This window comes from Mixophyes fleayi, chromosome 1 (assembly GCF_038048845.1).
Source record: "Mixophyes fleayi isolate aMixFle1 chromosome 1, aMixFle1.hap1, whole genome shotgun sequence".
Taxonomy (NCBI): Eukaryota; Metazoa; Chordata; class Amphibia; order Anura; family Limnodynastidae; genus Mixophyes; species Mixophyes fleayi.
This window is the reverse complement of record NC_134402.1, coordinates 307924086-307996174: the sequence shown is the minus strand read 5'-3', so window position 1 is coordinate 307996174 and position 72089 is coordinate 307924086. Positions and strand designations below refer to the sequence as shown.

At 42.8% G+C, this 72089-nt stretch overlaps 2 protein-coding genes across 2 annotated transcripts; both read right to left on the bottom strand.

Annotated features, from left to right (window-relative positions):
- Nucleotides 1-6897: 6897 nt before the first annotated feature.
- On the bottom strand, nucleotides 6898-17558 carry REM2 (RRAD and GEM like GTPase 2). The gene is made up of 5 exons (XM_075211332.1): nucleotides 17415-17558; nucleotides 14705-15031; nucleotides 14542-14615; nucleotides 14157-14364; nucleotides 6898-11293 (listed from the first exon to the last, which is right to left on the bottom strand). The coding sequence occupies exons 1-5, from the start codon at nucleotides 17512-17514 to the stop codon at nucleotides 11016-11018; spliced, it is 987 nt and encodes a 328-aa protein (XP_075067433.1). The 5' UTR covers nucleotides 17515-17558; the 3' UTR covers nucleotides 6898-11015.
- Nucleotides 17559-23787: 6229 nt separating this feature from the next.
- On the bottom strand, nucleotides 23788-49740 carry LRP10 (LDL receptor related protein 10). Its single transcript, XM_075211325.1, has 5 exons — nucleotides 49531-49740; nucleotides 44669-44704; nucleotides 41845-42970; nucleotides 39485-39614; nucleotides 23788-25814 (listed from the first exon to the last, which is right to left on the bottom strand). Exons 1-5 carry the CDS (start codon nucleotides 49559-49561, stop codon nucleotides 25251-25253), a joined length of 1887 nt encoding a protein of 628 aa, XP_075067426.1. The 5' UTR covers nucleotides 49562-49740; the 3' UTR covers nucleotides 23788-25250.
- Nucleotides 49741-72089: the final 22349 nt, after the last annotated feature.

Here is a 72089-nt window from a genome sequence, read left to right as displayed (position 1 = left end):
GCACACTGCTATAGCCAGCAACAGATCTGCCATTTCTACTGTAGATAAAAATGCAAAAGTCTTTGTTGCACACATTTGCAAATGTATGTTTAAGCCATCCGCCACGCCAAGGCGCTTTTGCCAATAGGATGGTCCTACTCTAAACAATGAGAGTCCCATATATTTGGGCCATACATATGTGTTTTAAAATTGAGAGCCAACTTACCAAAGAGGTACCCCAGAAGCCTCCAAACAGATCTGTTGCTGGCTATAGCAGTGTGCTGGGGGAAAAAATGTTGTGTGTATGTTCCATGCAGGATAACCCCACCCTTTCAAGCACCTGTTATGGCCTATAAATTGATTTGAGCAGCTTCCACTTTTGTATTTGTCTGAGAGGCATGTTGGTGTCAGTAGCTGAGAGGGGGTACTGGCACTGAATTGCTGTTTGGAGGCTTCTGGGGTACCTCTTTGGTAAGTTGGCTCTCAATTTTAAAACACATATGTATGGCCCAAATATATGGGACTCTCATTGTTTAGAGTAGGACCATCCTATTGGCAAAAGCGCCTTGGCGTGGCGGATGGCTTAAACATACATTTGCAAATGTGTGCAACAAAGACTTTTGCATTTTTATCTACAGTAGAAATGGCAGATCTGTTGCTGGCTATAGCAGTGTGCTGGGGGAAAAAATATTGGTACTGTTGTCTGCTGCCGGCCCCTGACCTCTGCTTGGATTCCACTTCACTTGCCTGGGCTCTCCCCAGCCGGTACAAACTTCACGACCCTCTGTCAGTCTGCAGCCCAGTCTGTCCCCACCATCAGGGGCTCCAGTGAACACCTGACTGGCAGAGTAGACTCCGGGTTGTGTTGTGCCGGCTGGAGGGGTTCCTAACATTATAACCGGCCATAAACAGACATTCCGGAGACTAAGTTTGAGATGGATGGAAGCGGAACTTCACCGTCTCCGGCGCAAGCCCTAGCGGGCCATGTGAAGTCCCTGTACCAAATGATCCAGGGATTGTCTGAGCGTTTGTCCGTTCAAGAAGAAGCTGCGAAAACCTCACAACTCACTCCGAGTTCCACCTGTGAACCTAAGATGAATTTGCCAGATCGGTTCTCCGGAAATAGATCCCTGTTCCGGAATTTCAGGGAGAGCTGCAAGCTCTATTTCCGGTTGAGACCCCGCTCCTCCGGTTCAGAGCAACAAAGAGTCGGGATTATCATTTCCCTCCTACAGGGTGACCCCCAGTCCTGGGCCTTTTCCTTGCCGCAGACTAGTCCTGCCATGCAGTCAGTAGTTGATTTCTTCGAGGCATTAGGTCTACTGTATGATGACCCGGATCGGATGGCCTCCGCTGAAGCTCATCTACGGGCCTTGAAACAAGGCCGGCGGTCGGCAGAGGAATACTGCTATGAATTTCGTAGATGGTCACCTGACAGTGGATGGAATGACCCTGCCTTGCGCAGTCAGTTTCGTCTAGGTCTGTCGGAACAGATTAAAGACTCCTTGGTGCAATATCCGTCTCCTACCTCACTGGAGGATCTGATGCACCTCTCCATTAAAATTGACAGGAGAATTAAAGAGCGAAAATCTGAAAAGGAGGCATCTTCTCCTCCATCTGCCTTGATTCCTGTTTCCACGGATGATGAGGAGCCTATGCAATTAGGAGCGTATCGTCTCTCTCCTGAGGAAAGAGACAGGAGACAATCACAAGGTCTATGTCTCTATTGTGGCACTAAAGGCCACTTCTCCCGTTCCTGCCCAAATAAGCCGGGAAAAGAGCATGCCTAGGGAATGAGGGGAAAGTTCACCTAGGTCTGCAAATTGTCTCCCCGAAAAATGCTGTATTGATCCCTGCACAGCTCATGTTCAGTGCTCGTTCTGTGAACCTGTCGGCCTTCATTGATAGCGGAGTTGCAGGCAACTTCCTTGACATTGGGTTTGCCCGCTCTGCTGGAATTTCGATGGTAAAACTCAAATCTGCTATTACTGTCTGTGGTTTAGATGGAAGTCTGTTGCCTGGTGGCAAGATTTCCTGGGAGACCCCGCCACTACAGTTGAATATCGGAGCTCTCCATTCAGAGTCAATATACTTCTTCCTTATCGACTGTTCGTCGGTTCCCTTGATCCTGGGCCACCCATGGCTTTCCCGTCATAACCCTGTCATGGACTGGGTAAAAGGAGAAATTGTCCAGTGGAGCTCTTATTGTACACAGTCTTGCTTGTCACTGCCTTTGCGTATGATTCAGTCTATTCCGGAGCAGCTTCCCTCACAATATCATGAATTCTGGGATGTGTTCTCCAAGAGGGCTGCTGATACCTTACCACCACACCGTGACTTCGACTGTGCCATTGAGCTTATTCCCAGTTCCAAGTTACCTAAGGGACGCTTGTACTCCCTCTCTGGTCCAGAGACCAAATCCATGCAGGAATACATCGATGAAAACCTGGAGAAAGGCTTTATCAGGCCATCTAAATCTCCCATAGGAGCAGGATGCTTCTTTGTATCCAAAAAGGATGGAGGACTAAGACCCTGTATAGACTACCGGGGATTGAATCTTATCACAATTAAGAACACCTATCCCCTTCCGCTCACATCGGTATTATTTGATCAATTGAGAGGTGCTACTGTCTTCACAAAAATCGACCTTCGTGGAGCATATAACCTCATCCGTATCAAGGAAGGAGATGAGTGGAAGACAGCATTCAATACGCACTCTGGCCACTACGAATATCTGGTCATGCCGTTTGGCCTTAGCAATGCACCTGCAGTGTTCCAGGACTTGAGCAATGAAGTTCTTCGGGACTTCCTTGGTTGTTTCGTGGTCGTCTATTTAGATGATATCCTCATCTACTCCAGATCTTTGTCCGCACATCAGTGTCATGTCAAACAAGTTCTACGAAAATTGCGAGAGAACCACCTTTACGCCAAGCTTGAAACGTGTGAGTTTGAGGTGCAGAAGGTATCCTTTTTAGGTTACGTAATCTCTTCTGAGGGATTCTCCATGGATTCAACTAAGGTTCAGGTTATTTTGGATTGGGTGCAACCAAACAATCTTAAGGCAGTGCAAAGGTTCCTGGGCTTCTCCAACTATTATAGAAGATTCATTCACGGCTTTGCTGACATTGTGGCTCCCATTGTCGCCCTGACCCGTAAAGGAATGGATCCAACTAATTGGTCGCCCCAAGCAGTAGCCTCATTTGAAAGCCTGAAAAAGGCCTTTGTCTCCGCTCAGGTCCTTAGACACCCGGATCCAGCTAAGACATTTGTTCTTGAGGTCGACGCCTCGGACGTCGGTGCTGGTGCCATCCTATCGCAGAAGGATCCTCATACTAATCGTCTACACCCATGTGCCTATTTCTCTCGTCAGTTCTCTTCAGCAGAAGCCAACTATGATGTCGGTAATAGAGAACTATTGGCAATCAAATGGGCCTTCGAGGAGTGGCGGCATTGGTTGGAGGGTGCTTCACATCAGATCTCTGTCATTACCGACCACAAGAACTTGCAATATATACAATCAGCCAAATGTTTAAATCCCAGACAGGCTCGTTATTCTTTACCCGGTTTAATTTCCTGATCACCTACAGACTAGGTTCCAAAAATGTCCGGGCAGATGCTCTGTCCAGAAGTTTCTTGGCACACCACATTCCAGTCACTAACCCAGAGCCTATTATTCCTCCTTCCGTAATCCATGCTGGGTTAACCCAAGATCTGAGTATCACACTTCAGAGATTAGCCCCTGATACTACTCCGGAGCAATGTCTCTTTGTTCCAGTCCATTTAAGGAAGGCGGTTCTTGCAGAAGTGCATAACAGTAGGTCTGCTGGACACCCTGGAATTCACAAGACGCTGGAAATCCTTTCCCGTACGGTCTGGTGGCCATCCTTGTCTGCTGACGTCAAGAGTCATGTCCTCTCATGTGAGGTTTGTGCCAGAAACAAAGTCCCCAGAATCCGTCCAGTAGGTCAGTTAGTTCCTTTGGCCATTCCTGCAAAACCATGGACACACTTGTCCATGGACTTTATAGTTGATCTACCACCTTCTGCAGGACACAATACCATTTGGGTCGTGGTAGACCGGTTCAGCAAAATGTCACATTTCATTCCATTAACCAGATTGCCTACTGCTCGGGATTTGGCCGTCTTATTAATTCAACATATTTTCTGGCTCCATGGACTCCCTACTGACATCGTTTTCGATCGGGGTTCTCAGTTCATAGCTCAATTCTGGAAATCCTTCTGTACCCTTCTCGGAATCAAGGTCAGTTTGTCATCCGCATACCACCCTCAGTCAAATGGGCAAACTGAAAGGGTTAACCAGTCCTTAGAGAAGTTTTTACGATGCTACACATCGGAGTTCCACTATAACTGGTCTTCCTTGTTACCCTGGGCGGAATTTGCCTGTAATAATTCCTCTCACTCATCTACCAAGACCTCTCCGTTTTTTTGCAATTATGGTTTTCACCCCAGATCTAAATCTTTGTATTCACTCAAGTCAGTTGGTGTCCAGGAGATCCGCTCCACTGCAAGGGATCTCAGACTTATCTGGAGGAAAGTACAGTCATCTTTGAGACAAGCTTCATTTGTCGCAAAAAAAAAATTCGGACCGCCACCGTACCATCTGCTCCCTCAAGGTGGGCAAGAAAGTGTGGCTGTCTACAAAAAACATTAAGCTCAGACAGCCTTGCAAGAAGTTGGGCCCTAAGTTCATCGGTCCGTTTCTTATCATTAAGCAGGTGAATTCTGTCGCATTTAGGCTAAAAATTCCGGGCTCATTGAGAATCCCCAACACATTTCATTGTTCTCTATTGAAGCCAGTACTTTATACAACTCAAGCCCAGTCTTCAAGTAAGCCACAGAGATACGTTGTTCAGAAAATCCTGGATTCGAAAAAAGTGCAAGGGCAGGTGCACTTCTTAGTGCAGTGGAGGAATCGTGGGTTAGAAGAACGGTCTTGGATTCCGCAGAGACAACTCCATGCTCCTAAACAGTTGAAAGAATTCTTCAAAAAATTTCCAAGGAAACCTGGATGTCGGGGTTCCTTAACCCCTCCTCAAGGGGGGGGTACTGTCACGAGCCGCGGCGGTACTCACAGCCGCCACGGCTCGCTTCCTGTCTGCCCCAGCATCCCGGCCGTCACCATGACGATCGGGACGTCACTTCCCTCCAACTCCCGACCGTTGCCAAGGCAACGCCGGACGCCTCCTCAGCGCCGCGTCTCGGCAGCCGGGTGCGCATGTGCACTAAGGGCAAATAATCAGATTCAGCCTGTGGCTGAATTAGCAGGCATTAGCCTGCAAGTGTGGATGTCAGGGCTAAGCCCGGATTGGTCTTTCTGTATCTGGCAATTAGCCTGCAAGTGTGGCTCTGTCTAGGGGCAGGTTCTGATTGGCTGAGGTCTGCTGCCTCATTGCCGGTTATAGTTCCTGTATCCAGTCTGCTAGACCTGCTCTCTTCCTTGTTCCTGTCTATTGGACTTGCTGTTGTTTACCCGTGTATGACCCTTGGCTTGGATTTGGACTTTGCTTGTGATTCTCATGACCCTGACCTCTGGCTTGAATACCGACCTCCCTGTTTGCTCGTGACCCCTGACCTCAGCTTGTATATTGGTACTGTTGTCTGCTGCCGGCCCCTGACCTCTGCTTGGATTCCACTCCACTTGCCTGGGCTCTCCCCAGCCGGTACACACTTCACGACCCTCTTTCAGTCCGCAGCCCAGTCTGTCCCCACCATCAGGGGCTCCAGTGAACATCTGACTGGCAGAGTAGACTCCGGGTTGTGCTGTGCCGGCTGGAGGGGTTCCTAACACTATGTTGTTCCCCACACTCTCCCTGACATTCTCCTCCTCATTAATAGTGTAACCATGTTCCTCACAGGGACTCTAGGAGGAAATGCTAAGAGACTCTGTATGCATCGGTCCCAAACAGCAGCAACAATAGTGCTTTAAATGGATCCCATATCTGCAAGTATTTTTATTTGATAGTGTAACAATATCAACAATTTCTAACATTGCTATAGTAAAGAGATGTAAATGAGGGCATTGTTACCTTTATAATGTTAGATAACGTTGTCTTACATTTGAAGGTAATTTTGAACCCCTGCAATGTGTGACAGATAATTGCTTTTTGCAGAGACCCTGTATCAAACAGGATTAAAAATAGACTAACTAGTTTGTTCCTGCTGTAGCTCACCTGACATGATAATCAATACGAAAATGGTCTCAGAACTTGACTTACTGTCTGTTAACTAAGTATACTTGTATAATATCAACATTTCCCATTACATTTGCACATTAAATATATTTTTTGTTTGTTATCCTTTAACATACTGTACTGCATTTTGAGTGCATAAGTAAATAAAAAAAAACACATAACTCTGACCTGCTCAAACGTTTTGTAATTTGCACTTGATGTCTTTGCCTGTCAGAGCTGCAGTGCATTCTATGTCACATATTCTTACAACCTGCATAAGCTAGGCTGCGTGAAGCCTTGAGATGTCTGGTTACGGAATAATTTGGTTATTTGTGTTCCTCTCATTCCTATCACAATAGTCTTCTCTGTGGTATGGGGTGCAGTGTATGAGTCTCCATGGCAACGTCTCCCCCAGATACAGGGGGAGCAATGTAATATAGTTGGCTTCTGGTCTCCATGACAACAAAGTCTGTTCGGATAAATTTCTCCTTTTAAGGTCGGGAGATAGGGAGACTGCATTGGGGAGGGAGGAGGAGTAAGGTATATTCAGAGAAAAGGTATAAAGACAGAGAGAGGTGGATGAGAAAAAGCCCTAAATATAAACAGCCTTACACAGTATATATATGGATGATTAAGCCCTGTCACTCATGCATCTGTTACATACTGCTTGTAGCCACCATAAGCAAATATTTTACACACACTTCAAGTGAAATTTGTTTATTTCTGGCTTTAACAATACATGTTCTTCACTTGATGGGCATGCTAAAACACCCCAAAAATTAGTTATCCAAATGGTGCCCTTCTCACGAGACTGGAAAGCATCCTTCCGCTTAGCCCACTGTATGTAGCTCTGGTTTTCATGTCCTATAATATCATGTGTTGCATTTGGTGCATTGAGCAAATAATAAGAGTATTGCAGTAATAGAGCAATAGATAAGTATTAGCTGGCAGCTGTTTGAAAGGCATCTTGTTGGAGCCCATGGATTATGAAACCACAGCATCAGCCATATGATCTGAGTATAGCAATTTATTATTATTATCATTATTATTTATTTACAAGGCAGCGCCGTACAATCGAGAGTAGAACAAAGCAAAAATAATTACATAATACAGGACAGAGGAGACAGCACATATATAGAACATAGGATTCAGGCCACCTCCACAAATATTTGTGGTTTGGAGTTTTTCTTCTTTTTGTACAATTACTTTAGGGGTTTCCTATTACCTCCATTTGGCTGCATTTCCTATCCCTCCATTCACTACATAAGGGAGCAGAGATAAGATCTCTTATTTTTATAGGATGCAATAAGGGGCAACAGAGATCAGGCAGAAAGTAATGGACAATAGTGTGCAGGTTGAACAGAATGGGGGTAGGGAGGAAAACAAGTGGATGGGTGGCTCTGCCTGTGAGGTTTTACAATCCAAAACCAAAGGAGCCGACAAAAGAGTGGTTGATTTGGTGTTGGAAGAGAGGGCAGTAGGGGATGAGTTTGGATCTGGACTGGTAGGCTTTGATGAAAGAATGGGTTTTTAAGGAGCACTCAAATTATTGAAGGCTTGTAGACAGTCTAATTGGGCTTGGGAGTGAGTTCCAAAGGTGAGGAGCAGCACAGGAGAAGTCTTGGAGACTTGAGTGTGAAGAAGTAATCAGTGGGGAGGTGAGGCAGCAGTTGTTGGCAGATCAGAGAAGGATGGGAGGCAGCATGAATGAGGTTAGAGATGTAGGGGGAGAGGCAAGGCTGAGGGCTGTGTAGGTGAGGGCGAGGAGTATAAATTGGATTCTATTGGGAATAGGGAGCCATTGGAGTCACTGGCAAGAGGGGAGGCAGAGGCAAAATGGTGAGAGGAAAATCAGTCGAGCAGCAGTGTTAAGGTTAGATTAAAGTGAAGAAAGGCAGGTGAGAATGAGGTCAGAGAGGAGTAGATTCAGTAGTTGAGATGAGAGATAATGAGAAAATGGATGAGACTTTTGGTTGCATTGAGGGTGAGAAAGGGTCTGATTCTGACAATATTGCTCAGGTGCAAGTGGCAGAGAGACAGCTTGACATGCATGAGAGAAGAAAAGGGGAGAGGTCAGGGGAAGAGAGGTAAAATTTGGGTGTTGTTGGCATAGAGGTGGTGTTTGAGGCCAATGGAGCGGAAGTTGTGCAGGATGATATGGTGGTCCATGGTGTTGAAAACCACAGAGAAGTCCAGAAGGATGAGCAAGTAGAAATGATCCTTAGATTTCACAGAAAGAAGATTGTTAATGACCTTGGTAAGAGCATTTTCAGTGAACGAAAGCCAGATCACAGTAGATCATGGAGGGGGTAAGAGTTAGTCAGGGAGCTATTTATAGACAACTTGTGCAAAAGAAGCTTGGAAGGGAAGAGGGAGAGATATTGGGTGGTAATTGGGATAACCGTCAGGGTTGAGGGAGGTTTTTTTTTTAAAGGTGGGTGAGACAAGAGCATTTTTAAAGGAAGAAGGGAAAGTGCCAAGTTGAAGAGGTGGGCTAAGTGGGAGCATTCCGAGAGTGAGTGTAGGGGGTGAGAGGGGATATGGTTGAGGGGGCAAGTAGAGGGGGAGAGGATGATAAAAGAGCCTCAACTTCATCCACAGGGATTGGGGGAAAAGGAGAACATGATTGGCTAGAGGGGAAGGATGATGGTAGGGTGAGAGGGACCTGAAAGGAGGAGATCTCTTGATGGATGGCGTCAATTTTGGAGGTGAAGTGGTGGGCAAAGTCCAGAATGGAGAAGGAATTGAAGGTGTCAAAGAGGTGACAGGTGTTAGAGGACTGTGAAGAAATAAGAGACTTGAATTATGACTGTTTGGAAAGAAATAGATCAGAGTTGTAGGATAAGAGAATGAATTTAAAGTGGAGGAAGTCAGTGTGAGAGTGAGACTTCCTCCAGTGGCGATAAGCAGTGCGAGAATACTGTTGCAGGTATTGCCACAGTTGGGATTTGGATACTCGAAGCATAAGAGAGTCGGCCCATAACCGCAGAGTCCAGGCCATAGGTTAGGGTGCAGTTGTAGAGGTAGACATCCTGAACAGGGCAAGAAAGGGTAGTAAAGGGAGAGAAAAGTGTGCAAGTGAGGAAGAAAAGATGACATGGTCAAGGGCCTCAAGGTTGCACTTAGTGAGGATGGCTATAGGAGAGCTGGAAATGGCAGAATCAGGGAGAGGTTAAAGGAGAGTAGATTGTGGTTGGAGAGGGGGAAGGAGATTATTTAAAATATTGGAGCTAGCACAGAGATGGGAGAAGACAAGATTAAGGGAGTGGGAGGATGAGGAAGTCCATTGTGAGAAAGAGATCGATAGAAGTGGTTGTGGTAACTTCAGTGAAATTGTCAGTCAAGATACTGAAGTCACACAGGATGAGGGAGGGAAGGTCTGAGGAGAGGAAGTCGAGGAGCCAAGTAGAAAAATTATTATGGAATTGGGAACAAAGGTGAACTGTGTACAATTAAATTAAATGTTGTCTCAAAGGAGGAGGAGAGAAAGAAGGCTCAGGGAAACTGACCAGGAAGGTGCAGCATGGGTATAGAAGGATGCCCATGCCACTACCTTTTCAGCTCCCAGGTCTAGTAGTATGGGAGAAGGAAATGCCCTTGAAATAGAGAGCAGTAGGAGAGGTATCAGACGAGGAGAGTCAGGTGTCAGTGATGGCGTGGAGGATACGCATTACAAAGAGCACAGGACAGTAAAGTAGATGTGAAAAAGGTTAGCAGAATTGCTGGTACACAGGGGTGAGCAAGGTTTGAGCAGGGAGAGTGGCATGAGGAAAGTGTAGGGATAGCACAGGTTCCTGGGTTAGGAGAGATGCCACCGGCAGACAGGAGGAGGAGTGAGGTGAAGAGGAAGATGTGGGTTGAAGACATGTGGGAGGGAGCTGGAGGAGGGTGGATGAGATGAAAAGAATGTTGTCAGGGGTGTGAGGAACGGTGGGTGAGACATCATGAGTTAAGGGGCACCCTGGGGAAGTCACTAGATTGGGGAAAGGAGGAGTGGGGAGGGAGAAGGGGGCAGGAGTGTGGAAGCATGACCATTTCTAGGCCTTATGGCACTTAGTGGGTGCCCCTCTTTCTGTCCATGGAAAGGAGTAACCAGTATGGTTAGGTATGTACTATGTCATAAAGTATAGTGAGAAAAAATAACCTGAACACTTCCTTTTCATTAAAACTATGTGTTGGAAACAGGGAACTAAGACAAACAACGGATTAGAAACAAACAGAAAAATAAAACAAAAAGGGCCTGCACTACAGTATATCACACTGCTGTTGTTAGTATCCTGCTTTTACACTGTGAATGCAACATGTTATAAGGACCTTTCTCTTCTGCATTCTATACAGACCATTCATTGATACTGACCAGACAATATATGCATCAAACATAGTGGGTCATTGATGCCCATCTTAAATGGTGTACACATCATCATAGTTTATTTTGGTCCACGGTTTGTTTTTCAGATTTGCTTATGTGGATAGCTGATACATATAATCCTTATGCTTTCTACAGTTTGCATCATGTTAGCCTCCATGAAACCATAGATGATAAAAAAAAAACACAAAAGATTCTCATCTGGACAAACTGTTACTTTGTGCTACTATCAGTTAGGTAATTAGTTATCACCTTTGGAAATGTAATGAAAGATAATTCATGGATGTCACACCAGCAGTGCACAATTATATACATTTGCTTGGTCTCAGCTTGTTTGGTGATGTGTTTAGTCTTTGGAGCACATAGTACTTGCATAGCCCTTTAAAAGATGGTGACCAGGGCTCCTCAGTTATATGGCTCACTTGAGGCCATGTGGCCAGTCTGATTCCCTTATGGCACATGGACAGTATAGTTCAGTGATCACAGCACAGAGAGGTCATGACAAGATTTTGACCTCTGCTTGAAAAAACCTTTATGTTTTCCCATGAGCCCTTGCAAGAGTCGCCTCGCTCTTTTGGTCAAACTTTCTCTGCGTCCTGGTGGCAGGAGGGTAGCTGTCTGAGGACTGCGTTCTCCTTCATCCTTTCGTAGGCGAATCTGTCGGACAACCCCCTCAAGCAACTCCTGAGTATTATGGTGAAGGGCAGCAGACGTCTCTGTGTACTTACAGCTTAACATGCCTGCCAAAGAGCGTCCCTCTGAAAGAGTGCAAGAAAAAGTACACAACAGCTTCATTCCAATACAAATGCAGTACAGACTCTTTGTGATGTCTACAATGACAAGTTCAGCAAGTGCCTGACATGATACAGAAATATTACTTGGATAAGCTCAAATGTTCCAGGCAGCAGTAAATATAATGAAAAGGTAGAATTTCAGTTGCAAAAACAAACAACATAGTGGTATGAGCTTTGACCCAACAAACAGTCACAATGCAGGTGCATAAAATTAGCATGTCAGTGGGCTGGAACTTCAATGCTCTCTTCCTCCCGACTAAACTAATTCCAAAACTCTTTAAACTACTGTCCAGCAGAGAGCACTACTGAGCTCATTGCTTCCTCCCTTTCTACAAAGCAGCATACATAGTGCAGGGGCAAGTGCAGGATTTTCACACAGACAGGGTCTTTATTAAGGGTTCAGGCCACCCTAGGCAAATATGCTCGTAGCTCCCCTCACCTTTCACACCAGCTAATACGCGGCAGGTAAAAACAAACTCATCCTTAATTTAAAATCCACCTTCCATAATCCCCCCCATCATCATGATCATCATTTATTTATATAGGGCCACTAATTCTGCAGCGCTGTACAGAGAACTCACTCACATCAGTCCCTGCCCCATTGGAGCTTACAGTCTAAATTCCCTAATATAGACACACACACAGACACACAGAGAGGGAGCAATGTTTATGTCCCTGTGTTTTCGAAACTCAGCTTCACTTTACTTTTTCAAAGAGTCAAGGCCTTTATCACTCATTTTATTTTCATTTAAATCAGAACTGTATAGCAGAATGGATGCATGACTGAGCACTCCTGAGGGTGAAGAGGTGAAGGTGGAGGGGCCTGTCACGTCTTGCCTGTCGCCATCCTTGTCTCTCCTACTCACTTATCCTCAAGAGCATGACAAAGATGACTCATAGCCTTCACCATGGAAATACATGAAGATTAAAACCATACTTGCCCATTCTCCCAAGTGTCCGGGAGCAGGCAATTCTCCCGCATCCTGCCCACTTCCTAGTGAATGATTTGCGGTGAATCGCGTCATTTTGGCCCTGCCCCCAGCGACAAAATGACGTTTTCATCACAGGGGCAGAGCCAAAAGGACATGATTTGCCACGACCCACCCCCTCCTGTCCTGCAACCATACCCCCCTTTCGGAGGACAAAAACTCAACAATGGCAAGTATAATTAAAACTGTACAATTTTCTTTCATGTTTCCTTTTTACTTTGGAGAACAACTATAACTTCTCTTATATTTTATAATTAATTTCAGTTTAAAACTATTCCTGTCACAATTTTGCACCCCCAAAAGTCCTCCCCTTCCTCCCAAAAGCCTAGACTGCAGCCTAGTCAGCCTATTGGATAATCAGGCTCTGCACAGGGTGATGGGATTTTCTGAAAGTCTCAGAACAGTGTTACAATATATTTTCTGCTCTCCATATTTTGGACAGTCCATGAATTATTTATTACCTATTATTTATTGTCTTAAATGTGAATTCTAAACACCTGTAATAACCAGTCCACGTGGTAGAATGCAAGAACCATAAAGTGTACCGTTATTTACAGCAACTCAACTATTGCTATTCTTGGGAAATATACTTCCATGTAACCACATTATGTAGAAAAATAACTACCAGGACCCCCTGGGCAGTGCTTAAGCCATAGGCACCAGCTTCATATACTTTTTGTTGCATCTAAAATAACACTGAAACACTAATGATTGGTTAAAAATCCACTCTAGACCACTTATACGCTCAGATGTTCATTAGCATGCATAGCACATCTCTCTCATTAAGTGTATTAACTACAAGCAAGCACAAGGGAGAGATTGTCAGTGTCTGGAATAAACTGGCTCCTCTTTTCAGAGAAGTGTAAGGTGTAGACTTCTCCAGAACACACACACACACACACACACACACACACACACACACACACACACACACACACATATATATATATATATATATATATATATATATATATATATATATATATATATATATATTACACATACATACACACACACCATGCAAGATAGGGTTTACATGTATAGACATGGAATATGAATATCCCAGTCAAAGGTAAGGGTGTAGGTGTAATATTTAGGTGTTGGCCCTTACTAATACACAGTTAGCCCCATGTCCCATGTCATTTGTAGTAAACAGGAATAACATCTAAGTTTGTTAGGATATACAGGGAGACCCTCTCTTTAAGCTTGGATTATCTCTTGTCAGCTACTGAAATGCACAAAAAATTATAAACAATCTCGCAGTGTAATCTCTACCCCAGCTGGGCAACTGGTGGCTTTTCATGTGTTGTGAAACTACAAGTCCCAGCACACTTTGCAGCCATCAACTGGCTATCTGCCAGCGGAGGATGCTGGGGCTTTTAGTTTCACAACACCTGGGAGTAAATGTGTCAAACTGAGAGTTTTCCGGTGGGTTTGAAAAACCAATCAGATTCTAGCTATCATTTATTTAGTACATTCTACAAAACGACAGCTAGAATCTGATTGGTTGCTATAGGCAACATCTCCACTTTTCAAATTGAAAACTCTCAGCTTGATACATTTACCCCCTGGAGAGTCACAGGTTGTCCAGTTCTGCTCTAGCCCTTCACTGAAATAAAGTAACTTTACTGATAAGAGGTATTGTGACCCTCAGCTATCCATTCCTCCTAAGGGATAAACACAAACGTTGGCTAGAACAAAACTATGTACTTTGTAGTCTATATTTGTATAGCTTAAGAATGCCCATTTTTATTTATCCTTTCAAGTTGTATTACTATACATTGAAGAACAGCAGTCCCTATAATTCACTTGCCCATTGCATGTCTATGTGACAATACCTTCCATGCTGACCTCTCTGGAGCGAGCTAGATCCCCCTTATTGCCGACAAGAATCACAGGAACGTGGCGGTGCGGACGAGCAGTGCGTAGTTTTAGAAGGAGACCAGGTAGACGTTGGAAACTGCCGCGATCTGTCACTGAGAAGACAAGTAGGAAAGCATCCCCCATCTGTAGACAGCTCTCTTGCATCCAACTATGTGACCCTGACTGAGAAGGACACAAAGTCATTGTCATAATGAGAAACCACCTCTATAAAAGGTGGAAAAATCACAGTTCATGGACAATATGTTTTTGGTGGGCTTTGTGCAACTCTGGGATAAGCTCTCATCAATTTGTCAGCTATATGAGAAGGGGAATAGGGCGTAATAGTATTATGCTTCTCACCTGTTCCCAGATATCATATACCATTAATGTTGTTTTTTCTCCATCCACTGTCAGATTTCTTTCATATGTAGCCTCTGTGGGTGACAGGATAATCTGGTCATCTTCAGGTCTAACACACATTTTTGCCCTCCCATCCCCACGATAAAAACTCCCCATAATTCACCTGGGTGCTCAGCCTCATGGGGGAAAGTGTCCTGTAAGCCTCCAAATATACCAGCAAGAGTTGTCTTTCCCACTCCACTGTCACCGAGCAACATCACTTTGTAGACCCCAGGCTCTGGGCTACTGTCTGAGGACCTCACAGAGTCAGATGACCCAGAATGAACACTAGGCCAGTCCAGCTCATCTACAGCTTGTGCCCGCCTCAGCTGGTGCTTGTAAGGCAAGGGCATACTGCCACGCCGACGGGAATCAGATGGAAGAGGAAGACTTCCTCGGTGTTGCCGCAGACCCCCAAGCTTCTCTATTTTGTTTAGTGTCATGTCTGTATCTGTGGGGCAGAAAAATTATCAGTAAGGATCAAAGCAATTAGTACCCACAAGCTTCAAAAACATTCTAAGCAATATGTCAAAAATAAAGGGCCACTAAACATAAAATTTGTATAGCTTTATTTAACAAACCTACTAATAACAATCACAAACAAGCATATGTAGAAGTTTCAGACACTTTCAGAAGTGATGATGTTTGAGAAGAGTTGTTTATTATAGAGGAGGGTTTCCCTATGCACACCAGACTTCTTGTCAATATCCTTTATCACAGGATGCTGCAGGATAGTTTTGATGCCTAAAATGATTAACAGTGAATGATATAACAATATTTTATATACATTATAATATAAGAAACAACAAATGCAGTTATGTTAGGAGTGTATGGTTTTTTATTAAACTCTGTTTAAAATAGGATTTTTGAGATTTTTAAAAAAAATACTAATCAAAAAATTATTATGTATTATTATAATAAAGCTGATATTATGCTTTTTTATTTGGACAGTTCTCCTCTAACTGAAATCCATAAACTACATATTATTATTATTATTATTAAACAGCTGGATTATATTTGAGAATTTTAAAAATGCTCATTCAGTGACCCCTGTTATTTGAAGTATTCACACCTCTCCTTTACATTGTTAGCAGCACAGAGTTATATAATCACACTTCTGTCTTCTTTCTAATCTAGGATGATCTCCAATCAGTAACCAGGACAAAGAGAGATTACCCCAGTCCAATCCTACCAATAGTGGGGTATCTACTTTCGTAGTTGTCTCATTGGGTATTCAAAATGCAGTGATTTATAATGGATTTGTTTATTTAACACAATTGGTTTTAATGGATATCAGTAATGAAACAGTAATTTTAAAAAATGTTCATACACCCTTCCCAATGGTACAATAAAGGGATACTGGCAATACCAACAACACATTATATCCAGGAACAAAATCTCACTAATTAAGCATAGTAATTAGTAATTATTTTTGTTACTGTTACTGTTTTTTTTATATGTGAGGTTTTCTCTAGACCAGTATCACTGTGAATCTGTCAAGAGGGTAATGTTCTTCAGGTCTCTACAAAAAATGAGCAAAATAATGAAATAAAAAGTATTAGTACAAAAGCAGACTTCTAAATAAGAGAGAGATTATGTATTTATTATGTGTAAGTAGTAGACCTTTGCTTGCCACCAAAACTTTCCATAACAATGTCAGAAACGTTCAATTAGAAAGGATTGTGCTCTGATCCAAAAGTGTGTAGCACCATGAATAGTCTCTAATCATAATACAAGGCCCCTTAAAGTTGGGCACATGCCAAGGCAACGTGCCCAATACATGTGACATAGCTATCCTCTGTGTAGCACTGCCAGCCTTGCTATGATTGAGACAAATATGGCTTTTGCATATCAGCGTTGTAATAAAGAAGATAGGATATTGATGGAGCCCACTACAATGTCGTAAATGCCATATACAGAAGTTAATGAATACTCGGGTTTTTGGTCCTCCATCCATCCAAGCTTGTTAAAGAACATCAGTTAAAGAATGACTGTGCCGAGTACAGGTCGTCTTAGTGACATGCAGAGGGGGGTTAAATCATTTTTTGCCAGATTTCTTTACTAAAACTACCTATATGAGGTTCCAGAATAGTGGTTAACCTATAATTGAGGGATCTCTACAGATTTTTACTATCATACTCAGTGTCACAAAAACATAAATAACCCGGACATAACCAATGTATGCCAAAAAAATAAATAAAGCCCTCAATGGCATTCTCTTTTACATACTACCCCTTATCTGCCAGAGATATGTAAAGGGTACTAAATCGTTATCTCCCAATGCAAAACATGATTAATACATCTCCCGTTACAGCGACCTCCGCGGTATTGAGCTAACACGCCCCATACATTATGATTTAGAGCTATTAGTCTGAAAAAACATCCAGATTCCAATGCCCACCAATACTTGCAGGTGCAAACTATTTCCGTGTGTTTGAACCCAAAGGCATGTCGTCTATGAAAATATTATATGAAATAACTCATTATTTGCCACAAAAACTTCCCTCACTGCCAGACAGGTTAATAAATAGCCAGATTGCCTGCATACATTAACTCCTTCTTTGCCGTACTTGCATATTCTGAATTTAACAAGCACTATTTGCATATTCCTGTTAAATGTTTTGCTCGTATTAATTGATCGGTTCTGGATGAATGATATCCTGCATATAAACAGCGCAGGTTCAATTTATACTGCATAAGTAACAAAATCAGATGAATTAACCGGCTGGTGCTTTAAGAATTAAACAGCAAACCATCCAAAGACCAACCAGCTGGCACTTCTCTACATCCTTACTGTATCCTTTTAATAATATTTAACTATCTGTTCCACCTACCTGTATTTCCCGTATTATCCCCTGGCTCTGACACCTGTTTCCCTCCTCTAAAACCCTGTCTTCTGCCTGGGTCCTCTCTGTGACAGATGCTCAGCTCCATCTGGTCTGTCCCTCCCAGTCCCTTTAAATATTCCCCACTAGACACACACCGTGGGCTGGGGAGACCCTCCCTCTCCTGACGATATTTATGCAAATGAAGTAGTGATGTCACTGGGATTCCCTTTCTACAGATCACATGATGCACCCATTCCGTGCCCCTTACTCCAAATCTATGTTGTTTATAGTTATTGCCAACTTCCCAGATGTGCCTAAGGGTGCAGGTGGCTTGTGCACTGCCAGGGATGGACTCAGCTGCACATATAGTACGTACTAAATTTGTATTAACTTTAGCATTGCTATGTGGCCATGTAATATACAAATGTAACACAGTTATTGCCTCTGCCAACACAGCCTCTGTCTCTTTAATTTTGTGCAGCCTCTTTTATGTTTGCTTTAATTGTGCAAAAATCGCATACCGTTGAGATCTCATAAAGTTGTAGAAATCATATATTTGAAAATGTAAAGCCTTGTAATCTATGCGTTATATTGCTAGATTTTTTCCTAGCTATATGATTTCAATAAACAAAGTTTAAATAAAACAGGAAAAAAAGATGTAAAAAGCATATGCCTCATGTGGCTCAATTTTCCAGCAGAGTACTGTTTTTGCAACTGGGAAGCTATGACTTGACATAGACATAGTAGGATTTGCTATGGCTTTACTACATTTGGCACTGCAGAAGTGCTAATTATTATGGGTAATGTTATTAGTGACCTACACAGCTTACATAAGAGTCGCTTCAAGTTTCAGTCTTCAGCAAAATCAGGGACTGGTGAAATTACAAGTCTGACTCAATTCTCACCTTATTGACCTGATGGGCATATACTGAATATGCGCAAAGATGTCAATTTAAATACCATAGGCTAGGTACACACTAAGAAAACTTCTCCTGATGTGATATAGTTAACGATTTTACCAACTACTAAAAAAAGTCCTGATCAGCATGCTGATTCATGTGTACACACTATTCACATTTAACACAATTTACCTTTAGATCTGTCATAAGCATTCGACTGAAAAGATTGTGACTCTGCACACTCCATAGAGATCTATGGACACTGCTGGACATAAGTGCACACACTGCTGAATTGGAAATACATCGTTCCATCATTGATCTTAAGTTTTAATTTGGCTTCAAAATCAAATGAAACTATACACTGTGCTTTGGAACGATAATCTTTCATTGTTGGAGCATTACACACTAAGGCTAGGTACACACTGGAGAATTCTCTGACCAACATGTTATCTACAATGATTGTACCTACAACTGAAGGTCCGATCAGTCAGGCGATTCATGTGTACACACTAGAAACGATTTACCTTCATATCTGTGTTCTTCATCTGGTCCTCTAGTTGTTTAGAGAATGACAACACATAATTTATTCAGTCCTGTCACACTGATTAAATCCGCCTTGCTATAGCGATCCACATGTCATAATGAATTTCGTTAGCTTCTGATTCTGAAATGAAATATTCAGTCTCAGAACAAATTATTCCATCAACAGCACTCTCAACATTTATTCAGTACAACCAACCAAATGAAACAACGATTAGCACTTTGGAACGACTGTTGTTCATCATTTAATTATACACGCTAAAACGATATCTGACCAAACGGTCGTATATCAGCCGATTGCCCTGATGATTGGCTGAAAAATCGCAAGTGTGTACCTAGCCTAATGTGATATCGGGCCAAATGGTCGTTTATCATGTGATTGGCCTGATAATTGGCTGAAAACCCTGCAGTGCAGTGGTGGCCAAGCTGTGGCTCTAGAGCCACATGTGGCTACTTGAGCTTTGAAATGTGTCTCCTGGCTGGGAGCATCAATGAAGTATGGCTGTCCAGGTCCGACAGGGGCAGATTGGAAAACATTCAGCTGCTCGACTGAGAGCAGCCGTGTCTTGTGACCTCCTCTGAACAATGCAAGTAGGTGACAGTGGCACAGAGTCTAATCAGGAAAGCAGGAGGACAGAGTATAGTGTGCTCTTCCTCCTTCCTCTGCATGGGCATTAAAGGGCATGTGAGATCTGATGGCATGTGAAGTGACTGAAGGAGATGTGATGGCATTTAATGAGATCTGATGGAATGTGTGTAGGCATGTTGGGAGGTTTGAGTCACATGTAAGGAGATGTGGGGAGGTCTGATGACATGTATGTGGAATTTGGGTAGATCTGATGGCATGTGGGGAGGTTGATGGACATGTGAGGAGGTCTGATGACATGTAAGGGACATTTGGTGAGATCTAGGGACAAGAAGGGAGGTCTGATGGGCATGTATGAGAAATGTGGGTAGGTCTGATGGCATCTGGTGAAATCTGGTGGCGGGGGGGGGGGGGGGTCTGATTTGTGTGTGGTGAGATCTGGTGGGAAGTGGGGAGGTCTGATTTGTGTGTGGAGAGGTATAATGTCATGTAGGGAGGTCTGATGGGCATAAAATTGACATGTAGGGAGGTCTGATGGGCATTTTAGGGGCATGTGGGGAAATCTAATGAGCACATTAAGTGGTCTGAGGAATTGTGGATGCAGTAGCAGTGTGAGCTACTGTGAAGAGACTATTAAGTAGCCCTTTGAACCCTTATCCACTGGACCGGCGGTTCCCAAAGTGTGCGCCGCGGCTCCCAGGGGTGCCGCGGCGCTGTCACTGGGGTGCCGCGGCGCTGTCACTGGGGTGCCGCGGGCCAGCCACAAAAAATAAAGAAAGAACACAAACACTTACCAATCCGCGCGGCGCCGGAACCCAGCATCCCCCTCTCTCCCGCAACTGTCACTGAATATCGACGTCAGTGACAGCTGCGGGAGAGAGGTGGATGCTGGGTCCCGGCGCCGCGCTGATTGGTAAGTGTTTGTGTTTTTTCTTTTTTTTGTGGCTGGCGCGGGGCAGAGTGAGAGGGATCGTGACAGCGTGGCAGAGGAGGGGGACAGCGTGGCAGAGGAGGGAGACAGCATGGAAGAGGAGGGGGACAGATAGCAGAGGAGGGAGACAGTGTGGCAGAGGAGGGGGACAGCGTGGCAGAGGAGGGGGACAGCGTGGCAGAGGAGGGGGACAGCGTGGCAGAGGAGGGGGACAGCGTGGCAGAGGAGGGGGACAGCGTGGCAGAGAGCAGAGAAGGGGGACAGCGTGAGAGAGGGCAGAGGAGGGGGACAGCGTGACAGAGAGCAGAGAAGGGGGACAGCGTGATGCAAAGGGGGCAGAATGTCTTGATGCAGAGGGGCATTTTTGCATACAACTAAATAAGTATTTCTGTTGTGACCTAAATACTTATTACAATTTTTTGACCCAACTACTTCTAAAACAGGACTGCTCAGTAATTATTTTGGAGGGGTGCCTTGAAAAAATTTGGAGACTCTAAGGGTGCCGCGAACTGCAAAAGTTTGGGAACCACTGCACTGGACCCAGCAGAGGGGTAAGAGCAGTGGAGTGCAGAGTTGTGCCGATTTGATGATTATTATAAACATTTTGGCAATGATGGATATTTTATTTTTTGCTTAGCAAGTTCTTGTAAATTATGTTATATTTCCAATGTTTGTGTATGATATGTATGCGCGTGTTTATACTGGGTATATGTATATGCACACACATATAAAGGCTATGCAGTACCTATATATATTTTTTGGCTCTTGGTTTCTGACCGGTTGGCCACCGCTGCTGTACTGTGTTCCCAGCCATGCACTCTGCCATCATTAGAAGCTCACAATGTAAAGACTGTGTGAAAGTCTTTATACGCACATGAACAGACAACAATGAGCTCTAATCTCTGGAGTTGATTAGATGTTAGTGTCTCACAATCCCATCAGCACCTTATGCTCGTTTGCTTAAAAGGTCTAACTCTACTGAAATTAGACAATTAGCAAAAATAAAAATAACATGCTCTAATAGGATTGAAGTCACAGCCAAACAGAAAAAAGAAGAAATATAGAGTAGAAGTATACAGTAAAGCATACTTGCCAACTCTCCCGGAATGTCCGGGAGACTCCCGAAATTCGGTTCAGTCTCCCGGGCTCCCGGACTCGTTGGCATTTCTCCCGCATCCTGGATTTCACAGAGAATTGCGTCTCCCGCCCCCTCCCGCCCTACAGTCACGCCCCCTCTCCCGGAAACTTGTTTCCAAGAGTTGGCAAGTATACAGTAAAGGGGATAGATTGGATAAATGAAACTCAGAATGAAGTTATGATGGTAGAGTACAAAACACATAGAATGGTCCAGGTAATGATACTGGTGATCATAGGAGGCAATTTTGTAAATGATTGGTGTGTGCTCACATTATTCTTCCCCCACATCACTGAAAATGCCATTCACAGACATAACTAGTGGCTCAGGCAACACAAATATTGAGGATGGCACATATACTGGAGAGGATATGGAAAGAGGCACTGAACATTTTTTTGATGGGACACTGAAGTGAGGATTTTAGATTTCACCAATTAAACAGATATTATTTACAGGAGTTTGTGCATATATTAGCATCACCTGTGTGTTATAGTGAAATGCTTGACATGAACAGGTATCTACTGAGATAAAAAGGGAGACAAAGAGGATTTGACAAGTGTTTGGAGAGTACACTGGACGTAGGTGTTGGTACAGGAATAAATAGATTAAAAAGCAGTTAGGAGGATAGACAGAGATTGTAGAATTAATTAGTTACACTCAGTGGCCACCTTATTGGACACACCTTTCTAGTACTGGATAAAGCCCCTTTCCTCCACGAACAGCCTGAATTCTTTGTGGCATGGATTCAATAAGATGCGGGAAACATTTAGAGACTGTGGTCCACGCTGACATGATAGCATCATGCAGTTGCTGCAGATTTGTCAGCTGCCACTCATGTTCCAACACATTCCAAAGGTGATCTGGTGACTGTGGAGATCATTGCAGTACACCTAATTTTCACATTCATGGAGCCACCTTGAGATGATGGGTGCTTTCTGTGACATGGTGCATTATCCTGCTGGAAGTAGCCATTAGAGGATGGGCAGAATGGCCATAAAGGAATGCACATGGTCAGCAACAATACTTAGGTAGGCTGTGACATTTAAACAATTGATAATATGGGGCCTAATGTGTGCCAAGAAAACATTCCCCACACTATTACCCAACCATACTACAGTATTGACACCTGGAAGGATGAATCCATGTTGTTTGCACCAAATTCTTACCCTTCCATCTGCATGTCATAGCAGAAATTGCAATTTGTCAGACAAGGAAACGTTTTTTCCAAAAAATGTCCAGTATTGTCCTGTGACCACTATAGCCTAAGTTTTCTGTTCTTAGTTGACAGGAGCAGAACCTGGTGTGATCTTCTGCTACTGTGGTCTAGCCACTTCCAGGTTTGAAGTGCCGTGCGTTCAGCCATGCTCTTCTGCATCACATGCTGTCATGATTGACGGATTAGATATTTGCATTAACAAACAAGTATACCTAATAAAGTGGTCACTTAGAGCATGATTCATTAAGGAATGTAAATGCTGATACATGCCGAAATTTTGGGTAAAATCGCTGAGCATGTCCAGAACCATCATCATTTATTTACCAGACTATATGCCAGTGAACGCAACATCCAATTCATCATCAAACGCAAGGGACTCTAACAACAGGAGCGGAACGGGGAGGGGAATATGCGTATGCACGCAGTCACTATACAGTAAGGGCATCCTAAGCTCAAGTGCACGCAGTAACGTCAGATTCAAGCTTTGGGCATCTCAAAGGTACATGATTTTCAATCTTATCACTTGCACCACCCACAGGCCGGATGTAATTGCCGATTACTAGTGACGACGGCTTTGTATGCCTGCTAGAACATGTGTTTGCAATCAGGAGCAACTGTAAAAGTGTATTTTATGTACAGTAGACATAATATTCTAATAAATGTATTTTATGGAAGAAAAAATATTGTTTTAAGATTTTGCTATTAACGACTGTATTATTAACAGGTGACATTAACTGAATATTATTTTTTCCTGTGCGTTCTGCTAGGACTTTATATTCCACATATGTATTAGGAGCATTCTGCAGTGTATTGTCTGTCAGAACAGATCGTACCTAGACCCTTATTTAAACAGATACGTTTCTTTAGATTCGCTCCTTGGTTAATACAGACATTTGTATGCCTGAAGTATGCACGTTTTAATACATAAAACATAATTTACGTTTGTTTTGCGTGCCTTAATGAATCACACCCTTAGTGTATAGGAAGCTTAAGTTATGTATGGCAAAAAAATGGAAGTTATTAATTTTAAGCTCTGTCACACCATGGAATGTCAAGGCGAAGTCACGATATATACATCAGCACTTTAAAGATTTATTTTTTACATAATCACAGAAAATAAATAATTTAGTCAGCATAGCTTACAAACTCACACCGATCATCAACCCATTCTCGGACACAACAAAAGCCATCCAGAACATCCTACGTGTTTCTGATTGTATATCAGTAATGAAGAATTGCAGCATTACATAGCTGCAAAGTACAATTACTGTGTAAAACACCGTATGCAGGCAGAATGGTATATCAATCTGGCATGGACCGCTATATATCTGAAGAAAAAGATACCTCAGTCATTTATTTTTTCAATAGAAAAATAAAAAGATTAATGCTATTTCCACATAAACAACATGGGGAGACCTGCACAGGGCAACTCCTCCTTGGAGTGATAAGAGTGGGGCTTGCATAGGAACAATTTCACACCGCTGATTGTCAAAAAGGCATAAGGAGTAGAAAATTGATGGCATCAAAGTGAAAGCAAACAGGTACACTGTGGAATCATTGTCAATATGGACATTGCAGGGCATAAAAGCAAAACAAATCTTTAAATAAAAAAAATACTTTATTGCAAAGATTTGCAATAAAATATGGACTTAAAATGCGCTCACCAGCCAAATTGAATAATTATTTCCATTTACACTTAATTATCTGGAGGGCTAACACCGATTGAGTGGTGTACCTACACTTTACGATTTGCAAATCCGTTACCATACAGGCTTAGAGCAGGGAGTTGTGGTAGAGTCATGGTTTCATGCAGGTCTCCTGCCTCTCTCACTATACTGATCCTTCAAATCTAACACATTACAAAGTATTAGACAGACAGAAGACCTACGTGTGAACAGTTCCAATGGTTTTGTTTTTACAAAATGTAGCTCTACCCATGGTAGTGTCCATAAACTTCTTACCCCAGTGACTGGCTGCCAGATAGGGAAGTGTAAATAAAAACAAATGCACATTAGGAGGAGGTAGTGGGTTGTGATTTTACTGGAGAACCCCATTCAAGGGTTTGTACATGCCCTCCTGCATCCTCTACTAAATACATTGCATTATCTTTATAGCTTCCTTTTGTATCTTTTTCACCAAGGCCATTATATCGAACAGGCAGAGCTGTTTATTTATGTTGCCCTAGGGTTGCAAGAGACTCCACAAACCCCTTTAAAATTTGTTGCCACTTAAGTATCCTGTAACCATTTACTGTGACCTAAGGGACATGAAATGTGTCCCACGGTACTTCCAGATACTGGTAAGCATCTACCACCTCCTGAGACTACCTTCCAAATCAATACCTTGCCCCCTCATTGGCACAACATATCCTAGTTATATTTTATCTCCAACTGTTTGTAGCTGTCATAAACAAAGTCTCATTGGGTTGGGAGGGAGAGGGGGAGGGAGGAGAATCTTGGCTGGACAGCCAGAGAGCACAACAAGTTAGGAGTGTATTTAGTGTGGACAAAAGGACAGGATAGAGCAGAAGCTGTGCTAACATACAATTAATCCCACATCTTCGGATCCCCCATCAAAACTCTCTGTTAGTGGCAATAACAACATCTCATCCTCTTCTTCAGGCCTTCCTAGCAATTCACCATCCTCCCCAAATCTCTCACCTCCCCTTGCACCTAAGAGACCCTCTCCACCCTGGGGGTGAAAGATCCCTTCCCTGCCCACTTGGATCATTCCCATCATCAATCCACTCCTATCCTCAGTTGGGTAGATGTACTGAGGGCTAACAGAAGGCTCAGTGAAGGAAACAGAATAATCAGTAGAAACTAAAGGAGTCTTCATTTGTAAAAGTGAAGTGGAGGAGGGATCACTGCCTTCTGATGCCAGCTGTGAAGAGCCTGTTCTCTGATCCTGAGTTGGCTCAGTCTGTGTCCCCTGTGTACGAGGAGGAAGGAGCCCCCATCTCCGAAGTCGGCGGAGGAGACGCCTAACAGGACGTGGAGGGCGTCTCCTTGGTGGTAGTTCATTTTGTGCTCCAGCAGGAATGGGTGGTGCCTGATTTAGGAACTGTAGTAGACTGCGAAGATTTCCCATAAACGAGCCCTACAGTAAGGGAAGAGAATTAAATATTATTATAGTATTTAAAAAAAAAAAGAAAAAAAAAAAAAAAAAAAAAAGGTATAGTGTAGTGAAAAATTTCCATCAAGAGGCACAAGTAAAAATAGTAGTATTTCAGTAAATACACATCAAATTTATCTGGGGGGGAATCCTACCACCTTTTCTGGCTTCCTTCCCTAAATCCTACATTACACTTCACTTGTTACTGGCTTGGCCCTGTCATCATGAGAAGCAATTTCGAAAATCCTGGGAGCTCCCCCATTTAAAAATACCAGCATCAGTTCCAGTATTCTTAGTATAGTGGAGGCGTATTAAAGACTCAAAATTGTCAAATCAGGCATTCTAATTGTCCACCCCTCCTTCATCGTAAGGGGCTCTGTTCTACTGAGAAGAGAATCACTAGATACCATTTAGGAGCTCTACTGGCAGGTCATATTTCTAGTGGATTGTCTATAAATGCAGATGAAATACAGTAATCATTTAGTGCATGTTATCAGTACTGCACAGGAAATACAAGGATGTGCTTAAAATATATGCACGTAAAATTTGTTATAAAATATATATAACTACATATAAAAAGCTCCAAAAGCATGAAAGTTACATTGAGAGCACTGCTCATTTTTGTCTTGTTATACAGCTAGCCCTGAGAAAAAGGTTAGTAATCTCTGGGTAGAACATTCCTAGCAGCCACTAGATGGAGCACAGCAATTATTCATTTTTTGAGCTACAATGTGTCCTGGTAAACATGGTCTTTTTTTATTTCATTACAGGTATAATTGGCAGTCATTAAAATGATTGGTAGTGTCAGTGTGGGACGCTTACGGAGAATTACTGTGTGTGCGCATTTCTTTCTTTTTAACCTCCTCTTTTTGTGGGTTACTATTCTAAACCATTCCTGTAGGTGTTCATATTTATGAATTTCTCTGCAACCATTAAGTGAGCAATTCCCCTGTGCCCCATCCTCCAGTTTCCTGTCCGATTCCACACTACCCACTCAATATTCTCTCTCACTATTTGAGAATCTTTGCAGTCTGCCTGTGACACATTCTAGAGGTAGATCACCTTTTTCCTATATAAGGGCTATCCAAACATTTCAGCATTTTCAAAGTAGAGTAAAATACTAAAGTAGTAAACCACAAGATAAAAACATAAATAAAAGTATTCCCACTAATATTACAACCCTTATTTCTGTTGCATTCACTGGTAATATTTAATCAAAGTTTGCAGGCTATGGTCACTTCATAATAGGTCAAGCTTCTCCATTTCCTCAAGGCTCCCTATGACAATAAATGTATTACAATCATAAACACCACCACAATTATTGTATATATTTAAAGCACCAATTATATTATGCAACGATGTATAAAGAATGTGCAGTTATTCAGATCAGTCTCTGCCCCAATGGAGTTTACAATCTAAATGTTACTTTCTCGCAGTTCTACCAGTGCCAACATGCTGTGGCAACCACCAACAGATATGCTGGCACTTGTAGTTTTACAAAACAAAATGTGCTATCTTATTGTATTAAAAAAATAATCCTAAAAAGAACAAAAAAGGAAGAGAGAATGAGAGAATGGGTGTGTGGGGGTGTGTGTGTGTGTGTGTGTGTGTGTGTGTGTGTGTGTGTGTGTGTGTGGGGGGGGGGGGGGGGGGGGGGGGAGTCAGTTGAGAAAAAAGGGAGCAGGATGGAAACCGTGCACAACTATACTCAAACTAATTTTTTTCCCATCATAGCAGAGTTATCAGCATACCGACACTGTACATATCACATTATTTTGCATTACACTCTGCTCTGATGGTATGCTGCTCAATTGCCCTAAGCCATCTCAAATTTAGCTAGTGTTCCCTGAGGGAGTGCACACATTTCATCTATAAGCTTTTTCCAGCTCTCAACTGTGAGGTAACAACAAAGACATGGTTATAGCTTTCCTACAGTAAAATAAAAAACATGCTTTAGGAAATGTTTATTTAAGGATGGAGTGGAAGTGTCAGTCATACGCTCACAGAATGGGGGGGAGCGAGATCTCCAACATACCATCAAGCCTATCCAGTACTTGTGACCAGAAGGTGTGAACATTGTGGCATAAGCACAATATAGGATAAAACGAGATGCCCTAATGCTGGAACTTGGGGCATTTGAAATCAAAACACAGATCAGGCCTTTGTTAAAGTGGAAAAACATAATAGAGTCTGCATAAAAGATATTTCTAGCATTACAAGACACCACAGAATGAGCCAACCAGACGTCCCTCTCAATCTCTTAAAAGTCCATGACACTTCTGACAAAGGATGGAAAATATAGCAAGGGTTAGATGTAGAAATAATGTTACATAAAAGTCATGTAAGTTTCTACCACGGACTTCTACTAAGAGTTTCTTCTACAGGAGACTGGTCCATCTGAATCCCTCTATTTGTGCATTGCATGAAGATACCTAAAAATGTGTTTAGGAAAATCTATTTTTGATTAATTGCTGGTTATAGAGCAGTGCTCCAAAAGGTGGACCCTGTTCATCCAATTCAGAAAGATTTTTTGGGCCATAAGTTGGTGTCAGGAGAAACAGTATTGTTAGAGATATGTCTCATAACTGCCAAATTTTAAAGTGACTGAGCAATTTGTGTCGTACTGTACGTAAAAGACGTCGAGAAGGTCTATGTTGTTTAAAGGAGCGGGGGGGGGGGGCAAACAAAGGATGACCCCAGCAGACACCCTCCAATAGCTTCTCCCTCTCTTATCTACGCCCATGGAGTTGTGCAGCTAGATAATAATTATGCATATTCGAAACCCAAGGCTATCACTCTTTTTGCCCATTGCATTTTGGCTAATGCCAGTCTGGGCCACCCGTGTGTCCATATAAACTAAAACGAACGCAGAGTGTAAAGGGATTATGAGAGCATGTGCGGGGAGTGTTGTAGGAGAAAAATCATCTTTATTTTGCCGATTCTGCCTTATGAAGTCAGAGGCCAGTACGGAGCTTTGTTTTTTGAACTGGACTATTACTAGTGTTAAAATGGAGTTTAACATAAGCTTCCCACTCAAGGGAGACCGATATACCCGGTCTATATATAGTGGTCCAGACCAATGGATACTAGGGGAACAAAAAAAGAGTATTTGCTGGGGAGAACTAATGGAAAGATAACAGATTTGCCCCAAATCACTTTAGGCCCAAGAACGGGAAAGAGTGTTCTCTATTGTTTGAAAAGTATAAATGAGGGTCAATTTAAAAATAGAGTGCATATAATGCAATTTTTTCATGTGTTAAACCAAACTTTAAACACAATGATTGAGTCTTTATTTCTGACTGCCATTGTCAGGGGCTCAAATGCTGTGGCAAAAGTGCCAGGAATAGGGAAGCCCCTGTCCGGTCCCCCTCCATAACAAAAAAGGTGTGGATATCATATTCCCCGTTTGTATCCTAGCTATAGGAAGTTGGTATGATACCAGGATCCACTTAATAAAACGTACACCAAAACTAAATTTGCCCATGCCTTTCCCCAAAAATGCCCATCCTACAGAGTCAAATGCTTTCGCCACAAACAGTGACACCACTATTTGGTCTCCTGGGTTGCTATGGGGCATCTGAAGATGTATTTGGAGGTGGAAAATATTAATAGAAGTGAATTTGCCTGGGATGGGGCAGGTAGTTTACCAGACTGCTTTGGACTTAACAGTATTACTATGCTATTGCTCTGCCCTAATTTATATCTCTGCTGTTTACTCTCCCACTTACGCCCCTATATTTTCCCCAACACTAATGAAAAGAGCTATTGGTATGGGCAACAACCTTACTCTCTAAGCAGGTATGGGTGGCCTGGACTGCGAGTTACATGGAGGTACAGTCATGGCCAAAAGTTTTGAGAATGAAAAGTATTGGTTTTCACAAAGTTTGCTGCTTCAGTGATTTTAGACCTTTTTGTCAGATGTTGCTATGGTATACTGAAGTAAAATTACAAGCATTTAATAAGTGTCAAAGGCTTTTATTGACAATAACATTAAGTTTATGCTGTCAACCAACTTCTGGGCCTCATACTGACTGATTGCCACCCATTCTTGCCTAATCAACGCTTGGAGTTTGTCAGAATTTGTGGGTTTTTGTTTGTCCACCCGCCTCTTGAGGATTGACCACAAGTTCTCAAAGGGATTAAGGGCTGGTAAATTTCCTGGCCATGGACCCAAAATTTTTATGTTTTGAACCCTGAGCCACTTAGAGCACCTTGCCATAAGGCAAAAGTGATAACTATCATGATGGAAAAGAAATGTTTGCCACCAAACTGTTCTTGGATGGTTGGGAGAAGTTGCTCTTGGAGGATGTTTTGGTACCATTCTTTATTCATGGCTGTGAGCTTAGCCAAGGGAGTGGGCTTACTCACAGTTTTGACTGAGAAGCAACCTCACACATGAATGGTCTCAGGATTCTTTACGGTTGGCATGACACAGGACTGATGGTAGCGCTCACCTTTCCTTCTCCGGACAAGCGTTTTTCCAGATGCCCTGAATAATCTTTACCTCAGTCCTCAGCAGTCCAATCCCTGTATGTTTTGCAAAATATCAGTCTGTCCCTGATGTTTTTCCTGGAGAGAAGTGTCTTCTTTGTTGGCCTTCTTGACACCTGGCTATCCTCCAAAAGTCTTCGCCTCACTGTGAGTGCCAATGCACTAACACCTGCCTGTTGCCATTCCTGAACAAGCTCTGCATTGATGGTGCCCCGATCCCGCAGCTGAATCAACTTTAGGAGATGGTCCTGGCACTTGCTGGAAGTTCTTAGGCGCAATGAAGCCTTCTTCACAACTATTGAACCCCTCTCCTTCAAGTTCTTGATGATCCAATAAATGGTTGATTTCGGTGCAATCTTACTAGCAGCAATATCCTTGCCTGTGAAGCCCTTTTTGTGCAAAGCAATGATGACTGCATGTGTTTCCTTGCAGATAACCATGAGTAACAGATGAACAAAGATTTCAAGCACCACCCTCCTTTTAAAGCTTCCAGTCTGTTATTCTAACTCAATCAGCATGACAGAGTGATCTCCAGCCTTGTCCTCGTCAACAATCTCACCTGTGTTAACAAGAAAATCACTGACTCGATGTCAACTGGTCCTTTTGTGGCAGGGCTGAAATGTAGTGGAAATGTTTACGGGATAAAGTTCGTTGTCATGGCAAAGAGGGACTTATTGCAATTCATCTTACCACTCTTAATGACATTCTGGAGTATATGCAAATTGACACTCCTTTTATTCTGAAACTGCTCTCACAAGAGTGACCAATGATTTACTTACTGCAAAATCTAAGGGCAATTTCTCCATACTCATTCTCCTGGACCTCTCTGCTGCTTTTGATACTGTTGATCACCCTCTTCTCCTACACCTTACTACCCTTCACTCCATTTCCCTTCGTGACACAGGGCTTTCCTGGTTCACTTCCTACCTATCGAACCGCTCCTTTACTTTTTTCAGTGTACACATCTTCTCTTGGGGCACCAATTCGCTCATTCGGCCTCCAATACCACCTCTAAGCTGATGACACCCGTTGTGTAACCAACTGTCTTTCTGCTACCTCCATATGGTAGTCCAAACACTACCTAAAGCTCAACATGTCCAAAACTGCCAGAGTCACCACTTGCCCTCAGATCTCCCTCACTGTCAATAACACCACAATTTCCTTAGTCTCCCAAACTAGCTGCCTTGGTGTCACACTTGACTCCACCCTCTCCTTTATTCCTCACATCCAGACTCTCTCACAGTCCTGTTGACTCCACCTAAAAAAACATTGCGACAATATGCCATTTTCTTACTCAACATTCTACCAAAACGCTTATCCATTCTCTCATCATCTCCCATCTTGACTATTGCAACCTTCTGCAATCTGGCATTACTGACACCCATATGTCCACATTTCAATCCATCCTAAATGCTGCTGCAAGACTGATCTTCCTCTCTCACCGCTTCACATCTGCTGCACCACTTTGCAAATCTCTACACTGGCTCCCTGTGTCCTCCAGAACCAAATTCAAATTACGCACCCTTACCTACAAAGCCATCAACACCACTATCCCTGCATACATCTCAAACCTCATATCAAAATACTCTCCCTCCCGCCCTCTTAGATCTACCTCTGACTTTTGCCTCGTCTCATCTCTAGTAACCACCTCTCACTCCAGCCTACAAGACATCTCCCGTGCTGCTCCCAACTTATGGAATTCCCTACCATGCTCAATCAGATTTTCCCACAGCCTTCAAATCTTTAGAAGCTCTTTGAAAACCCATCTCTTTTTTAGAGGTGACCATATCCTCGATAACACTATTCACACTAATGCACCCTCACTACTATCCCAATCTCCACTCTAAGCCACACTAGCTCAACTTGTTTCAGCTGTGCCCGCTTCCAATTAGAATGTAAGCTTTCTAATGAGCAGGGTCATCCATACCCTTTGTCTTCATGTCTGCATTTATTTTGTCTACATTGTATGTTACTGTTTTATGTATGTAGTTTTCCCTACTGTACGGCACTACAGAGCACTGTGGTGCCTTACAAATCTATGATAATAATAATTCTGTAACTCACAGACCTTTTCACTTATTGACCTCAAGATCTACGTAACCATAATGCTCTCATAGTGGATCTTAACCTCCACCCAGCCCCCCAATCTATAGAAGATGTTAGCTGTTTACTAGGTAAACATTACAGAAATATTGAAACAAAACAGAATGACCGATTACTTTTTAATTAACTGACACTACTCATGCCCTGACAGTGTTGATTGAAACAACTATGACATAAACTTATCAAAGGTTGATAAAAGTCTCTATGGACATAAAGATTAGGTGTAACAAACATATTTGTTTTTAACATGGGTTCAAAGCAGTACAAGTTCTGGCACTATGTAGACAGGTGGATAACAGCCCACCTATCATTGCTATAAAAGGATTCTCAGGGGGACTTTTGTACCACCCCTTCCAATATTAAATTCTGGGACTTCTATATTCAGGTGAAGAGTGCCAAGGCACTATAGAGGAATATTTCTCAACAACAACTTTCCCACAATTACCAAACAAGAGTAGAGACTTTCTTGATGCCCCTCTAAAGCTGGAGAAGATAGATGCCATAAAGGAGTTGGGTATGAAATGTCGACATTCAGAAATGTCCACATTTTCTTTTGCGGACCCAAATCCAGCCCCTTGCGTGCCAGGCTGGGGTTGGTTTGTCATTATGGCAAGGGGCCCCCACACATCTATAGTGCCACCAGAGTCTAGTGCTGGTAATAGTAAAATCAGGGGGACCCCACGCTTTTTGTTCCCCCAATTTTGCTAGTACCAGTACTGGGAGCACTTGGGCTGGTTAAGCTTTTTGGGAGGTGTGGGCACTTTTTTATGGTATTGTTAGTTTAAATTTTATGTCAACATTTTAATCCTGTTGACATTTAGAACATCGACCTATTAACTGTCGACCTTATGGTGTCTACTTTCTGACTGTCGACATGTTAATTGTTGAATTTCGGACTACATCCCCAATAAAATAATGCTTTATAGCTAAAGTCACAGGGCCTGGTGGCATCTTAACAGATTTGTATAAAAAATATGCTGAAGTACTAAGCCAACTACTCCTAAATTATTACAATGTGGCATGAGAGATGGATCTTTGCCCCCAGAATGGCAAAAGTCAGAATAATTGTTATTTCAAAAAGGACAAGGATCCAGAGAAGTGTATCAATACCACTGATAAGTACAGAGGCTAAAATCATAGCTATAAGAATGAACAAGGTTACAGCCACAAAAATTCACAAAGACTAGGATCTTCTCCAGGTAGAGCCAAAGAGTGATCCCGTTTCGAAAATTCTGCCACCAGTGTAATTAATACTTTGGTGAAAGTAATCCGGAATGTCGCCAGACCAAAAGGGGAAGACAGGTGAACTGTAAATGCTGTCCTAAAATACAGGACCCGAGGAATCTCTGGTGATGAACTGCAACAGGGATATGGAAGTAATCATCCTGAATATCTATGGATGCAAGAGCAGTCTTTCTTGCTTATTGCAGTCAGAAATTAATTTACAGATTCCATACTGAAAAGTTCGGAGTTTGGAGTGTGTAGTTCTCTCCCGAAAAGAGACCTTTAGTCTCACAGAGCCAATTAGAAAACTCTTGTGGGAGGGGCTGATGTACCTGATTGTAAGCCAATTGTTTTGAAATGTAAATTTATTTAGCCTCTCAGCTCTCTCTAGACAAAGGTCTGTATCTTTCCATACAAAGTGATGGGAGGAGAGAAACCAACTCTCTTGTAAAAAAATTTGTGTGAAATGGAAAATGTCAAATATTATATTCTCTCTCACTTTGCTAGGTAGCAACTAGCGGTGCCTGTGTTGCCACCCCTTATCCTCGGCTTACACTACCAGGTATGCATAGCCAGGACCACAGAAGAAAAAGAACAACCTATTATCATGGGCAGCATGGTGGCTAAGTGGTTAGCACTTCTGCCTCACAGCACTGGGGTCATGAGTTCAATTCCCGACCATGGCCTTATCTGTGTGGAGTTTGTATGTTCTCCCCGTGTTTGCGTGGGTTTCCTCCGGGTGCTCCGGTTTCCTCCCACACTCCAAAAACATACTAGTAGGTTAATTGGTTGCTATCAAATTGACCCTAGTTTCTGTCTGTGTGTGCCTAAATTATTTGTCTACATTTGCCCTACTCAAGATCAGGCCCATATCAATTTGGCATTTAGGTGAATAACTATTATAATGCCATACTCTTCTTTATTGAACAGAAGTAGTTTGACCGCGGTACCTCAATGCTAATCCTAGTGAACAGAGAGCTTTATCATGAATATTGGTTTAGTTCACAAAATGGCTGCCTCCACTGTGTAGGTGACAGATATTCTTTCACAAATTTATTGTTAGTGTTAGAGAGTTCTTCTAAAACCTGTAATCTGACAATATACTGAATTACCCATTTACAGCTTGGATCTATTTATAATTACATACCTACTAAATATTTCTTTTTTTCTCCACTACATGAAATCTCTCTTAACATTTCTAACCCTTATAAAGAAAAAAAAAGTTCACATCTTAATTTTATTTCAACTAAAAAGGAGAACAATCCAGCAGGAAATAGCACTAAGGAGTGTTTCCTCCTGTGAGGGAATACTGGGACATATAGCCCCCAACAACTGTTGAGCCACAGGTACCTAAACCTGCTCTATACCACAAACGGTGTTTACGTTCTAGTGCAGTAAACCTGCATCTACAAGGCTGACTGCAGGTCAAGTTAAAAAGGACAGCAAATTTTGTTAGGATTAACAGTGAATATCAATCAATATGAAGCTTCTGCATCATGTAAACCCACTTCAGCAGCAGACAAGAAAAATGAACCAACAAAAAGGTCAATGCATGTCAAGCATATACATTCATATGTTCCAACAGGATCATTGGCATAAGCTGTAGCTCATCATTTGGATGTTGGATCATCATCAATGGACTGTGTAGTAAGGAGTAGTACCCATGGCAAAAGAAGAACACAAATTATCTAGTCTCTCTCTAGTTTCACAAAGTATCTAGTGTAAAAATATAACATCTAAAACAGAAAGGTATAACACACACACACCCCAGGGGGAAGACTAATTCTTAATGAGCATTTTTTTTTTTTTTTTTAAGTATTCTTTGTACATTAAACACTATATATATTCCACTAGTACAGGGGTCAGCAACCCCTGGCACACATACCAGACCACTTCTGTCTGGCACTTCGACACAGCAGCCATCTCCTTAAAGCAGCTGATGGCCAAAATGGAGCTTCCGCGCATGTGCAGAACCTCTGTTTCAGCCGTCATCGGCTGCTTCACTGAAGCAGCTCTGGGATTTCTGGAACGGAAGATGTGTCTATCCAAAGGTAAGCAAGAGCAGCACTAAAAATTGAGGGGCAGATATATGTGGCACTCTATGAATAGGGGGAACAGGGGGACAACTATGCAGCATACTGTGAATAGAGGAGGGGAGGGGGTCATACCTGAGCAACATACTGTAAATGGGGGGGAGGGGGTAGTGTACAACTATGCTGCATACTATAAATAGGCGGAGGGTACAACTGTGCGGCATACTGTGAATTGGGGGAGGGGGCGCAACTGTGCGGCATACTGTGAATTGGGGGAGGGGGCGCAACTGTGCGGCATACTGTGAATTGGGGGAGGGGGCGCAACTGTGCAGCATACTGTGAATTGGGGGAGGGGGCGCAACTATGCAGCATACTGTGAATTGGGGGAGGGGGCGCAACTATGCAGCATACTGTGAATTGGGGGAGGGGGCGCAACTATGCAGCATACTGTGAATTGGGGGAGGGGGCGCAACTATGCAGCATACTGTGAAATGGGGGAGGGGGCGCAACTATGCAGCATACTGTGAATTGGGGGAGGGGGCGCAACTATGCAGCATACTGTGAATTGGGGGAGGGGGCGCAACTATGCAGCATACTGTGAATTGGGGGAGGGGGCGCAACTATGCAGCATACTGTGAATTGGGGGAGGGGGCGCAACTATGCAGCATACTGTGAATTGGGGGAGGGGGCGCAACTATGCAGCATACTGTGAATTGGGGGAGGGGGCGCAACTATGCAGCATACTGTGAATTGGGGGAGGGGGCGCAACTATGCAGCATACTGTGAATTGGGGGAGGGGGCGCAACTATGCAGCATACTGTGAATTGGGGGAGGGGGCGCAACTATGCAGCATACTGTGAATTGGGGGAGGGGGCGCAACTATGCAGCATACTGTGAATTGGGGGAGGGGGCGCAACTATGCAGCATACTGTGAATTGGGGGAGGGGGCGCAACTATGCAGCATACTGTGAATTGGGGGAGGGGGCGCAACTATGCAGCATACTGTGAATTGGGGGAGGGGGCGCAACTATGCAGCATACTGTGAATTGGGGGAGGGGGCGCAACTATGCAGCATACTGTGAATTGGGGGAGGGGGCGCAACTATGCAGCATACTGTGAATTGGGGGAGGGGGCGCAACTATGCAGCATACTGTGAATTGGGGGAGGGGGCGCAACTATGCAGCATACTGTGAATTGGGGGGAGGGGGCGCAACTATGCAGCATACTGTGAATTGGGGGGAGGGGGCGCAACAATGCAGCATACTGTGAATTGGGGGGAGGGGGCGCAACTATGCAGCATACTGTGAATTGGGGGGAGGGGGCGCAACTATGCAGCATACTGTGAATTGGGGGGAGGGGGCGCAACTATGCAGCATACTGTGAATTGGGGGGAGGGGGCGCAACTATGCAGCATACTGTGAATTGGGGGGAGGGGGCGCAACTATGCAGCATACTGTGAATTGGGGGGAGGGGGCGCAACTATGCAGCATACTGTGAATTGGGGGGAGGGGGCGCAACTATGCAGCATACTGTGAATTGGGGGGAGGGGGCGCAACTATGCAGCATACTGTGAATTGGGGGGAGGGGGCGCAACTATGCAGCATACTGTGAATTGGGGGGAGGGGGCGCAACTATGCAGCATACTGTGAATTGGGGGGAGGGGGCGCAACTATGCAGCATACTGTGAATTGGGGGGAGGGGGCGCAACTATGCAGCATACTGTGAATTGGGGGGAGGGGGCGCAACTATGCAGCATACTGTGAATTGGGGGGAGGGGGCGCAACTATGCAGCATACTGTGAATTGGGGGGAGGGGGCGCAACTATGCAGCATACTGTGAATTGGGGGGAGGGGGCGCAACTATGCAGCATACTGTGAATTGGGGGGAGGGGGCGCAACTATGCAGCATACTGTGAATTGGGGGGAGGGGGCGCAACTATGCAGCATACTGTGAATTGGGGGGAGGGGGCGCAACTATGCAGCATACTGTGAATTGGGGGGAGGGGGCGCAACTATGCAGCATACTGTGAATTGGGGGGAGGGGGCGCAACTATGCAGCATACTGTGAATTGGGGGGAGGGGGCGCAACTATGCAGCATACTGTGAATTGGGGGAGGGGGCGCAACTATGCAGCATACTGTGAATTGGGGGAGGGGGCGCAACTATGCAGCATACTGTGAATTGGGGGAGGGGGCGCAACTATGCAGCATACTGTGAATTGGGGGAGGGGGCGCAACTATGCAGCATACTGTGAATTGGGGGAGGGGGCGCAACTATGCAGCATACTGTGAATTGGGGGAGGGGGCGCAACTATGCAGCATACTGTGAATTGGGGGAGGGGGCGCAACTATGCAGCATACTGTGAATTGGGGGAGGGGGCGCAACTATGCAGCATACTGTGAATTGGGGGAGGGGGCGCAACTATGCAGCATACTGTGAATTGGGGGAGGGGGCGCAACTATGCAGCATACTGTGAATTGGGGGAGGGGGCGCAACTATGCAGCATACTGTGAATTGGGGGAGGGGGCGCAACTATGCAGCATACTGTGAATTGGGGGAGGGGGCGCAACTATGCAGCATACTGTGAATTGGGGGAGGGGGCGCAACTATGCAGCATACTGTGAATTGGGGGAGGGGGCGCAACTATGCAGCATACTGTGAATTGGGGGAGGGGGCGCAACTATGCAGCATACTGTGAATTGGGGGAGGGGGCGCAACTATGCAGCATACTGTGAATTGGGGGAGGGGGCGCAACTATGCAGCATACTGTGAATTGGGGGAGGGGGCGCAACTATGCAGCATACTGTGAATTGGGGGAGGGGGCGCAACTATGCAGCATACTGTGAATTGGGGGAGGGGGCGCAACTATGCAGCATACTGTGAATTGGGGGAGGGGGCGCAACTATGCAGCATACTGTGAATTGGGGGAGGAGGCGCAACTATGCAGCATACTGTGAATTAGGGGAGGAGGCGCAACTATGCAGCATACTGTGAATTGGGGGAGGGGGCGCAACTATGCAGCATACTGTGAATTGGGGGAGGAGGCGCAACTATGCAGCATACTGTGAATTGGGGGAGGGGGCGCAACTATGCAGCATACTGTGAATTGAGGGGAGGGTGCAACTATGCGGCATACTGTGAATTGGGGGGAGGGGGCGCAACTATGCAGCATACTGTGAATTGGGGGAGGGCGGAGGGGACAACTATGAAGCATACTGTGAATAGGGGGGACACCACTATGTAGCATACTGTGAATAGGTGGGACAACTATGTGGCATGATGTGAATTGGGGGCACAATGTGGCATAATTTGAACTAGGGCACTACTGTGTGGCATAACATGAACGTTTATTTGCTGGTCCCATTGATGTTAATATGATATTAGCATCATACACACGCCCAACTGGCACATCTGGGCCTGACTAGATTTTAGCCTCCACACTGGTAGAAAATGGTTGCCAACCCCTGTACTAGTAGTTGCTTTGCAATCCTTTTTGTTTTGTTGCATGTAGAGTTACATGTACTGCTGATGAAGCCAGAGAACTACTACTATTATATTAACAACCCCCTATTCCTTGGAAGATGTACACCTTCCAGTGGTATACTGAACTCCAAAATGAGTTTAAAAGGAAGGTGAATGCAGCGTGGAGAGTCTTCACAATCAATCTACAGGAGCTGGACGGACCCAAAATGAATAACCAACATTAAAAAAAAATCAAAAACACAATATATATGTGCAAATGTATCCAGATATGTATCCAATAATATAATAGTACACCGATATCATGCACATATGGTACACTCACATCACTGGGGCTCTCGGTGGGGAAGTCATCCACAGGGGGTATAGCTCCTTGAGCGATCAATTGTCCATAGGACGGTGGAGCCTGCTGCTGAATCAACTCTGCATCAATTCTTGACAGCGGGGCAAAAACACTATAGACAAAAAAAAAATAAAAAAAAATTGTTAGACCTGCTGTTAGCACTTATGTTCAATATTATCCATTCATCCTTCCTTTAAATCAGGGGTACACAACTTTTTTTTGTTCCGAGGGCTACACTGGAAAACCATACTCATTTCAATGGGCCTCAATAAAACATGACTTGCTTAATCATGTAAAATAAGCAGATTTTACTAGAGGACCCTCTATGTAGTTATGGCATACCACTCCACAACAACAAAAACTCCCCAAGTGGAAAGAAGTGTGCACACCACCACCTGCCAGGGAAGGGCCATCTCATGTAGTGGTGGTCACATCACACAGGAAGTGAGCCATGTTTACTTCTACTCCCCTCTCTTGTAAAATATCACAAAGTGTTTGAAATTTCCACCACCACTAGATCTAGATAAGACCGTAACCATGCACCAGTTGTGAAAAAAGTGATTAATGTGACAAAGAATATTATATTACCCTGCACTGTTTAATCTCTCATAAAAAATGTGATGTAAAACCCAAATAATGTGCACGTGATGCACTCAAAATAATATTGATATTTATGTTCAATTATGACTTTTCCTCTAACGTTGAAAATAGGATATTCACTCATAAAAATAAAGCAAAAAAAAGTATAAATAGCGTGATACAATCAATTTAAATATATAATATATAATAAAATTCTTAAACTATAAATGCCTCCAAAAAATTCCAAATAGTATAGTGAAAAAATATATTATTCATAAATAAAATTCCAAATATGTGTTAATGTTGAAGCCTCTTCAGCATAAAACGAAATTGTTTTTTAATAGAGGAGCCCTCCAAAAGGAGGATGTATCAGGAGGTGCATCAAGTTGGGACATTGATGTTCATATTCTCCTACCACTAACATTGTACTTGGCTGGATGACTACAGTTTGTCCGGACTATCTAAAGATCTTTTGTCTGCGATCATTTTGCAATTTTGCATAAGTCTGGGCATTGGCTTGAGATAAACATTATTTTTCTAAAAAGTAGAGGAAGCAATATTGGAATACATCTAAAGACACCTTTTGAGGCTCCTATTCAAGAATAAGTCTTGTGAGTGAGAAGATACCTAAGGGGATTCTTCCATTCAAAAACGATTCCATCCATATGCTGAAGATGTTTAAAACACAAACACACACACTTCTAAAGCGATCCTGTAAGTGGAATACCGAGGGGGGACTCCTCCATTAGGAAACAATTTTGTTTTATGCTGAAGAGGCATTAACACACATTTGGAAATTTGTTTATGAATAATATATTTTTTCACTATACTATTTGGAATTTTGAGGAATTTATAGTTTAAGAATATTCTTATATATTTAAATTAATTGCATCACAGTATCACGCTATGTATAATTTTTTTGCTTTATTTTTATGAGCGAATATTCTATTTTCAACGTTGGAGCAAAAGTCATAATTGAACATAAATATCAATATTATTTTCAGTGTATCACGTGCACATTATTTGGGTTTCATATCACATTTTTTTATGAGAGATTAAACGGCGCTGGGTAATATCATATTCTTTGTCACATTGTAAAATATCCCACCCAACATTATCTCTGTAATCACACGTTTCCCCTCACCCCTCTTGTAGCAACACAACCCTCACACTGTAGCACATACCTCCCAATATGTAGAGGCACTAAATCGGGACAAAATAAAAGACCTGTCCACAAATGGCCATGTGTGTGTGCAAATCTCCACCTACTTTTTCTTAAGCTCCACCCCTTTTATAGCCCGCAAATCAGGGTGTCCCGCCAAAATCGGGACAGTTGGGAGGTATGCTATAGCAACACATGCATTCACACTTACATAGCAAACAATTGATCCCCCACCCCTCCGTAACAACACATCCCCTGCATATTTCTTACCCCTTCCCCCAGGACTTATCTCCTCAGTACAATGACTGTATGGCAGCAAGTCATTCTGATTCACTGCCAGACTGACCTCACTGATGAATGCCAGTTCTCAGTGTAGTTGGGGAATGGAAGAGCCTCCACCCTGCCATCCAAGTGAAACCCATTACAATGTGGGATAAATACAAGGGGACCCAGGACAGACATACCTCAGTAGTATTAATGCCCCAGGTCTCCCTGTATAAGTTCTGCTTCCTATAGACTGCAAAAAAATACTTTGCAGGATGGATGCAGCCTACATGTTGCATGCTGTGCACCAGTGCTTTAAATCAACCTTATTCCTCACCTATACTCCCGTGCTCTTGAAGTATAGAGTCGGCATGTACATCCTAATGCTACCACAAGTAATGTGGCACAGATCAAGCTTCCAATGACAGCTGCTGCAATCACTTTCCGCGGAAGGGTGTACCCACAGTTTTTCTCGTCACTTCCATCTTGACAGTCCGCTTGGCCATCACACACCCATGCTTCATACACACAGCGCTCCAAATCACAGTGGAAGCCGCCAGGCTGACATCCGCGGCAGCCTTTTTCATCTGTCTCATCTTGGCATGAAGTTTGGTAATTACATCTCTCAGTAATGGGGTAACAGGCACGGCTCTTGGCACATGGAAAGTGACCTTCCGCACAGCCAGTACAATTAATTTCATCTCTGCCGTTGGCACAGTGCCAGACTCCATCGCAACGCTGTGAGTCTGAAAAACAGCCACCACCAACCTCCACGCCATCATCCCATAAAATACCTGGACTGGAACCGCAAGGCTGGTCCCAGGGAAGACAGTAGCCCCGTACACGGTAAGTGGCATTGAACCCTCGGGGACGGAAAGATGGAAACCAAGCATAGCGAGTGCTATAGACAGGAAGGTGAGAACGGGAAGGTGGCGATTCCATTAGGTCAGACAAATTAGGGCCCGAGTCATGATCTTGGGACCTCGACCTAAAGTCAGAGTCATAAGTTCCAGAGGACTTAATATTAGGATTACGTTGGTTATTTGTGTTGTAGTGATAAACAACAATGACCCTTCCTCCAACAGACTCCACTGTGACAGATTTCCCATTACTCTGTCGGTCCAAAGCACGAAGAAGTCGTGGAAAATCCCCAATACTATGCTCATATACTACAAGACTATCTAGTGCAGAGAGTTGGAGTGCAGAAAACTGCAAAGCAAGGCCTCGGCTATCTTCAGAGTCAATTAGCCAATGACAATAAGTAGGCAGTGGAGAGGGTGGAGCTCCTGGAAATCCAGGAGGAGAGAAGACCCCGTAGAAATCGTTCAGGGTGAAGTTGCAGACTGACGAACATGCAAACTCATCAGATTGATCCTCACAGTCAATGGAACCATCACAGAGTGAAAAGAGTGGAAGGCAGCCAGAGTTGCATTGAAAAAAACCTGGAAGACAGGGAGAAGGGTCTGGGAGAGGGGAGAGATAATTAGTATTATTAACATCATTACTTACAGTGTGCAAACATTTAAAGCAGAAGTGTATATTAAGGGGATCATATTACGAAGTACAAGAAATAGAAAGTAAAAATGGCCCATAAGGGCAAGTTTTATCTTAATTACCCCTGTTATAAATCATACTGATATGATGTTAGTGAGGAGTTCAAAGATGAAAAGGTACAAGTTTGAAGGTTTCTAAACAAATCACACAATTATACCCCATTCATACTGCACCAAAAACCCGGGTTTTTGCAGAGGCACGCTGAAAAACCCAGGTCTTGGTGCAGTATGAATAGTCCAACCACAAAATCCCGGGTCTAAAATCCCGGGATTTAGACCCTTTAGGAAATTGGCACTTTAAGTAACTGTATCAGTTAAAGGCTCCTCCCTATCCTACAGGAAACCGTTTTTATATCGAAACCCCACAGGCAGAAACAAAACCAAAGAGAGAAACAACTTCACCCCTGGAAAAAAACCAAAAACTAAAACATTTAACTTTAATAAACTCGAATGAAGAACGATAGCTGCCCAGCGCTAGAGGCTTGCAACACAATTTTACAATTCCGTATGAGAACAACCCCTTATTGCTGCTGTCTTTCAGCCGCTAGAGGAATAGCGTTTGTCTGAGAGTGGATTGTCTTGAAATTGCTAATTGCAAATTGCTGATTGTCTTGAGGATCATTTACCTGGTCCACAGGGAGACAGGTAGTGAGAAGACAGGAGATCGATGATACACGTATATCCGATCTATAAAGCCTCTCACCCAGGAACTTGAAGTGAAAGTGAACCACCGATCCCAATAAAGCGGTAGTCTGCCACCACAGCCTCTGTGGGTGGGTAGACTGTCTGTCATGCAGCCTTTTGTCTGAGGGCTTGGCTGGCGACTTCATAGTGGACCAAGCCTGTTTAACCCTCTACTGACCTCTACGAGGAGCTTAGAACTGCCGACTCAATTCCCGATCCCTACCTTACTGCAACAGAAAAATAACTGAAACCGAGAGCACCTCGCTCTTGGCATATTTACTGGTAATTTAAAAAACCCAAAAGTTCTGTTTTGACCTGTGGCATAGCTAATAATCTTATCCAACATTTAAACAAAAAATGCAGGATTCCAAGGCAGCCCAGCAAAAACCCTGTCCTGAGGGCACCCCAAAGAAAACGGGAAAAAACAGAGCTCTCTGCAGTATGGGGAGATATAAGAGGGAGGAGCATTTAATTGATAGAATAATTTAAAGTGCCAATGCCCTAAAAGAGGCTCTAAACCCCTTGTCCAGTGCCCCCAGTGGATAATAGAGAAAGTAAGATTATAAAACAGGAAGATTATCAATTGTTTCTGAATATTCACAAGATAAAGTTATTTTCTTCCTGCATGTATTAGATTGTAAAGAAAACACCAGAATGGGCACATTTGCCATGTATTGAATTCAAATTGGATATATATGTATTGCTATTTTCAAAACTCATCAAATTAGAGCTGAATACCATAGTGTTGAGGAGGTACTCAAAGGGAACAGAAGTTTGGGAGTGCAACAAATAGAGTTTAAAAGGTCTAATCCACTCAACAGTGTTAGGGAGACATTTGAATTAAACTAGATCTATAATAACATTGGTTATTTACAGTCTTTTATGTCACTGTTATAGTACTTGGTTTGTAAGTCCAAAACTCACCATAAGTGTAATCTCCTTCTATGAATACTAGATGTCCTGGAAGGGAAGCAAGAAAAAATGATTAGATGAAAGTGAATACTAAGGTGTAAAGGTACATCACAATATCAGAAACTAGACAAACTCTACAAAGTAGAATACTAAACAGGGAGTAACATATGAGAACTTTAAAAAAAAATAAAAAAATGTATTAAATGGACCAGTGTACCACACACATCGGCCCCGAGTCATTAATGGGAGCAAAGCATAAAAAAGGAGTAACTTTGCACCTGGGCAAAACCATGTTGCATTAGAGGGGGAGGTAAATTTAAAATGTGGGAACAGATTTATAGTTGTGATAAGGCATGTCCTAGATCAACTTTAAATGTCAGTGTAAAAATAAAGCTATCAAGTATTTGTGTCTTACATGAAAAAAGCCAGTATTTAATTTGCATTCTTTGCACTGTAACATGGTTTGTCCTGGAGAACAATTACTCCTATTTTTATGCCTTACTTTCCTTAATGACTCAGGCCCATTATGTATAAAGTCATCTACTTTTAAGATATGTCAGACTTTGGAAACTTCTTTCCCGGACAACAGCATGGAAATGGAACACTGAAGTATTAATCTCTTCCACTGGTGTTTCCTATGCACAGTTCAGAGTGCTAGGCATTTCTGATGATAAACATCTACTATCTTGCTCTTTCATCTAGACACTGCTCTAAGTTGTACTTCAACTGCATTTATGGAAGATTTGTATTGTATGGATCCAATTATTTATTATTTTGAAGCATTAAGTCTTCCAGGCAAACAGGGCTAGAGGATGAGACACATTTTATAAAAGGGAGTGAACTGGACTTCTGGATTGACACCGGCTACTGTTATATTCATTTAGACAAAGAGACTGAACTTAATCATAAAAGTTCAAGAAGGGAGTGCTTTTCTTGTAATAACTATGCTTGTAGACAACAAAATTCTGCCTAAATGTCATGTCTACCTCCTCTCCCTCGGATCAATTAACTGTTTGGACAGAATGGATTTCACACAAATCATTATAGACTGATGACATGAATGTCACCAAGTCACTGATGTACTGAAAGATCCCTGCTGTACTGAAAGATCCCTACTGATGCATTCACTGATTGCTGACAGAAGAAAAGATGGGCCAATGGAGACATAAGGCATGTCAGATTGAAAATTAAAAATGTAGGAAGCTAGGTAGACTACTTATTCCTCAGTGTAACCCCAGATACAGCTACAAGGGAGTCCCTGTATCTGGGTGGGGGAACCTGGCCCTCTTATGGATGATAGAATGTTTGAAGAAACTTCAAAAGAAAGAGCTAATATTTCACATCTATTACGAAAAGAAGGGGGCCAGGAAAGAATAGCAATCTAGTCTTGACAAGAAGCGATCTCAGCCTTTTCTATGTGGTGACAATTACGGCTTTACTCAGCCAATGCCAGAAATGATGATGTTGAGTTTCTTCTGTAGGTGGTCCTTGAGAAGGATATCAGCCTTAGTACAATTCATGCCCAGTTTACAGTTCTATAAAAACTGTAAATGGACGCAACATCCTTTGGCAATATGGTTTATGCAAGCTGTTAAATATTTGAAGACTCATATGTAACGTTCGTTTTGTTGCTACCAATAAACATTGTCCAATGCGATTATTGTGGTTCCAACGCACAAAGAGATTTAATAGCAAAATATAGCAGGATTTACAGCAAGCCATGATGACGCATAAAAGGTATAACAATAAACAGGAAAATATAAACCGATACATTACGCTAGCGCGTCCTGGGCCCAGGTCCATGTTCAGCATTGTAGTCTACAGTCAGAAAGAGAGAGATCCAACACTGGCCTAGGGCTTGCATATATGCAGTTTCAGTTAACAAAAAAATAGTGATGATGTCACAATGTACACAAAGATAAACTAGGGTCTTTCTTCATTGGTCCAGGGCTCAGGTCAGTCCAGTACAATGCAAATATAGGTCAGATCAAAGGATTCCTCTGATAAGGTGTGGGCCAGCTCACTCCAACAGTTGAGCACATGTGCCTAAGGGATCTCACCTAATCCAGTTTAAACCAACCTATTTGCATTCCATACACTATCATTTTGAGCATCAATCCTTTATCTTTCATAACTAGCGGTCACAGAAAGCAATCACTTCACCGATAGTAGCGGACGCCTGATGGTAATGTGCAGATTAAAATGACACTAAACATGATACATTTCCTATATCCTGAGCCTAAAGCTGGGTACACACTACAGAAATTTTGACCAACTTTTTATGCCGAGCGATTTTACATGCGATCGATGGGCCGATCGCTCGGTCCATGGACTGCATACACACTAGCCTTGTTTAGGACGATAAAGGGAAGAGCGAACGTCCCTTTAGCGACTTTTTACAGCCATGTTGTCGTGAGCAATGACTGTAATTTCGTACTCACTGTTGTGGATCGGCCGGAAGTTTATACACACTACACAGCGGAAATGAGATTGGAACGAAAATATTAAACGGTACGACCAACCAAATGAGGCGATAATCGTCCATTTGGGCAGACTTTCGACCATCGTGTCACTGCACACACTGACCCGACTTTTGAACGAGAGGTCGTATGTTTGAGCCGATTATTGGACGAAAACAGTGTAGTGTGCACCCAGCTTTAGATACCATGAATATAGTTTTATCTATGTATAAATAATCTCTAATACATTTTACTTATAAATAAATGTGGATTGGAACCTTAATAAATGGGTACTATTTATAAGTGTAAGTGTGAACGTAAATGTGTGTATTAATCCGTGCGATTGAGTCATTACACGTGGCGTAATAATCGCAATTGCACGGTAAAACAATATTAATTTAGCTGACTTCATCCAATTATTTGCCTTCCACACATCTCAGGTGATCTACTACTGGTTCTGCAAAACACTATCAGAGCCCCCATTTGATCCCCTTGTAAAAACTGGATCATGGGAATTGACTCATAAGTTGGTTTAACGAAATGGTCGTGAAAGCACTTCATGCCAATATCACATGACATTTTTCTCTCACACCCCATAGAAGTGCACAGGAAAATCCATGATGTTCAGGTGCTTTAGTCTCCGATAATGGGCAGAGCCAGATATTGTGGCAATATCAGGCGGCTCATTGCTCCAAATTGAATCTACGACTGGATATTAAGTATCCCAAATACTGTCAGAGTTTCACCTTAACCAATTCTACCACCAATATACTTTGAAACCTCACAGGGACATGAACAAGGAACGTGACACAAGTTGGATGTTCTTAGGGCGCCAAAAGTATTTTTAAAGACAGATATGAGTAAGAGCCTCCTTTTTGGATTTTGGAGGTCCAATAATAGATCAATCTTCAAAAGGAACTATTACACATTGGAGAAACGCTTTACAAAAAGGACATCTTATGCTTGTACACCAGAGCTTCAAACCCTCTGGCATTAATGCTCATTTCATAAAGGCAATTTTTACCCTTTGAATGCCTGCAGTTAGTGATTCACCTAAGGAATGAGGCGAAGCTGCAGTGTGGTTATCTATTAAGAACATTCTCTAAAGAACTATATACTGGACAGTCAGTAACTTTTTTCGAGTTTGGAATTAAGGTCCTTTAGGAAGTTTGCACCAATAACTTTGTAAATACCTTCAATGTCCCACATGTAGAGGTTTAGGAAAGAAAAACATTTATGTCCCTACCTTTTTCCTTTAACACATCTGATATTAATACAAAATGAGACGCAAGCAGAAATTTGGAAAGTAAAAATGTTAGAGCGTCTAAATCCCCATGTTTAACTTTTGCATTGGTACAATTTTTGATCACCACTGCCCCCACATAAAATGGTATTTCACAAACCAAAACAGCTCAGTATGAACCTTAATGGCTTTAACTTCAAAGTTCATCATAATAACTTTAATTCCCAGTACAGATGCAATACTGTGTGTACAGCATAACAGCCTCAGGAAAGCATTACGCCCAGTGCTAAAATGAAGTCATCAGTTGCTGTTAGTCTGCAACATGATTCATTACTAGTGCTTGCAACCAATCATTGCAAGTTTGTACTTCTAGTACCTCTCTCTGACACCCCCTGAAAACAGATTTGCCTGGGGTAAACAGCATGAGGATCGATCATTACAACATGACCACAGACATTTATTATAATACAATTGTACTGTATCCTAGATACATTTAACTTACAAAACACACAAGACATGAACTAATACTGAACACTGCAACTAGACCCCAAAACAAGGAGAACAGTTCTTGGCAATTGGTCAATATTAAATAAACAAAAGCAACATTGCCAGAAATAAAATTTCGAAATCTGCGATTGTTTACTTGAAATTAGTAGGCAGCTGGCAACTATTACATTTCTCTTCAGTACATTGGGGTATATTTCTTTAGCACAGATTATATAAACAGGGTTACATTTATAACAACACACTAATAAGGTACTAATGCATATGTACCACTAACCATAACATAGTTATAACACACTGATATTATCAGTAAAACAGGCACAAACCTGTTGGATCTAAAATGTATCCAGTACATTATGTGAAATGTCCCTGCAGTAACAGAATGGGTGTTTATATATCATTCCACTGGCACAACACAGAGATGGATCCTGTAAAACCAGGAAAGGCAACCTGAGGCTCACCAGCTGCTGTGGACCCCACAGACATTACATGCTGGAACTTGTGGTTCCACAGCCCCTGGAAAGCCACAGGTTACCCAAGCCTGTATCAACACACAAATAGGTTTCTTAGGCCAGGGTTGCTGGGGGTCCTTGTGTCGCGCACACGGCAGTACAACAAGACACACAACAAACTGAGTTTCCCAATGTGGGGGATGGTTACAATCTTACCGCAAAGAAGAAGTGTGAAGAGATAAGACATGCTGCTTGCTCGGGGAGGGTAACTCCGTTACCGTGTCATGCCTATCCAAACATTTAAAGCACTTTAGGTAGTTATGCTGTAACTTTCTCGAGATATTTCTGCGTTATCTCCAGCTCTCTACACCCCTCTGTCTCTTCCTGTATCTTATTTTTCTCTCCACTTCCTCCTTCCAAAACACAAGTCTCTTCCGTCTCTCTGGCGCCCCCTGCTGGACCTTCTCTTCTCTGTCACCCTGCATAGCGCTTCCTGACACCTCACTGTTCACCTGTAGTCACACTTGTCAATTGTCCCAATTTTACACGGACACACCCTGGATTTATAGCACTGGAACTGTTTGTGTTTGGAAATGACCTAATTTTTTCTGCACTGACCAAACGCACAGGGCAATTTATCTTATGTGTCTGAAATGCAGTTTGCTTGCAATGGCATTTCATACATGGACATGAAAACATTAACTTTACATAGCACTGCAAAAAAAAACAACAACATTTGCTTCAATGCAAACAAACTTAAACGACAGGCCACTAACTAATCAGGTGGTGAGTGGTCAGCTGGTTCACCATATTCTAGTTTTCTAGAAATATATATTGAATAGGGTAAAAACATGTACCTGCATACATTTATACCCCTGGAAGAACGACCCAGGAATCTGCTGCAGTTTACATGTGCAGTCACACAATGAATAAACTGGCCAGCAGGTATAAAATATATTGGAATTATTTTATACATTTCTCATATACATATTGCTTTCTACCTTAAGCTGGGTACACACTACAGAAATTTCAACCAACTTTTTATGCCGAGCGATTTTACATGCGATCGATGTTCCGATCGCTCGGTCCATGGACTGCATACACACTAGCCTTGTTTAGAACGATAAAGGGAAGAGCGGATGTCCCTTTAGCGACTTTTTACAGCCATGTTGTCGTGAGCAATGACTGTAATTTCGTACTCACTGTTGTGGATCGGTCGGAAGTTTATACACACTACACAGCGGAAACGAGATTGGAACGAAAATATTAAACGGTACGACAAACCAAATGAGGCGACAATCGTCCATTTGGGCAGACTTTCGACCATCGTGTCACTGCACACACTGACCCGACTTTTGAACAAGCGGTCGTATGTCGGCTGTTTGAGCCGATTATTGGACGAAAACAGTGTAGTGTGTACCCAGCTTTACGTATTACTTTATAATGTAGTTTACTTATCTGCAGTATCTCAAAATACATACACAAACTCAGGGCGTGGTGATTGTGGACACGGGACTTCTTCTCCCAGTGGCTGTTGGCTCCAGAAAGGCCCATGCGAGGGAAGATTAAGCGTGCCATTTTTTCTATGCAGACGTTAGTGCAGACAGCAGTGAATCTGAAAAAATAAAGTCAACCAGTGACAGCAGGGCCAAGAGAGAGCGGGGCACCACTGGCCCTGTGGCCATCATCCTTTCTGGCATTTACCAGAAGGGCCTGAAGGCCAGTCTGGGCTTGCCTAAAACCTATGTCAGTAAATTGCTGCAACATGTGGTTAGGTACTGCTGCATTAGACCATCATAAGACCATCAACACACACCTTTCACCTTTGAACTGCTGTAGGATATGCTCCAAGACCATTAAGTACGATTCACATAACATGCAGGGAAAATCATGTGCAAGGCTACACCATTTAAGAAATTCTGTAACATGCTCTTCCTATCATGTACTGTAAGTACTGCAACAGCTCCCCCAGGGGCTAGCACTTGGTGTCCACAAGCCATTCACCATAATGAGTCTCCCTTGCTCAGCATCCTAATCATTAACAAACGCCCCCTCATGAAAGGACAGATGTTAAATGAGCCTGGATATCCCCAGCGCCTCCTTGGGCACAAAGCAAAGCAGTGAAAATTATGAGGGGGCTCATCATATCAGCCAGCAATGGAGTCTTGCCTGAGTTCCTTGATAAACTTTTCTTGGACAATGTCACGTATTGATGGACTTCCATGTTTACCAGCTGGAGAAATGCTTTTTTAACTGGAATTATAAGTCCAACTCTAAAACCTGCATTCAATAAATAGATTTCCTTCATTTTTGGATACTCTAGCATCCTACCCCATCTTACTGTGTGTGTTCCCTCTGCATAATCTGGCTGCCCAGCTGCCTTCTCCAATTTTTACAGTGTGGCAGGGTGCATTATCCTGCTGAAAGAGGCCACTGTCATCAGGGAATACTGATGCCATGAACATGTACTTGGTCTGAAACAATGTTTAGGTAGGTGGTAAGTGTCAAAGTAACATCTACATGAATGCCAGGACCAAAGGTTTCCCAGCAGAACATTGCCCAAAGCATCACACTGCCTCTGCCGGCTTTCTTTCCTCTCACAGTGCATCCTGGTGCCATCTCTTCCCCTGGTAAATAACACACATGCACCCAGCCGTCCACATAATGTAAAAGAAAACATAATTCATCAGACCAGGCCACCTTCTTCCAATCAATGGACTAGTTATGGTGTCCATTGTAGGTGCCCATTGTAGGTGATTTCGGCAGTGGACAGAGTTCAGCATGGACACTTTGACTGGTCTGTGGTTATGTAGATAGATAGATAGATAGAAACTCTTTCAACAATTTGTGCTATAGTAGCTCTACTGTGGGATTCAACCAGACAGGCTAGTCTTTGCTCCCCACATGCATAAATGAGACTTGGGGGTCCATGACCTTGTCGACGGTTCACTGGTTGTCCTTCCTTGGGTCACTTTGGTAGGTACTAACCACTGCATTCTGGGAACACCCCACAAGACCTGCCGCTTTGGAGATGATCTGACCCAGTCATTTAACCATTTTGATTTGGCCATTATCAAAGTAGCTCAGATCCTTAACATTGCCCATTAGTCCTGCTTCCAACACATCAACATCTAGAACTGACTGTTCACTTGCTGCCTAATATACCCCACCCCTTGACAGGTGCCATTGTAATAAGGTAATCAATGCTATTCACTTCACTTGTCGAAGGAGCTTTGGTTTCCACAAGTCAGGCTTAACTTTCTCCAGATGGTGCTCCCTCACAAATCTGGACACATCAAAATAAAACCAGGGCATGGAACAGTTGTAAGGGAATGAGCTTTCCCATTTTTCCCCGTTGAGGCCCCTGCAAAGATTCAGGAGGAAAATGGTGAGACCAGGGCCGTAACTAGGGCTGTGCGACAGGGGCGACCGCACAGGGCGCAACGCTGAAGGGGGGCGCAATTTAGGAATATTTTAGGTTAATTTAGTTAAAATTGAGAGCTAGGGGGGCGGCATTTGTCTTTCTCGCCCCGGGTGCTAGAATTCTAAGTTACGGCTCTGGGTGAGACATTCAGGCAGGCAGAGCTGTTGTTTCTTTCACAAAGACTCCTGCGGATGCAGTTACAAACAAAGAAGGTTTACAGCATGGTGGGAATATCAGGTATTAATTTTCCACCTTTGAGGGGTTACTTGTACATAACTGCCTGCTTTACTGGCTAGCATAAAATACAGACTCAGTTCTCGTGGTTAGTATAGAATATAGACACCAATTTGGGTGGCTAGTGCAGAGCTTACATATTTAGTACTTGAGATCTTTTAGACCTTGGAAACATTTACAGCTTGGGCTAGGTTTGTGGTTCGGCTTGGATAAGAGCTTGGATTAAACAATGGAGTAGGTTTAGATGTAGGGCTATTAATGGAATCCGAATGTGCAAACTTGTGGTGAACTGAATTAAATGGAGTTGTCACGTTCCTAAAATCAGTTCTACAACAGAAACTCTCCTGACCACCAATGCAGATATTAGCTTGTATAGGGATCCATTTCCATATATGTGCTTTTGCTAGTGTTAAGAAATTCTATTTTTGCACCAATGGGTATGGTGTCTTAGTGTAACATTTCAAAGTAAAAGACTTAACCATTATTAGATTTACCAACAAAGTAGAAACCTCAAATTTACATTTGCAGCAAGAAAATAGCTGTTTTTAAATAATTCTATGGTAGATGGGATTCAGAGAGTGGAATTTGGATAACTTTGCCTTGTGTGTCAAATCATCTTGTCCCACCACTGATTCCCATGCAGTGTTTCTATTTGGCATTACAGCCCTAAATATAAACAGCCATTTTATCTGGGCATCACCAGTATTTTTTTTTAACAATAATCATACAATTATTTATTTATATTATATGTGAAGAAACAGCGGTGTATGCTACTAACACTAGTTTAGATGAGGCATTCACTAGAATTGGGCTGTTAACAAAGTTTTTTTTAAGTTTCTTGTGGATTTTTTAACATGTTTAAACAAAAGTCTGTTGTTTTTTTGATATTCCATTTTTCTGAACAAACTGTTATTTCCCCTGTACAGCCTCTCCCAGCCAAGCTCCATTTCTGTGAAATATAATGATGGGCCCTGGGCAAATGCCCAGTTTCCTCTATTTATAAAAATAACTCTGTGATTAGTGTGTCGCAAACTGTAAAACTCCTGATAATTAGAATGAAATGGTTACTCCCGTTACCCATTGCCTTTAAATTGCTCTGATTGACTTGCATTTTGAATTCAAAGTATGCTGCTGTATGTTAAAATAAAGTCCATTCTATTTGTAAATACCCATTAGCGTTTATACTTGCATCTGTGTGCATTTGGATTGCAGGGCATATCTTTAGACATTGATTTGTTTTGGTGTGTTCAGAGCATAACACTGCACTTAAAAAAAGTCCATTCATCTTTATCGGAGTACATTGTGTACATAGCCATTTATACATAAACAACAGCGGTTACACCAGTATTCTGCTGTTTTTTCTCAGTCCTGTCAATGGCCCATTCATTTCAGTTGGGTTGTGCGTTTCATGTACAAACCCCATTGAAATGAATAGGCCATTGAAATTAATTGGCCATAGAAAAGAATGGTGCTCCATATTATTATTATTATAATTATCATTTATTTATAGGGCGCCACATAAGGTCCGCAGCCCCAGAGGGCAAATAGCAAGACAGTACATGGTATAACAGTACAATGCAGTAAACAAATAACACTACAAATCTCAACACAGCTTCTGGGGTGCAAGGGAGGTTTCAGCACAGGCTGAAACCTGTGGCCATTAGCGTGGGTGCAAGTAACAGGTTTAGAGCCACTGAAAAAGGTGCAAAGACAAGGGAGGAGTGGAGTCAATGGGCAGAGAACCAAAAAAAATGCAGACATGAAAACAAAGGGTATGAAGGACCCTGCTCATTAGAGAGCTTAGAAGTGAAAGAGGGCACAGCTGAAACAAGAGGAGTAAATGTGTCTCAGAGTGGAGATTGGGATAGTTGTGAGGGTGCATTAGTGTGAATAGTGATAGCGAGGATGAGATCACCTCTAAAAAAGAGATGGGGTTTTCATCTAAAGATTTGAAGGTTGTGGGAAAGTCTGATTGAGTGTGGTAGGGAATTCCATAAGTGGGGAGCAGCACTGGAGATGTCTTGTAGGCGGGGGTGAGAGGTGGTTACCAGAGACGAGACAAGGCGCAGGTCAGAAGTAGATCTAAGAGGGCGGGAGGGAGAGTATTTTTATATGAGATTTGAGATGTATGCAGGGGTAGTGTTGTTGAGGACTTTGTAGGTAAGGGTAAGAATATAAATTTGATTCTTAAAGACACAGGGAGCCAGTGTAAGGATTTGTGAAGTGGTGCAGCAGATGTGGAGTGGTGAGAGAGGAAAAGATCAGCATTTAGGATGCATTGAAGTGTGGATATATGGGTGTCAGAAATGCCAGATAGCAGGAGGTTGCAATAGCCAAAATGGGAGATGATGAGAGAATGGATAAGAGTTTTGGTAGCATATTGAGTAAGAAAGGGACGTATTCTGGCAATGTTTTTAAGGTGGAGTCTACAGGACTGGGAAAGAGTCTGGATGTGAGGAATAAAGCAGAGGGCGGAGTCAAGTGTGACACCAAGGCAGCGAGCTTGGGAGACTGAAGAAATTGTGGTGTTATTGACAGTGAGGGAGATTTGAGGGCAGGGGGTGACTCTAGCAGGAGGGAAGATAATAAGCTCTGTTTTGGACATGTTGAGCTTTAGGTAGCATTGGGACATCCATGTAGAGATAGCACAAAGACAGTTGTTTACATGTGAGAGTACAGAAGGAGAGAGGTCAGGGAAGAAATATAGATTTGGGTGTCATCAGCATAAAGGTGGTATTGGAAGCCGAATGAGCGCATTAGTGCCCTAAGAGAAGAGGTGTACAATTAAAAAAGTAAATGGCCAAGACCAGAGTCTTGTGGGACCCCAACAGATAGTGGGAGTGGAGGGGAGGATGTGCCAGAGGTAGAAATACTAAAGGAGCGGTACAATAGGTAGGAAGTGAACCAGGAAAGCACTGTGTCACCAAGGGCAATGGAGTGAAGGGTGTGTAGGAGAAGAGGGTGATCAACAGTATCAAAAGCAGCAGAGAGGTCCAGGAGAATGAGTATGGAGAAATTACCCTTAGACTTTGCAGTAAGTAGATCATTGGTCACTCTTGTGAAAGCAGTTTCAGTGGAATGTTAGGGGAGGAAGCCTGATTGCAGAGAGTCGAGAATGGAGTGAGAGGAGAGAAAGTAATGAGAACAGGAGGGAAGAGGACCCTGCTCACTAGAGCTTACAATCTAAAGATTGCAAGATTCTAAATCAATAGCATTGTTAATTGTGTTTAGTAGTTAGTAGCAGAGCTCTGATTTCAATGACTATTCATTTCAATGTGGTTTCAAGCATGTTGAAACCAATTGAAATGAATGGAGCTCCACAGCATTGTTATTTGTTTTTGTTACCATGTCAATAGAGATTCAATTAGTATGTATAGATGTTTGTTCAAAGCAGGAAGTCCTTGGAACTCCCCTCACCAGTAGCCAATGATGTTAGCGACTAGCATAGAAACCACTTGTGATTGACTTAGCAACTGATAACACACATGATCAATTTTGTATTTTAGCATTGTTCGGCACTGCTACTAGTGAGCAGTATATTATGATTTTTCTTTTTTTGTTCCTGTGGATTACAAATACAGTTGAAACTTCCTATGAATTACAATTTATTAAGACTTCCAATCGATAGCTCAGACGAAGATACAATTGGATTACAAAGAATAATTTACTTTTTTAATTAATATATTGGTGAACAGGGGCCTGGGCACTCACCTCACTGATGGCATATGTAAGAGAGATGTTCTTTGATCCTTTAGTGGAAATAAAAGTCTTTGGACATCAATTTTTCCAGGTTTCCCTCTCCTCTTTTGAGGAGAGGAAAACCGCTGTCCACCAGATGAGTTTCCTAGTGCAGTGGGCGCCTCTTTGTTCTGAGCTGGTTACCGAGCAATGTCAACCAGTATCTTTTGGAGCTTCTGCTGGTGTCCAGCCGTTTGCTAGGCTACAGCAACTTTTTTCTCCTGCCCTTGACCTCTGTCTGTTTTTTGGATCTGCTATTGATCTCTTCCTGCCCTGACCTTGGTCTGTTTACCGGATTTTGCCCTGAACTCTGCTATTTCCACTATATGCAATGCATGGTGCCATGTGGACGGTAGTTTGAGTAAGCTGCACGTTGGCCCAAGCTCCCACTTTTCCTTATTCTCATGAATATCAAGCATTGGATATTTCCGAATACTCTTGGCAAATGTCACAGCAGCACTGAGTATCTACTATTTTATTACCTTCTGAACTAACATCTCTGTTCAGCTGTGGGACCCAGAGAGCTCAACTGTCATTGCTGTTTCAACATCTGTTCAGCTGCCCACTGAGCTCAATTCTGATGATTGCTGTTGCCATTTCTGTTTAGCTGCTGGATCCTTCTGCACCCAACTGTCAGTATCCTGTAACGAGCCACGGTGATCCACAACTCGCTTCCTATGACTGCGTCCCGGCACTCATAGCAACAGCCGAGACATCACTTCCCCTCTCTGCAGTCCTGGCCATCACCATTGATTAACCTTTCCAGTTTGCCCATTGGATTGTGGGTGGTACGCTGATGAAAGGCTGATAAGGGTTCCGAGGAATGCACAAAAAGACTTCCAGAATTGGGCAACAAATTGAGAGCTGTGATTAGAGACAATATCTAAAGGAAGTCTGTGGAGCCGGAAGATGTGCTGGATAAAAAGTGATGCTAAACTCTGTGCACTCAGAAGTTTAGTTAAGGCAATAAAATGAGACATTTTTGCTAAATCGGTCCACCACCACCCATAGAGTGTTATACCCTGCCGAACAGGAAAGATCCAGAATAAAATCCATAGACAAGTGTGTCTAAGGTCTGGTAGGGACAGACAGTGGCATTAGTTGGCCCAAAGGGTGGTTCCTGGGGAATTTGTTTTTAGCACAAGTTTCACGGGACAGAACAAAGTCTTTAACATCAGAAGACATGGTGGGCCACCAAAAGGAGCGTAAGAGAGTATCTGTGGTCTTAAAGATACCGGGATGTCCAGTGGTCTTATTTTCATGAGCTTCAGCGAGAACAGCCTTCCTAAGGTGGACTGGTACAAACAAGAGGTTTGCAGGTGTTTCTGAGGGAGCCAACTTTTGAAATCTGCCAACCCAACGTGAATAACAGAAGAGAGCATAATAGACAGCGGTTTTGGAGCAGGCACATAGCTTCTGGATAGTGCATCCGCCTTGACATTCTTGGATCCAGGTCTATATGTGATAATGAAGTGGATAAAAAACAATGACCACCGTGCTTGCCTAGGATTCAACCATTTTGCAGATTCTATGTACTGGAGGTTCTTATAGTCAGCGATGACTGAGGTGACATGAATGCCCCCTTCCAGCCAGTGATGCTATTCTTCAAAGGCCCATTTGATGGCCAAAACCTCCCGATTGCCTACATCATAGTTGGTCTCTGCAGAAGAGAATTTACAGGAGAAGAAAGCACAGGAATACAGTTGGTGATTACAAGGGTCCATCTGAGACAGAACAACACCAGCACCAATATCAGAGGCGTCAAGTTCCAGAACAAAGGGTAAATCAGGAGTAGGATGTTTCAAGACAGGAGCAGAGATAAATGCACTTTTAAGAGCTTCAAAGGAACTAATAGCCTCTGGGGACAAATTTCTAGGGTCCATCCCCTTCTGGGTAAGGGCAACAATGGGAGCCACCAGATCAGAAAAAGCATGGATAAATCTTCGGTAGTAATTAGCAAAGCCCAGGAACCTTTGGACGGCTTTTAGATTAATGGGTTGTACCCAATCCAAGAGGGCCTGAACTTTGCTTGGATCCATAGTGAATCTGGTAGAGAAGTTTATATATCCCAGGAATGATACTTTTCGATCTTCAAACTCACATTTTTCAAGTTTGGCAAAGAGGTGATGGTCTTGCAACTTGTGGAGAACCTGAAGTCTGTGTTGTGACAAGGAGTGGGAATATATTAATGTGTCATCCAAGTATATGACATAGCCTTCTTCTTGGAGACAAAGATCCAGCACCCACTGGAGACTTTGAAGGCCTAATAAAGCCTTTTTGTAAATTCTCCTCCACATATTCCTGCATGGCCTTGGTTTCAGGACCAACCTTCCTTTAGGCAGTTTTGAGCCCAGAATTAACTTGATGGAACAATAGAAATCCCGATGTGGAAGCAGTGAGCCAGTCGGTTTTTAGAGAATACGTCCCGGAATTCATGGTACTGGGGAGGAAGTTGTTTGGAAACAGGTTGCAGAATCCGGAGGAGCAAGGTCAAACAGGTCTGCGAACAATAGGAACCCTACTGAGTAATTTCCCCTTTAGCCTAATTCACTACAGAGTTATGGAGATTGAGCCAGGGATGGCCTAGTAATAACGGCATAGATGGACAATTGATGAGGTAGTAGGACAGGGTTTCTGAGTGAAGGGCTCCCACTGTTAACTGCAAGCGGGGTGTTTCCTAAGAAATTTTGCTGCCAAGCAGCGTACCTCCATCCAGGCCACAGACAGTGGGCTTGATTCATTAAGGAACTTAGCAAGAAATTTAGTAAGTTTTCTTACTTAAGTTTTCTGGACAAAACCATGTTGCACCCAAATCAAAGACAAAATCAACACCATTTGAACACCATTCCTTATGCCAAATTCCACCGACTCCACCCACTCTACCTACCTTCACCTACTGCCCCCAATCTATCCTCAATTCATTCTCTCCAGTAACTGAAGACGAAGTCTCTGCACTCATCTGATCATGTCACCCTACAAGCTGTCCCCTCAACCCTAATCCTTCTCAACTTCTCTGCTCCCTCTCCTCCACTACATGCCCTCATGCAGCTCACCTCTTCAACCTGTCTCTCTCAACTAGCACATTTCCATCCTCCTTTAAGCATGCTCTCACCTCACAAATTCTAAAGAATCCATGTCTTGATCTGGATCTGGATGTTTGGATGTAATTTTCTCTTAATTTTTTTCTCCACCCTTCTGACAATTAAGGATCAAGACAGGAAAATGTAAGAGTTTTACTTTGACTTTAAATGGCCCATCCAGGACTTGTTTTAGAATAGTACATGACAATGAACTGAGTTACCAAGATATCTGTGATAAGGATCACATAATCTGTATCCTAAATCTTTTAATAGATAATAATAATAAACCAGTTTTATCATTAATTTCTGGAGTTACAACAATGTATCTAATCCAGTTACAGTAGCTGATTACACATGGTGCTGCGCAACTGATGAATTGTTAAACATTTTTTTCTATATTTTCATACTTATCTGAGCTGTTAGTAGATAGTTACCATACAGACATATTAGACCCATGCCTGGGACAGCATAGAAATGGATTTTATTTTAGTTTAATTTTAGCTTGTAAGGCTGAGGGAGGGCAAATAAAATGCCACAATCTCGTGCCAGTTTACAGATAGGCTGCGAGAAAAACCAGAGAACCCTAGGAACAACTTAAGGAACCCAGCTGTGGTAAGGAGAAGGTTAGTAATATGAACCTAGTGTACGACTGTTAAATACAACGTTAAGTACAACGTTTATGTATATTGTTAATATTATGGTGAATAAGAACATGGCAGGCAGAGGCTGAGTGGGGTTTTCCATTATTTTTTGCAGGTGCATAGGAAATAGGGAATAGAATAACATAAATTACCTTTACTTTTATTGATTAATCCATATAGAATAAACTTTATGTTTTATAATACCTGCTCTCTGCTCACTGTTATACTCTCACTCAGTCATAGCTACACATTTTAGAGCCTGAGACAAGGAAGAAATCCGGCACCACTTTGCCCTACACTTTAACCAAATTAACCTAAAATATTAATTGACCTCGTTATGGCCCTACCCTTTCTTATCTAGTCTATGTGACTCTTGTCTTTACCTGATTCTACCAATGAGCCATGAAGCTATCTTTCAGATGAGACTAGCAGTGAAGGTAGCCTTGCCTCCCTATTCTGCTTTTATTTAGAGATGAGCGGGCTCGGATATCTGAAATCCGAGCCCACCCGAACGTTGCCGATCCGAGCCGGATCCGAGACAGATCCGGGTATTCCCGCCAATTGCAAAACTGAAACTGAGGCTCTGAGTCATAATCCCGCTGTCGGATCTCGCGATACTCGTATTCTATAAATTCCCCGCTAGCCGCCGCCATCTTCACTCGGGCATTGATCAGGGTAGAGGGAGGTTGTGTTAGGTGGTCCTCTGTCCTGCTATATCTCGTGCTGTGCTGTGCTGTGCTGTGCTGTTCAGTTCTGTGCTGTGCTGTGCTGTGTTCTGCTCAGTCCAGTGGTGCTGTGTCCTGTGCTCTGTCCTTCTGAGTTCAGTGGTGCTGCTGGGTCCTGTGCTGTGTCCTGTTCAGTCCAGTGGTGCTGTGTCCTGTGCTCTGTCCTTCTAAGGGCATTGTTATTTCCCCATTATTCCCAAGTTATAAAAAATTTTAAAAAAAAGTTATAAAAAAAATAAAAAAATAATAATTATAAAAAAAAAGAAATTAAAAAAAAATATCCAAAAACAATCCTGCAGTATAAGTCCATTGGTACGGCAATATTACAAAGTTCACTGATTCTGCAGTATAAGTCCATTGGTACTGCAATATTACAAAGTTCACTGATTCAGCAGTATAAGTCCAGTGGTACTGCTATATTACAAAGTTCACTGATTCAGCAGTATAAGTCCAGTGGTACTGCTATATTACAAAGTTCACTGATTCTGCAGTATAAGTCCATTGGTACTGCTATATTACAAAGTTCACTGATTCTGCAGTATAAGTCCATTGGTACTGCTATATTACAAAGTTCACTGATTCAGCAGTATAAGTCCAGTGGTACTGCTATATTACTGCAGGCAGCTGTGCAGTGGAATTCAGACCATTTGAAGGCGGAGGTATTGTGGCCCCGGTACCAAATTGTGTACCGGGACCACTGCACTATGCAGTCCAGAAAGCTACCTCGGTGAAACGTTATGGACTAAAAACAATATTGTGAGGTGTTCAGAATAGACTGGGAATTAGTGGAAATGATTGTTATTGAATGTTATTGAGGTTAATAATAGCGTAGGAGTGAAAATAAACCCAAAAACTTGATTTTAACACTTTTTATGTTTTTTTCAAAATAAATCCGAATCCAAAACCTTTAATCCGAACCAAAACCTTTCGTCAGGTGTTTTGCAAAACAAATCCGAACCCAAAACCTCAAGCAAATCCGAATCCAAAACACAAAACACGAGACACCAAAAGTGGCCGGTGCACATCCCTACTTTTATTCAGTTACATTGAATAAAACTGAACAGGTTGTGTCCTCATTCACTGTGAGCCATAATTATGTGGTTGAAATAAATTAAGGGAAAAGTGAACTGAATGTATCTTTTTCTTTGACACAATGTATTGATATATTTTTAAAGGAAATATAGCTCACATCCACCTCCTTTTTCAATACAATAATAATTGGTCTAATTGGTATAGCCAAACTATCTACTACTATTTTTACATTGTTACAACAATGTAGCAGCTCTTTGGGAATCAACCACAGTGCTGCAGAAAAGCTGGTCATTTAAAATCTTGTTTTTAAGAGGGAGCGCACAAGTGGACATAAATGCAAACACTCTTTTTTTTCTCAATTGGATGTTATGAATTACAATTTATTCTTTATTGTGAATCTCCTCTAACCACTTCAGAGTAATTACTTTCATGAGGTGAGAATAGCATCTCAGATGGCACCATCCTGGGGTGGCAGAAATTAGGTTCTCACTCCTGTCTGTTCCTGAACCTCCATCTCTCCCTAACCACCGAACCCTGTTTGTTGAAGGAGGGAGTGCAGTGTGATACCAACCACCTCCTGCAATCATAGCAATAGCAGGACACTAGGTGGCAGTGTGTGGTGAAACAGGAGGGGAGGATATTTATTCTCTCAGTATGACCATTCAAGCTACAGCTCTGCTTATGCTATGACTGGCTATGACTGCAGAAGAGAAGGCAGATGATCTGCATCATACCGCACTCCCTACAACAATCTTCCTGAGAATTCAACTAGGATGGGATGGTGTTATTGCAAATAAGAACATGGGACTTCCTTCTTTCCTATTTCCCCAGCTACTTTATTGGGGTGCAGGGAAACGAGAGTCTTTATAGAAGACCCCACATCACACGCCAAGGAGAAGCGTTAGGCGCTTTCACACCTTGCCACTTGCCCACACCCCCTAAAGTGACTACCTATCTCCTTGCGCCCCAGACTCGTGCCTCTGCACCTCTGCTGCCCTCAGCCTGCTGTCACCATGGGGTGTGGGTGTTACTAAACGTCAGAGGGCACTTAAGATGTTTTGTGGTAGTGTGTCCTCTATGAAACCTTCTTGGTGATGTGCTAAACACTCAGCTGTAGCTCAGTCTCTCCCATCTCAGGATAATGTGGGTTAAAGCAGTCAAACAAAAGTCCCAGCACATACGGGTATAATTATATATGAAGTAGATGAAGTGGTGCACTTACACAGCTGAAGCTAGGTACAGTCTCTGTATGAATATAAATCACTGGAACACATTCATCTTTTTCTATAATCCCAGAAACAGTGTGGTGGTGGTCAAAGAATCATGTTGGCAGATGTGGCCTGTGGAAATTTCCTCCGTATAGACGTCTCTAAAGTCCCTTTTCCATACGTTGCTGTGACTCTTCTTCAGACTTAAAATGCGATATTCAGTCACTTCACTGGTATAACAAGGAGACATGGGTTTTCTCTTCGCACTCATTTTGCATGGTCAAGGGCATACCTAGACATTTATTTCTTTGGGGGGGGGGGGGACAATTTGCTAACAAGAAGAACATTAATATGGGTGCACATTTATCAAAACTCGCAAAATATGAAAAATAGTTTTCAATCCTTATCGCATTAATAAGGATTAAACTATTTTAAACATATTTATTAAAAAAGCAACACAGAAACAGCAGTTCCGAAAAACTGCTGTTCCTGTGAAGTGGAAATCATACTTACCACTCCATCTTCGTACCCGAAGCAGCATGCGATGAACGGGGCTCCTCTTCTGACTCCAGTGCGCATGCGCCGAGTGAAACCCTCGGGCATGCGCACAGACATCTCTGCTCTCGCTCTGCAACTATAGTTGCAGAAAGCGAGCGGTGAGTGACAGGGAGTGACGTGATCCATCCCTGTCACTCAGTGCTGTCAGCTCTGCTCTTCGGAGCAGAGCTGACAGCACTGAAACTTTTCATTTATGATAATGTACGCCAGCTTCAGCTTAACATGTTTGAAAAGTTAATTACATTTATTGTTAAATAGCGTTACTGAGCACTCCCCATACATTGTTATGGGGAGTGCTCAGTAAAACGATAGGAGATGCAAAGCAGCAGATATCTATGATATCTGCTGCGATGCTACTATCATAAATAGCAAATTAGTGTTTAATCAGTTTTCGGGGATTTTACAGGGGGGAAACCTTTGATAAATAGGCCCCAATGTGAGCTGCCGCTGGATACACACTGCTGCCAGGGGGGAACAACTATTCTGATCGCCCCCTGCAGATCTGTCACTGTACTTGATTCTCACATAGGTCAGGTTCTGTATCTCGACACACATTTTGCCATCACACTCGTCTTTCTGCATTCCTTTCCCTCTCCATGGAATGTACCTGTATACAACGCATGCAGGTACATTACATTGCTCAGTGTTACCCTGATATTCTGCTACAGCTCTGTTAAAAAGTAACCTTTAATAGATTATAATCTACCCTTTTTACTGCAGACAACTGGAACCTCCTCCTTTATATTTAGAACATGTTCTACATTTTATTTAAAAAAATTTCATTATTGTTTTTGTTAAAGTTTTTATGGTAAAGGGGAAGGGGTACAAGAGCATGTTCTAAGCAGGGGTGGAACTATTGCTGCTGCAGCCAGCACAAAACACACTCTGTCGCTCCTTCTCTGGTCACTCAGGCAGGTCAGAGGAACACCTACCTTATAACATATCATCACGATGCAGAGCAGTTAAAGCGAGTATCATGGATACATTCAGTTAATTTAAAAAACTTAAGCTCAGGAATGGACAGGCTTTAATTTATATTAATGTCGAACAGTGACTTAACTTGTCCTTTAAACATGACAAAAATGGTGAACTGACTTAAGGAAAACAAGACACTTGTGCTTGTAAAGATGTTCTAACAATAAATTCATACCAACTGAGTATAGGTAGCATCTGTAAAAGAAAATTAATTTCAGTTGGGTAGGCAGCCGTGCATGACTTCAGTGAACTGACACATTGGTTAATAGAGTACCTGTAACAATAAAAGCGGAGGGTTCTAATCTGTGACACCACTTAACAGTAGCTTTGTATCTGATAATACGGGTTAACCAGAATCAGTACCAGTAACAAAAATGGCATTAATATATATATATGTATATGTATATATATATATATATATATATATATATATATATATATGTTAAATACTGACTGTTTTTTCATGTAGCACACAAATACTTGATAGCTTATTTGTACACTGAAATTTAAAATTGATATTTGTGTGCTACATGAAAAAACAATCAGTATTTAACTTATGTGCAAAACAGAAAACTAGTTTGCACCCCTTGCAATGTAACATGGTTTTGTCCAGGAGACTGAAATAAAATACCTCTTCATTTAATATCCTTAATGAATCAGGCCCAAAGACTCTATGGGGGGAATTCAATTGGCCGCGTTACTGCAAAAAGTAATGCGGCCTGCGCACTATTACCGTAACGGTAATAGTGTGCTTAAATACCATTATTACGGTAGTTTCAACGCTGTCTTTTTGCGTGCAGCTCCCTGAGCTGCAAGAAGAAAGCCGGGTTAAATTTACCATAATAACGGTAATAGGTTTAACGCTGCATACTTAGGGGGGAGTTGAATCCCCCCTATGGGTAAATCTTTACATTCTGGGGCTTCCCCTGCAAATTCTGGACAACCTGGATAATTATGGACAACTGGAAGTACCTATGTACAGATATTTTTCACTGCATAATTAGTAAAACATAGGTTGCCCTTCATGTATCCTTATACTGTAGTCGCCACAAGGTGTCAGTGCAGCCTATGAATTTGCTTATTCAAACTGTTCATTCAGGTTTAAAACTGGTGGGAGCATGTACCAATCATTGACCCATAGTATGTACTGCATTTAGAAATTGTTCAGTGAATTCAGTTCATGTAATTAAGCACCATTATAGTGTAACCTGTATGCGCTTATGTTCCACCTCAAAACCCGTGGTCTGATATGAAAAAACTTAAAGATGCATTCATGGTGGGTAGAATGTTTTTTGTCAACTTACAATAAAAGAGTTAAACTTAAAGTCCTAACTGTGCCTAGAGCAGAGGTCAGCAGCCCTCCACACGAGTGCCAGACGTGGCACGTGGACCAGTTTTGTCTGGCACGCTGGAGCTGCGCAACTCTGTTTCGGTCATCTTCAGCTGCTTTAGTGAAACAGCTCCCAGGTTCTGTTGTGGAACAAAAGACATGTGTGCTGACTCTAGAGGTGAGTATGAACATAATATAAACTGCAAGTACAACTATGAGGCATAACATCAACTGAGGGCAATATTGGGTGGCATTTCATGAATGTTTATGTGTTGGCAGGGCCTGATTAAGGGTTCTGGTCGCCCTAGGCTAATACGGCCGCAGCGCCCCCCCCCCCCCCCCCCCTCCGAATATATAGGTGTATAGGAACACTCCTAATTATGAATGTTCAGGTGTATTCTCCAGCATTCAAATTTAGACAGATTGTGCCATTGTCTCTTACCTGTTCTTGCTCTTCTCTCTTGCAACTTTGTTACCCTCTCGCTGGCTTCTGGAAAGTCGGCGTCCTTTTTTGAAAATGCAAAAATGTATTATAATGCAAACACTGAATGATTAGGCCCTTTAGTTAAAACAAAACACTCCATTATGGCCAGCTAAAAGTACCCCATTGGACAGGCATATATAAGCAATATCTAAATATTTGTTGTCAATCAAATACAAACCTCTACCAGCCCCATCTCACTAATATTTAGTATTCTAGTGATTGCTGAGACCACCACACAATCATGAGATTCTGCCCCCCAAAGCCGTTCTATTTTTTAAATAGCCCCTGCAGCCATTTTCCTTAACCACAACCCCCCCCCCGCACAGCCATTTTCCTTAACCCCTGCTGCAGCCATTTTCTTTACCTCCCACCCTGCATCCATCCCCCTTGCAGCTATTTTCCTTACCTCCACTCTGCTAGCTAGCTATCCCCCCCCATCACATCAAAACTCCCCCAGTCACATATATCAGCCCCCCTCCTCTGCCCTCCTTCATACATATCAACCTCTCTACCTCACTATAGATTTTCATGGCAGCCCCCCCCTCCCACCCTATAGATTTGTATGACAGTCCCCCTGTCCCTCCCTATACATATGCATGACAGTCCCCCCTCTCCCTCCCTATAGATATGCAGGGTAGTCCCCCCCCCCCTCCCTATAGATATGCAGGGTAGTTCCCCCCCCTCCCTATAGATATGCAGGGTAGTTCCCCCCCCTTCCTATAGATATGCAGGGCAGTTCCCCCTCCCTATAGATATGCAGGGCAGTTCTCCCCCTCCCTATAGATATGCAGGGTAGTTCCCCCCCCTCCCTATAGATATGCAGGGCAGTTCCCCCCCTCCCTATAGATATGCAGGGCAGTTCCCCCCCCCTCCCTATAGATATGCAGGGCAGTCCCCCCCCTCCCTATAGATATGCAGGGCAGTTCCCCACCCCTCCCTATAGATATGCAGGGCAGTTCCCCCCCCCTCCCTATAGATATGCAGGGCAGTTCCCCCCCCCTCCCTATAGATATGCAGGGCAGTTCCCCCCCCTCTCTATAGATATGCAGGGCAGTTCCCCCCCCTCCCTATAGATATGCAGGGCAGTTCCCCCCCCGCCCTATAGATATGCAGGGCAGTTCCCCCCTTCACTTACCTGTAGTTGTGCCAGCGTCGCTCCTCTCCTCAGATCAGCAGATAGGAAGTGAAGACATCCTGCTTCCTGTCTGCTGCACAGCAACAGGCAGCCTGGCGATTGGCTGTGTGTTGCTAACCACTGACCACCAATGCTTTTGATCGTCGAGCCCTCCACCCCCCCCCGCGGCGATCCCCAGCGGCGACCCCCCCCTCCCCCACCCCGAAAAAAAAATGAATGAAGAAAAAAAAAAAAAATTAAAAAAAAAAAAAATACCCACAGTGCAGCGCCCCCCGGGACACAGCGCCCCAGGCTGCAGCCTGGTCAGTCTAGTGGTTGATCAGGCCCTGTGTGTTGGTCCCACTACTGTTAATATCATGGCACTAGCCTGCAGGGGAGAGCTGGCAAATTTTAGCCCGAGGGGCAAGACTCGACTCAGCAGCCTATTAGGAACATTTTAAAGGAAAAAAAATGCAGGTAGACCAGTGACCAGCCCTACTATGGGACTGGCAGATAGCCCCCTGCCCCCCAGCCCAGTCTGCTCCAACTAGCATGATAAAAGAAGAAATAATTAAATTATTTCAGAGGCAGTGTACACTGTGGGATTCATGTACAGTTGCACGTAAATCCAAAACAGAAGCACAAAATACACTTTTCTATAATGGGCATGCGCAATAAAATGGCGTATGTCTCAGTCATACTTGCCAACATTTATCTTTATTTTTCCGGGAGATCCCAGGTGGGACGTGGGCGTGCAGGGGGCGGGGCGGCGAAATCACGTCATTTTGGCCCCGCCCCCGTGACGGAATGACGCAAATCGCGTCATTTTACAGTGGGGGCGGAGCTAAACGCCGCGATTCCGGGTGAATCGCGGCGTTTAAACTGAATTTTTCCCACGTCCTATCAGGGAGATTGCCACACTCGCCCGGGAGACTCTCGCAAAATGCGGGAGTCTCCCGGACAATCCGGGAGAGTTGGCAAGTATGGTCTCAGTCTGTATGCAGCCTGAGGCATATTTGCCCACTGTGCCTTATGTGTAGAGAAGTGAAACGATGGAGGGAAGCGGTGTAGATCGAGTGTGGTAAGGGCGTGTAGTATGTAGGGGTGGAAGCAGGCGCATATACACTCCTTAGGAGACATATCTGTTGCGCCTGCTGTCTCACCTCATGATGATCACGAGCACAGACCTTGCCCCACCTGTAAAAAATTAAAATAAATGCACACCCCCAACAACAAAAACAACTGAAACCAGCTCTAGTGCTATACCTGCCCTATTGGAATTTACAGTCTAAATCCCCTACCACACACACACAGACCCAGTTTTATCAAGATCCAATTAACCTATCAGTATGTTTTGGGACTGTGGGAGGAAACCGAAACAAAGATGGGGAGAGCATACAATTCCACACAAATAGGGCCCTGGCTGGAGTTGAACCCATGACCCCAGTGCTGTGAGATAGCAATGCTAACCACTGAGTCACCATGCTGTGATTAGTGGGACATTAGGACAACTCTTAAGCAAACAGATTTCCACAGCCAGATTGTTTTGATAAGCAATTAACATATCTTTCCTGATGTCTGGTGGAAGGTAAATAGTAGATTAAATCTTGGACAAGGCTGCATTTTTCATACAGGCATACTAGGCTCATGCATAAGGCAGCACTCTACAGACAGCAGCACAAAAAAAACAATATTATATTTTTATTTACATTACCTTTTACTTTAGTTTGAACCACCTGTTTTCCAAATACATATTTAGCATGTATTCATAATGTATGATGTATTTAGCTAAATACCCTATTATCTCAATAAAGTGAAATGAGGGGCCCCATATGATTAACTCCCAAATTCCAATTTGCACAGGTTTATAGTAATTTGTCTCATCTTAGGTTGATATTTCTCCTAAATCAGTGCATATTGCCACAGGAAACATACTGAAATTGCACAAGAAACTCTGAAATGCTGAAATTAGGCTTTTATCTATCATACTCAAATTGCTTAAAATATATTGTTGATTTATATTACTGGGGTTACCACGGTATTTATACAAGGTATTGCAAAGCAAAGAACACAGTCTTAAAACATTTGTATTAATGTCATGGTGATCTAGAGTGCTATGCAAAGCAATTAACATTTACTTTGTGGCTAGAAGCTGCATCTTTACAATGAGGAGCAGACAATGCAAAGGACAGCCAATGCGTCAGGGATAATGTCACAGAGCCTGTTACAATATATTTGGTATTGGGGGAGGGATGTCTCTCTTATATTACATTCACCCCTGAGACTGGTGTGGGTGAGAGGGGGAGAAGAGAGCACATCACAGGATGCATAGTCACATGATTCCGTTGCCTTGCCTCTCTATATCATAATTGGTACTTGTTTTGTTAGATGAGGTCACCTCTGTGTCCTGACCAGGCGGATGGATATAGTTTCCACTCATATTACAAAGATCCTAATCGGGGTACTGACAAAGAAAATGTGTGGATCCTCCTACTTCCAGAGCCAGGATGCATAAACAACTAGGCCTCATCCTAAATAGGATACCTTTGTATCTCCCTTTTATGAGATCATGGTAATTAGTACCCAACAGAGGTGAGCAGGCCAAAGGAGGGTTGTCATGGAGACCAGCCACTAGACTGACCACATCCACAGGAAGCCGTCCCACACAAGCCAAGGCAAGATCATTTAACTCTTATAACCATGAGTCCCAATAGGAAAACTGCAAAACGTTCTCTGCAGGTCTGAGTAAAAGGATATATTATTGCCATCCATATACATGATCATTTAACTGTGCAGAGCATGCTGGCAGGGAAGCGGACAATGCTTACTCGCCAACAAAGAAAACATATTTGCACACTGACCCTAATTTCCAGGGGTTAAAATTTTGTCTCTGGAAAAGATTCAGTTTTTCAGTATTTTTCAGACCAACTGCACAATATAATTCCTATTTTACGGCATTTTAAATGCAATTCTAGCATCTATTCTTATTTTCTACAGGTTACTTAACACTTAAAGTGAGTATTTCAAATGCTAAAAAAAGAAATTATTATCAAAGTCAGTAAACGTGGTATGATGGGAATTGTAGTGCTCCAAGATACGCTATATGGCGTTTCTCCTGCATAGATTCACTGTCTCTGAAGTGTCCCTAGAAAATATTTTGAAATATTGGCAATTAAAGTAAAAGCATCAAACAAGTTTTTGTATTGTCTAGCTGTAAAGATATGGCATTGTGTCTAGAAGGAAAAGACCTCACTGCACTGCATGTCACTGACATGGTAGAGTTCATTCTGCAGACTCACATCCATATATTTATATATATATTGTTTTGTGCAGCAGAAGAAGCTTCCTCAGTATTTCCTTACTGCCAACACACTGGCGCCTGAGAGCACTTCCTCTGATGTCATTTCCTGTTGCTTTATGCGTTTGCCCTCAGCCACCTGTCTACCCCAAGGGATGTCTGGAATCTTTTTTTAGCAAATGTTGAATCGTCTGCATATGCAGGACAAAGGAAGAATATAGGGTTTGTAGTAAGGTGATGTATAGGAACTCCATCATCATCATCCCCAATACACCCGTAAAGATAGTTGTCCAACCTGACTCCAATAAATGTAAATATTAATACATAATATCTAAAGAATAAATACGCTGCAACACTTATTACTGGTAATATTTTTTTTGTACACTATATTTATTAAGGGATAAATACATTGTACAATAAATTATTCAATACAAACATTGAATAATCACAACATTCAAAGAATATTAAACCCAACATCTTGAAAGTTTACCCAAAACAAAACAAGCAAAATTCCAACATCTCAGTCCATCCAAACCTCATAAATTCTAAATAGTCCACTTGAATTTATCTGGCTGACACACCCCTCAAACAAATAAAGGGGAGTTGGTTTGCTGAGAGGGCCGAAATGAAGAGCTGAGCAGGAATGAAGCTCAATAATAGTAATAATAATAACTGCTGCATTTTCTGTTCATCTGCATGCACCAATCAGCTGTCAAAGCTGCAGTCCGAGAGCACTTCCAGGAATCACATCAGCAGCAGTATACATTTGTGATTGATTGTTTATGTTTATGTATTGTCTTTCATTGTTCATTCCACATTGTCTAAATAAATCTCTTTTAGCAAGGTCCGCCATCCTGCACACATTTTTTAATTTAGGATCCACCTCTTGGCTCACCCTATCATGTTATTTTCAATAAACTACCAGTATATTTCT

Bases quoted from the DNA above. Each gene is read 5' to 3' on its own strand.
- LRP10 (XM_075211325.1), bottom strand. From the start codon at position 49,561: ATGTCTTATCTCTTCACACTTCTTCTTTGCG. The intron at 44,705-49,530 runs GTAAGATTGTAA...CTTCCCTTCCAG, and splicing joins CTTCACACTTCTTCTTTGCG to GACATCTAGTATTCATAGAA. The intron at 25,815-39,484 runs GTGAGTGTACCA...CCCTTACTGTAG, and splicing joins CCACCGAGAGCCCCAGTGAT to GGCTCGTTTATGGGAAATCT.
- REM2 (XM_075211332.1), bottom strand. From the start codon at position 17,514: ATGGAGCTGAGCATCTGTCACAGAGAGGACCCAGGCAGAAGACAGGGT. The intron at 14,616-14,704 runs GTGAATTATGGG...TGTCACCCACAG, and splicing joins CCATGAGGCTGAGCACCCAG to AGGCTACATATGAAAGAAAT. The intron at 14,365-14,541 runs GTGAGAAGCATA...TGTCCTTCTCAG, and splicing joins TATATGATATCTGGGAACAG to TCAGGGTCACATAGTTGGAT.